Below are 72,089 nucleotides of genomic sequence, written 5' to 3'. Positions count from 1 at the left end.
CCTTAGTTTTTTTATGTTGTGTCATGTGTACTATTGTTTGTCTGTTTGTCTTTTTCATTTTAAGCCATGGCGTTGTCACTTTATTTTCGATTTACGAGTTTGACTGTTCCTCTGGTATCTTTCGTCCCTCTTTTAAGTTGAGGACTTGAATACAAAACAGTAATGCAAAAATGATTATAAGATTAAGAACCCTATTAGCAGATTCGTTTGCAATTCATTGATAAATTTAGGAGGACGAACGTAAATTTATAATGTTTGGGAACTCATATTTTTGAATTGATGGCCTAATATTTTCGAACATCAGGTCCTATCCATGATAAACATTATAAATAAAAACATTCGGCAGTAAATTCAAAACAAAAATGTACAATTGGACGATAAACAAATTTTCGTGTTTATTATAGCATCAAATATGCATAACTATTTTGAAACAGAACAATTTGTTTAGTGTCGGTCGCTCTATTTTAATACTATTTTACATATATTTATACGACTTTTAACACTTGTTCTAAAAACCTTTAAGTAAAAACTACTTAGACCAATTGTAAATCTTCCATTACAGACGACTTCGCCTGTCAATAACTCAATTTTGAAATGCTTAGTATGTATTTTTACAACGCAGGTAAGAAGGGAATTTTCTTAGTGGACAGTCCGTTGGTTTGTTACAAAACTCTTGTTGACATCGAAGAGCTTGTGTTATACGACAATTCTTACATACCACATGTATCCATTCAATATAGAGAGGGGTAGAATTCGAAGCATTTAAAAGATCAAATGACAAGGTCGTATCTCTATTTGAAATTGCAAGGGCAAGCTCTGTTTCAAAGTACCCTTGTGAATGATGAGGAATTTACTTTACAGATTGAAAGCAATACATACTCGAACTAACCTCTAATTTATATGTAGCAGACACAACATCTTCTTATGAAGGGTTATCTCCCCACAGAGCATGTTGTCATTGCATAGATTTTATGGAAAGAGCCAAACTTCTGACTCAAACAAAAGAATATGATCGTACAGATCATAGACCGTTATATTTCGTGTGTGTCCCGAATTAACAAACTTTTTCCCTTTCACGTCAATTCCTTTCCCATTTCTCAAAAATAATATTTGCCAGAATAACGTCGAGATTCTTTCAAGAAATATGAATTGGTAGAGGCGAACTATATTTGTTGTTTTCGTATAACTTTGTTTTCCATGCCAACATTGTCCTTGTTGTTTGTTTATTGTTTGTTGGATCTTCTGGACTGAAGTTTCCGGTTTTCTACTCTTTTCATTTTGTTTTCAAAACTGTACCTCTTTTTTTTCCATTTCACACATTTCTAACTAAACATAGTGGTTCAAATTAAAACAAATGACGTAATTTTTACGTATTGACTTCATTAAAATATTACGACGTGGGAGTATATGGAACAGCCGATCAAATAATGACATTGTCGATCAAGCCCCGGTCACAACAGATCGTACGTCGTTGAAGATCTATAAAAAAAGTTGCCGTGGCACTGTCGTGCAAAATGTCAATAAAACATTTCGGGTGGTCACATCAGCTACGACATATCCACGATGGGTACACGACAAAGAAAAAAGAATTGTAATTGTACTGTCGTAGGTAAGTCGCAAGTTGATCGTGCGACAGTCGAACGACAGTCGAACGACAGTCGAACGACAGTCGTGAGTTGTTTGGCGCTATTTTTCAGGTTGTCATGGCATGGGATGCGCGTGTTACTATCGTGTCACTGTTGTGTCACTGTCGTACGACTGTCGTGCCACTGTCTTGAAACATGCCTGGCTCCATCCTCATGAATCTAACGAAATCACTGGCAGATTCCCGCTCCAACTCTTGCATCAGTGTATACTATTCTGCCCAATCATAAGGCGCCGTTCGATCCATGGCCTAACGCACCAAAGTCGGGCGATTCGCTGGTTCTAATACTTTTCACGGGCTCGAATTAACGCTTACAGGACCATATTTTGCTCTTGTTGGAGTCCGACAAGGCGCATATTTAGCAGGACCAAGCGTAATCGTTCTGGTGGAATAGTCATCCTCTTTAAATGGCAGACGGTATGTTTTTCAAAACATTCATTACCGCCGAATTGTATTCTTCTGAATAGAACAAAAATATGTTGCACGGCGAACGTACCACTGTCGTACGACAGACAATCAATGTTGTGCGAAATTTGGTATTCGTGAGACAATCGTGCGACTGTATCACGAGTGGCTTGCGACAGTCTGTGGATTGTCGTACGACAGTCGTGCAACAGTTGTACGGTTTTTCTTTATTAAAATGGTTTATGTTGGTACCCACGACAGTTTATCGCACGACAGTCGCACGACAGTCGCACGACAGTGATGAGACACTACCACGACAGCCACAAGACAGTGACACGATAAAAAATCGTAGAGCAAAAAAGGTGCATGTCCAATTTTCGTCCAAGGACACTAGACAGCGCCATGATGCTCAAAATATCGTGCGACTGTCGTACGATGATCACAAATGACCCACGATTTGACCAATTTTCATGTCGTGGCGCTGTATAGATGTGTCGTGGGTTCGTTGTAACCAGGGCTTAAATAATATACAATATATTTTTATAACACCCCGTTTGTGTATTCAAATCATTAGAGGAACATCATAATAGAATAGAAAGAAAGTTATCCAAGTAAAAGTATATGTGTAAATGCGATAACAACCATTACTTTCAAGTATATGTCTTTAAGTTTCAGCCATGAGATTTCCTGAAAATCAACGGAAGGTATTCAAAGAGACTTGTAAAAGTCAATCTATTGATTTAAGCGGTGAACTTATAAAAAAAAAATGATTGGTCTCATTATGGACTATTTAAAGAAGCAATTATATTAATCATTTTATATCTGTTTTTATTAAATGATATGAGCAAATCAGCCCTAATACGAATAAATCAGCATGTGCAATACTGAAAACCTTCCACTGTCGATATAAATCAAGAGTTAATATTGCTTTTCGAACAGGGTCAATACAGAAAAAAAACAGGGCCAATACGGAAAAAAGCCGTATTGGCCCATGGGCCCATTTAATTTAAGTGTTATGAACTGGCTGTTTCTGTATTGGCCCTGTTGTATATTCCCGATAAGTTGTATTGGCTCTCGACTCCAATACAGGTTACCTCGAATATATAGCAGGGCCAATACAGGAACAGCCAGTTAATAACACTATAATAACGTTTTGCAGCGTACAACACATTTCTAACAATATAATCGACTAACCTTCAGGAGGCGTGACTGGAGAGAGTGTTACTTTTATCATTGACTTGCCTTTGGCCTGAAACGACAGATAAAAAATCTATTCAAAAAAAGAACTGAGGCGCTGTTAAGTCTTAAAGTGACTAATTTGAGGATATTGATTTGCAGTATAGTTTTACCCTTCTCGTGCGTCCAATACACGCTTAACGCTCGTTGTGCACACGATCCAGATATGATTGGCTGTTTGAATGCATCCAAAATTACTAGCGTATTGGTAGCGTACATGATTTTTTACCACGCCCGGCGTACGTCGCAGCTAACGCTAATGTGTGACGCCGGTATTATGTAGACGAAACGCGCGTCTGGCGTATTAAATTATAATCCTAGTACCTTTGATAACTATTTAAAATTTGTACGTTTTTTTCTGTTTGTAATATAGTTTATACGATAATTGCCAAAACAAAAAAATAAGAATTCAAATCGTCATCTAAAACAAATCCATGCATAACATTTTATGTTTTGTTGAATTATTTTAGATCTTATCCTGCTAATTAATTTTTGTATTCACAAGTTCTAAAGATATACTTGCATGTATGTCGTTTAAAAAAATGTAAAACTTGTAATTCAAGGGCTCAAACTTCTTCAAAAAAATTTCCAAAAAGGTTTCACTCATGTGTCTTAAATTTCTTTCTTGTTTCAATTTTCTCTCTATCTATTAATGTTTTAAAAGGATAACTACAAAAATGCAGAACATGGGTAAAAATCGTCATTGAAGGGAAATAGCTCCTTAAAGGATTAGCATGAGAATTTTAGTTAAACTTTCTTGGCATTTTTGTCCTATAAGATTCCGCATAACTAGTATGTCTTTAAAATATAAAACAATTAATTGCATTTAACCCTTTACATTTTAGCATTTATATGCTTGAACAGAAACAAATAAAAAAAAAAATTATCAAATATCATAACACGGTACACTGTGTGAATATTCAGCCCAGTTTGGTAATATTTGAAACACATTTCAGAAATGAATACATTTGCAAACTTTACAATGACACACGCCGACATCGAAGGACGCCAAATGTAAATAATACTTCGCATGACCGAGAGAAATAAAACAAAATGAACATTTAAACAAAAATGTTTGCCAAAAATTAAAAATGGGTATTACATTTTTTAATCCGTTTATCCTTGATTGTATTAAACCCAAGGCTTGCATTATATGTGGTTGAAAATTACTGAAAACAAATCTGTTGTAAAAAAAATTAAATAAATAATCGATGTTGATTGACCAATTTGTTCCAAATTCCATAAATTCAATTTTCTTGTTTTGTCAAATGCAGAACCAAAGATTTTATACTCCTAAGGTCAAATGTTAAACTTGTAACATAACCAATACCAACGAATGCGGCACAAACACTTATTATAAAGACTGCTAGCTCATTCGTTTCACATCTCTCAGTTAGACTTATTTTTCTTCACCTGTATACGGGTTTTTTTACAATTCCCATAATGCTTCGTCGATATTTTATCTTTAGCTCCGCCCTTCCGTCCAAAAGACCTTGAGTAGAAAACCTTTATATAAAGTTTTCTTGATTTATTTGGAAGGGACCGATTTTAGTATTACGTTCATAGATTGATACTGTTGAGTTAAAGAATGCAAGCAATTTCAGGATCAGTCTGTTTATCCATTTAATATGTTACACATGTGATTATCTGAGTAAAAACGATCAATGACCTTTTTTTGTTTGTTTATATGTTTTTTTTGTAAAAACATTTTGTAGATTGGAATATTTACATGCTTTGAGTTGTCAACGAACGTATTATTTTAATCACACTCAAACACAGCTAGTGCAATGCACATATGTAGGTATAAAATGAGCAACAACAAAAAATATTGCTGAACCTTTAATAAAACTTACCTGATACAATACTTTTGATCTCCTGAAATTCATAAGACAAGTATATTGACGTTTTTTAGTAACAACATAATGAAAATTACGGGTGGCTATCCTAATTTAAAAACAATATGAATCATATATTCAAATTTATAAGTCGAACATAAAATGACGAAACATTGGTCTTAACTGTCATCCCTCTTATAAGAAGTAATCTGAGGGTTTCAATCATGCGAACATTTTACAGATCTTGGAACAGATAATGTTTGCTATTTACAGTTTTTACAGTTCTATTGTATAATTCGAGATGATTACAAAAACTCACAAAGTAGTCTAAAAATGTAATTTGAGGGCAATAACTCCTATGATGAGTCATTTGATAAGTTGACGGGGATAACAAAGAATGTACATCTGGATAATCTGGGTATGTTTGCCTCAGCTACATTTTACCTAGAATGCAATTGCTATAGCCATAAAGTCATTTTTGTAGATTTTTTAGTGCTAACCATTTTTGCTGTTTTAAGTTTTTAACCTATCTTTCTACCATTCAAGATGTGAGGCAAAATCTCGACAATTGTATTGAGATGAAAGGGAAATGTCTGGTGTTACAAGTCATTTTATAGTTTCAGTCACACGTTCAGATTTTTATTGCTGCCATTCAGTTTTTTATTCTGCCTATGTTATTATGATAAATGTCAATGGCTAATACACTGCATAAATTGGCATAAATTATATATAAATAGTTCATCACTTTGCCCATAAGTTTCATGTTCATATACCCAACATGGTAAAATACATTTTACCAAAACATGACTTGGTTTAAAACACTATTTTTTTGTATATCTCTTTTAAAAAAAATCACAGCATATTGATTATAAAGTCTTTTGTATTTTTTTCACATTAGATTGCTGTATCGTAAACGTATACCCAACATCTCTTTCTATTTTTTTTTTATACTACGTAATGATCATGATATATGTTTTATTACTGCAACCAACAACATAAACCTGATAAGAGGCGAACTGACAACTTAATGGACGCACAAACACACATAATCAAAACATTGTGTCCCTTGCTAGCAAAATTATCAATTAAGAACTTGCAAACTTGGATATTAGAAAAAAAAGAAAATAACTACATAAGAAATCTCATAATACTATTAACTAAATAGCTAAATATTATATATACAAAACAAAAATGCATTGTGGACAAGTAAATATTGTAGCCTTAAAAAATCATCTTAAAGAAAATTTGTTTATTGAAAAAATAATATTTTATAAAAAAAAAAACATTGCAAAAAGCTTGCATACCTGCTTGGTTTCCTGTTAAGCTTTAAACTCTGGGTTCGGCGAAGCCTGTCGGACTTATCGCTGTGTGGTTTGGAATGAGAGTCAAGCTCATCTTCACTTTTTGGTTTGCAGTATGAAAGTCTCAATTTTGAAGGACGTCTCTGTAATGACTTCGTTTGGCATGCCGATGATGAGAAACTCCTTTGTGCCATTTTAAATCATTCAGTCCTGCAAAATTGTATGCATTTGACTTAATTTTTTTTAAACCCCAAACCTTTATTAAAGAAATTATTATTCATCATCGTAAAAGGTGATATGGACAGTGTTATAGATTCTGTTGCGAGACAGCCTCATTTAACTTCTGACCAATAAAAAAAATAGAGAAGATAAAGACAATGAAATATATACTTGTAATGTGTACTCCATTAATGAAATAGAATGTCAAGTTTGTAACTAACCTTTTGCGAACGTATCTTCCTAGAATAGTCTATAATAAACATCTACCTTAATTATTCAAATTGAATAACTTGTAGTTTCGTTTAAATGTCAGTATAATATCATGATAAACGTTCCTAGATTACCCTTCATCTATTAAAGTTTTTCATCATAGCAGTTTGACAAAAATACTATATTTTTGTTTAGTACACAATACAACAATGAAGAAAGGGAAATAAATTCATAAATAACTCCATTGATTAATTCTAACTTACTTACAATACACGATACGCATATCATCTGTTATTTAATAATACTGTTAAGAACCAGGCGTAACTTGACAAGTAAGTAACTAACCGTACCAACCTACGGCAGTTTCTGACAGTATATAAAAGTTTTATTGTTTATTCTATTCAGATAAAGTATAACAATAGGAGTAAACTTTGTAGGAAAAAATATAAAATCAATCTTTAAGGAAGTAGATAAAAGGCACTGAGTCATCATGTTCGATACAAAAAGATTGCCTTTTATTGATGAATGTACTAGAAAAAATTTCCTTGTTAGGTTAAAGTTATTACGATTAAATAAAACGTCTGAAATAAAATTAAGAATGGAAATGGGGAATGTGTCAAAGCGACAACAACCCGACCATAGAACAGACAACAGCCGAAGGCCACCAATTCGTCTTCAATGTAGCGAGAAACTCCCGCACCCGGGGGCGTCCTTCAGTTGGCCTCTAAACAAATATGCATACTAGTTCAGTGATAATGGACGTCATACTAAACTCCGAATTATACACAAGAAACTAAAATAAAAAAAAGCATACCAGACTAACAAAGGCCAGAGGCTGCTGACTTTGGACAGGCGCAAAATTGCGGCGGGGTTTAACATGTTTTTTGAGATCTCAACCCTCCCCTATACCTCTAGCAAATGTAGAAAAACAAACGCACAACAATATGCACAGTAAAACTCAATTAAAGAGAAGTCCGAGTCCGATGTCAGAATATAAAACAAAAGAAAATAAACAAAATGACAATAATACATAAATAACAACAGACTACTAGCATTTACTGACCTGCCAGATCCAGACCTCATTTAAACTGATTGAAAGATTATGTCTTCATCATATGAATATCAGGAACAATCCCTCCTGTTAGGGGTTTAGTATTCTACCATCATGAAATATATGAGAAGAACATAACTCGTGTCATGCAAACAACTGTTTTTAGAATAAATGTGTTTAAATCCGATGCAAAGACCCTATAAGTGAATCAACAATAATACCAAAATATGCAATCTTTAATGACCTGACAACAGTATCGTAACTATATCCCTTTTTAATACGTCTGTTTAAAGGTTATGTTAGCTTTTGAGGTGAATACTGACATGTTGTGCTTTGTAAAAAATATTACCATAACAGATTGAATGTGAAATACCCGAACATATAAGATGTCTGCATGTTGAGTTATATTTATTTCCTTATACCGATGATAAAATTTAGTAAATGTTTTGACTTTTTTGTTATATCGAAAACCCTGGTGTATAATTTTTCAGTTATACATAAATTTCTCTCGCTAAAATCAAATACGTTGTTACATACACGAGTGAATCTTACAAGTTGAGATATATAAACATCAAAAGATGGTGACAAGGGAACGTCACAATCTAAAAATGGATAATTAACGATAGGAAATAAAAAAAATCATCTCTTTTATCATAAATATTTGTATTAAGCTTCCCGTTAAAGATATAGATATCAAGATCGAGGAAAGGGCAGTGGTCATTGTTAGTATTAGCTTTATTCAAAGTAAGTTCAACAGGATACATTTCTTTAGTATGCATACTGAAGTCGTCATTATTGAGAGCCAATATATCATCCAAATATCTTAAATATAAAAAAGAAGATGTGGTATGATTGCCAATGAGACAACTATCCACAAGAGACTAAAATGACACAGAAATTAACAACTATTAAAAGTATTGTTAAATTTTTGTATCAAATGTTGTATCGGTGGGTCTTTGCTGATTTTTGTCATAAATTGTAACTCAAAACAATACAAAAACAGATCCGCAATAATTTGTGCACGGATAGTCCCCATTAGAATTCCAATAAATTGTCTCCAAAGCGAACAAAAATGTTATCAAGTAAAAATTCAAGCGCAAATATAGTATTATTTAATGTTCTCTTCGTCGTATACTAAATTCTAAATAATCCAAATCTTTTTATAAAACTGAGTTTTGTCTTCCTGTAATATAATATAATTAAAAATTTTGAAACAGAAAAAACAATATTTTTGTTAATTTTTATCGATTTCATTGGCGACAAATATAACTTTTGTTTTCATTAGAAGACAAGCAGAACAATAATATAACAGGGAGGGGCTATATTTCCCTTCTGGACCCACAAGTCCACTTATAACGGTAATCCAAATAAAATTCAATAGATATTCAGGCTAGATAGTTAAATAAAAGGTCTGAGCAAAATCTGAAAATAATAAGGTATCAAGAATTGTCTTCTGTGTCATAGTAATCAATTTGTACGAGGCTAAGAAACAGTTGTGATATCAGACTTTTCTTTCAAACGGACCTTTAGGAAAATATTTACGAAGGGTTTTCAATCGTGTAAGATCACATTATTACAATATCAATAAACGTACATCATTTTCTATAAATGTTTTAGAAATTCACTCATGCACTTAATGTTAGAACAACACCAAGTAAAGAAGGTCCCAGAAATGCACTCAACATACGAACTTAGCCAAATCGGTACGAACGGTGGATGGGCAAGTGATTTTCATGGTTTGGCAATTGAACCGTTAACGTAGCGCACAATGACAGCAAAAGCTTGGAAAATTGCACAAGAAAACATTCATAAATTGCATTAATTATATTCTATTCTTATAATGCACGTTGACATCACCTCGCTGAGCTCCCACCTCTGTACTCTCCCTTTTTACGAGAAATTTCAAACTGATTTATATCACGCCAGAAGTCTTTCAATACATATATATGTATGGTATATATAATTTATATATATAATAATTTTTGGTCCTCAATGCTCTTCAACTTCGTACTTTATTTGGACTTTAAACATTTTGTGATTCGAGCGTCACTGATAAGTCTTTTCTAGACGACACGCGCGTCTGGCGTATATATATATAAAACGTTTTGACGTTTTCAAAAATCTTAAATATCTTGTTCTACATCTACCACTGAATTGAAAAACAAATGCATGTGAAGTAAATTGTGGCTCAAACTGGTTCTAATATATTTTATCTTTGATAAAAAAAAAATCAATAGGCCACTCAGACGGATGGATAGAAGGACGGATGGACAGATGGACGGTTAACAAACATTGTACCCTCCGCAACTCTGTTGCGTGAGTATAAATATCTAATGACTATGTAAGCCAATATTTATTATAAATTTCCCTAAATCACATTATTCCATATGATCACACTGACTTGAGGATACTTTATCAAATCATATTCAACAGAGAAAACCATTAACTAAAAAACAAAAGTGCCTAGGCTCAGCTAATGTATTAATTTTTTTCAAATGACCCTTCAATATCAATTCCAGTTCACCTGTATAATTTTAATATTGAACGGATAGTCAAATAATTATATATCAATTGAAGCCATACTTTAAGGCATGCGTCTGACTCCTTGCAACGCATTTTGTTAAAATATTTTTTTCTCCATAAAAGTTAAGTATAAATGCCTTCAAAATCCAAAATTTTACATTGTTAAATGGCTGTGTTAAACATACAATTGTTCGAATAAATATGTGCATGCACTTACACGATATAATGTTAATTCCAGTGACAATCCTCGTTAAATCCGCAATGTGGGTCACCTACCGTATATATATAAGTGACTTCCAGGAAATAACATCTTCGATCTTAATTTCGATTAAAAAGCATGCTGTTAAGGATGGCAATAATGGTTTACATTTAATTGTGTGATTATATTTAGAAAAAAACAGGGAAGTGAAAGACATTTCCGAGAAATGTTAGCTTTATAAACAAAAATACCGATAATGTTATATAAGATTTGCTGAATAAATTATTTTACGCGAACGCAACTACATAGATACTTTCTATTTGATTATATATATATTTATATAAAGTATGTAAGAACAAGTGACAACTCTACGACCATTGGTCCACCAGTTATGTGATACGCAGCTTAAAACACATTTTATGTCTTTGTTTTATTCTAACCATTTTATGTAGGATTTTTTTTTTTACATCATATTAGATTCAATACAAATTGAAGTGAATGAAGTAACACTAGGGTACAAATAAAACCCACTTAAATAGTATTAATTTGTAAAACTGAAATTATCTATGTTTGTGGTTTGCAAGGTTATATTATTCAAAGTATGATAGTAGTGTTTTCTTCTAACTGATTCTCATAAGTATCCTTCGAAACAAAAGAGCTGTTATTTTTTATCAATAAAGAACTTAACGAGTCTTAAAAAGCAAAATTCCAAACGTTCTCACAAATCTTGACTAAAGCATAATATATGGGTAATTTTTTTTTTTAAATGTCGAATTTTTAAATTTAAAAATTTGTTAAAAGTTTCTTATTCAAACAACCCTCTACATGAGAGTGTGACAATATGATGGGCTTAAAATATATATATAAATATATATTATATATATTTATATTTATATTTATGATTATATATTCTCAAAATGTTTATTAAATTGAATAAAATAAATACAGGGGAATATCTATTAAGAAAAACATGACCTTGTAAAAGGTTGTTCAATTAACCGCTGGGTTGCATATATATAACATGTTTACATACAGACCAGGTGGTGACATGTAGCAATTAGTTAAAACACGGGAAATATGTGTATTCTTTGACCATTAATCTCCAGGTTGGTCAAAACATGTCAATTAAAGTCAACTTAATAGATATTCATCCCTGTATCTTTTGATTTAAGACTATAATGGTCAAATTAATAGAAACCTTGACACTGTTTATATTCTGTATATATACTTGTGTATTTTACTGTATAGAGGAGACCGTCCGTTATGGACACTGGTCCAGACCGGCTTTAATAAACAACTGTTCCAAATAACCATGTGTGGTGTTACATGTGGTTATTTTTGGTTAACCGTGACCAAAGGATATTAAGGTAAAGTGACTTTTTATTTGATACTCTTTATTTAATTTCTCAAAATGGCTAGACAAGAATTCAATGTAGGGTCTGTTTTTCAAAATTTAATAACAAAAGTTCAAAGTCTTACTCAAAGGGTGTTTAAAAAAGGCATTAATTCGATTGGAAGCTTTGATGGTTCAATATCAGAAAAAAATTAGGATTAGGTGCACCAGATGTGAGCACAATTGTTCATGTTCAAGATAATGACGTGGATTAATTCATTAAAAAAAAAAGTTTTATTAAATAAAGTTTTTTTTAAGCGAAAATGTAGATATTTATTTTTTTTATGAATCAATGGTGAAGGTTTGATTTTTGTATTGATATTTTTTTTATGTAATCATTATCATAAGGGTGAAGGTACTTATAATAGGTATTTGATTGTTTTAGTCAATATAAAAGACTGGCAACTTTGTTAGGTATTTGATAGTATAAGTCAATATATAAGATTTGCATACATATTGTAATGATATAATGAGAAGTTTTTATATGCTGTTTTTTAAAAGACAGAATAGATATTTAAATAAGAAAAAAAACAACACTTGAATATTAAAATTTAAGAATTAAATAACAATAGGTAAAAATATTTTAAAGATGTTGGTTATATTTTAAAGTATTTAACTGCATGAATAATGATAATATTAAAACATTTAATATATCTTGATTTTGAATATAATAATCTATTTTTTGATTCATATTTTGAGCTGTTTTCTGAAGAGACAATCTGTAATTCTAGAATATACGCGCCTATATACATTGGTATATGAAAGTTTCATAAGAACGACGAAGGTAATGGTATTTCTGCGATGTTATAATCATATGGTTGTTTAAATATGGTTGACGCAGTTGGGTAAGTGCTTAAGCACATTTGTTTATATTCTGTATATATACTTGTGTATTTTACTGTATAGAGGAGACCGTCCGTTATGGACACTGGTCCAGACCGGCTTTAATAAACAACTATTGTTTAATCAAAACAAACAGTACGTAAAGAACAACATATTAAAAGATGGAATCTTAATAATGTCATACAAGAATATCTTGAAACATTTTTTGATAGGTGGTGCAATATTTTGTCTCTCCCGTTACCATTTTCAAAAGAAATTTTGGGTTATTAAGAAAAGGTTAAGATAAAATTTAAGCTTGTTTTACGGAGCCAATTAGATGGTTTTCAAGAGAATAAACTTGTATATATATTCATTCTGTAAAATAATAGATTATTTGCCAATTTTCCAGGTTGTACTGAAAAATGCCTCTAAAAATTGGTTTTCAGAGGTTATAAAAATTACCACCAGTAATGCAAGTCTAAGATAGCCATTCATATTGTTCGGTATTTTTTCCTCTCTTTCAAATAAACCCAACATCAAGTAAATTCTTCATCAGTTATTTTACTTTTCTCCTTATTTCATTGGTAACAGGAATGTACGTTTATAATATATCACTATATAAAAGTCTATCCTGTTACCGTTTTGTCTATCCTGTTACCGATATCAGTATTGCACCTGCAAATGCTTAATTGGGAAGAAAAAGAAGAATAGACAAATTTCTTCATTTTTGAATGCTGTGTTGAAAAAAAACACTCCCTTTGGTGAAGGGATTATGGTTTTCTGTTGTGAATTTGGTTTCCAACACGTTATTGCACTTTTTACAAGTATATTGTTGGTGTAATTAATCAAAATTGTTGATAACAGCATAGACATGAAAAAAAGTACCCTCTATTTTTTTTCACTAAATGTCTTTAACATTTTTTTCTCTACACTGTCGTTCAAGAAACGTGGCGTTTTAAATGCAAAGGTAACTTTGCACTTTTGAAATCAACATTGACTGATTCAATATTCATAGGGAGAACAATTTCACGGCTGATTAAAGTAGCGGTAACAGGATGGACACGAACTTCCCGTACTCTGATTCAATTTAGTTTGTAGGTAATATGTTACATATAATGATTAAAAAGCTAAGATTTTTCGTTAGAGTAATAATTATTATCGTTCTTAAAAAGTCCCTTTTGCAGATATCAAGGCGATTAGAAAATCGGAAAAAATCATTTGAAATGTGTTTTTCTGACTCTGTACGCACACAAATACCCCAAAAATCGGACTTTAATACATTTTAATCTTATTAAAATAGATGTAAATCGTGTTTATTATCAATGTTCTGAATCATAAATCCGACAAGCTATCATTTAAACCATTACAACTGAAATTTCCATTAGAAATACAAATTTTGGCATGGTTGTACTGAAAATTCGACATTTTTTAAAAATGACCCGGGTAGATAAAGGCAAAAGTCTCGATTAAGATAAATAACGAATTTTATTGCTAATTGAAAACTTTCTTGTTTTGTGTCAGCATTGCCTGTCTAAACGTTTATTATCTTTATTTCATATAATTACAACCGTCTTTTGTTTTGGACCATTATTGCCTGCCAAAACGTTAATGATCTTTATTTCATACGATTGGTGTCTTTATTCCCTACCTCTTGCCAATGCTGTCTTTACACATTATTCACACTATCAATGCGGACATTTTATTGGCTACCATTTAATTGTGTTTTTGTTTTATTGTATGGCTCCGTTTAACTTTCTGTATGTATACATGAATTGTTCGTAAATCATGTTATGGTTTTTAATGTTGCCTATTTAATTCAAATTTGTAATTATTCAAATTATATATATAAAAAAGGACTTGAAGGTGTATCCCAATTTTGTTTTAAATGCTATGGTCTTTAGAGGTAAGTACACCACAAAACAAATATTTGACTAAACTTGTTATTAATTAAATGGGTTTTTCTCTTTCGATAAAATTTTTATAGTATGTGTCAAAAGTTATAAATATTTACTCGGTAAAAATTTACATCTTTTAACTTTCGTCGCAATTAAGGTGAAGAAAATTATATAAAAAATCACTAAAAGCTGGAATATTATTTCAAAGGTATTTTCAATTTACCACTTTATTTACGTCGATATAATATGAACCTTTTAAATGTATTGCATTGGAATAACAGTATGTTTAAAATAAGGTCTGTAGCATGCCAGGAAGAAAATGAATTTATTTATTTTCTGTTTAGCAATATATGTATTTTAATTTTATATATATATTTATTTATTATTATTTTTATTAATTTTTTTTTTCAATAGAAAAATCAAATTCCCGATGTTAATTAAGTGTATTTTAAGTTTAAATTAAAAGTCCCCAAGCTAATCAGTGCCGGATAAGAAAGTTTAATGAGTTACCCACTTTTGTATAGAGGTATTATCGATATAAATTATTAATATAAAAAAAAATAAAAAGCTGTATGTTAAAGATTATGACTAGCGCTTAACTTTTTACCGAATCATTAGTTACGCAAATTACTTCTAAAGTATTATATCAATAGTCGATTTGCCAATTATCGTTTTGATTCTGACATAAGACATTAGACATAAGACAATAGACATTTTATTTCACTAAAGCCCCCACATGGGGTATGTTAGTACAACAATTTTTAACAAACAATAAAAGTGTGAACATATTTACATTAGAACAACTTGGTTAACAAAGGTGCAATAATAGTATATATAATTAATACAGATATTTGACAGGAAGTACAAATTATAGTAACATGATTAAGCGCATGTATTAAAAGGTTTTAATAACACTTTTGCAAAATTTTGCTATTCCAGTAAGTGTAAATAAATCTGATGTATTCATCAATTCTTTAAATTTTAAACATTTGGGTTATTACATATATTAAAAGGTAAAAATTTAGCTCTTACATTGTTGAAAAGGGTACATTTGAATAAGTAATGAAACTCATCACCAAGTTCATTAGCATTACAAAGATTACAATGTCTTTCAGATCTATCAATATTAAAAAATCTGCCCGTTTCAATGGGCAATTTATTACTAAGGCAGCGGAATTTACATAAATACATTCTTAGATCAGATGGTAACACCGATAAGTATTTCTCAAAACAAAAATCAGACTTGCATATTCTGTAATTAAGACATTTTGCAGAATTCATAACATTATTACTCCAGTTCAACATAAATTTATCACTTAAACATTTCTTGACATTCTTACTAATATTATCAGATTTAGCAATTATTTGATCATCCCACATCAAATTAAATCCACATTCATATAAAGTATTTTTAATTTCTAACAACCATTTAGAGTGGTAGATACCCCTTTTACTAAGCTGATACAATATAGAATACAGTGTATATGAATTTTTTTCTCTTTTACCACACATGATACGTTGCCAGAAACCAACCATTCTAGCTTTAATAAGAATATGTAATGGTATTATACCCAATTCTACATAAATCATACAATGAGCAGTACTTTTTTTAACCTTCAAAATTATTTTACAAAATTGCAAATGCAAGTTTTCTATAATATTACAATTTTCAAAACCCCATACTTCTGCACCATATAACAAAATAGGTACAACCATTGTATCAAATAGCTCTAATTGCATATCAATTGGTAAATTCAACTTCCTAGTCTTTCTTAAGACTATAAACATGGTTTTTCTTGCTTGCTGTACAAGATGTGCTTTGGCGTCATTAAAATTACCCTTACATGAAAATATAATACCAAGGTACTGAAAATTTGTAACAATATTAAGGCTTTCACCATTTAAAGTTCATATTATCTGTGTTAAGTCTAGATCTTGAAAATATTACAACTTTTGTCTTAGATATGTTAACTTGCATTTTCCAAGTTTGACAATATAAATACATGGCATTTAATGAGGCTTGTAACTCTGCTGCCGATTCGGCTAAAATTACAGTATCATCTGCATACAATAACAAATATAAACGAAAATATACAGCGACTTCATCAGTATCAAGAAGACGTGCTGCAATACTCATATCAACTAAACCATTATATGAATGTGACATAAATTCGACCAACTCATTTAAGAAAATGGCAAACAATACAGGAGATAGATTTTCTCCTTGGCGTACACCAACATTGGATTTAAAAAAGTTTGAACAAGAGTTGCCTTGTCTCACACAAGACTTTGCATTGTTATACATACTGTTTATAATCTTAAACATTTTGCCATCAGTGGTACATTTTAACAGTTTTTGCCAAAAATATACTCTTCTGACAGAGTCAAAAGCTTTTCGATAGTCAACAAAAACACAATACAATTTTATACCTCTATGTAAGTATAAATCAATCAAGTATTTCAAATTAAAAATATGATCTGTCGTACTATAACCTTTTCTGAACCCTGCTTGTTCTTCACACAATAAACCAGAATTTTCTAAATATGTATGAAGCCTTTTATTCAAATGCAAGTAAATAATTTACCATAGCAACTTAAAATAGTAATACCACGATAATTATCCACATCATTTGGATTACCTTTATTTTTTAAATATTGGACATATATAACCTTCTGACCAACTATCAGGTATAATACCACTATGAAATACAATATTAAATATTCTTACAAAAACAGACATCAACTTTACTGTACCATATTTCAAAAATTCATTCAATATAAGATCACCACCACATGCTTTATTATTTTTCAATGATTTGACAGCATATAATGCCAAGGCTCCGTGTTGAAGGCCGTACTTTAACCTATAATGGTTTACTTTTTAAATTGTTATTTGTATGGAGAGTTGTCTCATTGGCACTCACATCACATCTTCCTATATCTATTCGTCTTCAGTAATATCTCGATTTAATTCAATATTATAAACAGTAATATTATAAGGTAATACAATATCGTTGTCATCCTGCTCATCAAGAGCATTAATATTTTTGAAATGATCATATAATACATCCATAGCAATTTTATTTACAGCTTTTTTACCTTTTGTATCACATTTGTTCAAAAGAGACCAGTACGCTTTCGAATCAGATTTACGCAAGTTTTTCAATTTGTCTATAACAGACTTCTGATATTCTCTAAACTGCTTGTTAAGCGTACTTTCATACTCTCTACTACTAGCAATGAGATTTTCTTTTGTTTCAGCCCTTAGTAATTTCCAGTGGAGATTTTTACATTTACGATATGCTTTACGTTTTAAATAACAATCTTGATTAAAATAAGGTTTACATTTGTTTGACCTGACACCAGGTCGACTGTTCTTGGGTTTGAATTCTACAATCATGTCAGCTTTATCTGCAGCATTTTTAATAATTGAATTACAATTCAATACTACATTGTTGACAGTTTCAACATTAATATTATTGACATTTAGATTTTCAAGTTTTTCAACTAAATCATGAATATTTTCATCATTCAAATTTTCTAAAAATACATTTGCATTATTATTCTTCCATTTTGATTTGTATACAACATTGCTATTATCATCATGTGACAGAGTATCAACAGATTCAAGTATTACAGAAGTATCAAAATGTATGACAACTGGACAATGAATATCACTCAAAATTGGATCAAAATATTCAATATTGAAGTATGAAATACATTTAAATAACATAGGTGACACAATAACATAATCAATAAGTGTGTTTTTACTTGTTGTAACAGCCCCTACTAATTGATCATTACTAATTCTACCATTAACAATATACAGATCTAAATTTTTACAAAATTCCAATAATTTGTGTCCATAATTATTTATATTCGAAATGTCCTTCGAAGAACTGTTATTTCATACTTTTTAAACAAATTACTTCCCTTTGTCAATCGTAGACTGGTTCTATACCGGACAAAATAGGCTTATGCCAATGCAAACCATGATGAATTGAAAGTGATGTATCGGCGGTTAAACTTATTTTTCAGGGAAAATAATTTCTGATGTCAAAAGTATTTAGCCTAAAAACAAACCAATGCAATGAAACCTTTTGAAAACCTTAAAGATAATTCACATTACGCACAGGTAAATTTGCTCTTTCTGCTAGCTCGCCATTGTAAATAAAAATTTATGTCCCTCGTAAGGGGGACAACTCAACTAGAGGCTCTAAAGAGCCTGTGTCGCGCACCTTGGTCTATGTGCATATTAAACAAAGGACACAAATGGATTCATGACAAAATTGTATTTTGGTGATGGTGATGTGTTTGAAGTTCTTACTTTACTGAACGATTTTGCTTCTTACAATTATATCTATAATGAACTTTGCCCATTAGTAACAGAGAACTATATTTGGTAAAAATTTACATAAATTTACCAAATTAATGAAAATTGTTAAAAATTGACTATAAAGGGCAATAACTCCTTAAGGGGTCAATTGACCATTTAGGTCATGTTGACTTATTTGTAGATCTTACTTTGCTGAACATTATTGCTGTTTACAGTTTATCGCTATCTATAATAGTATTCAAGATAACCAAAAACGGCAAAATTTCTTTAAAAATTACCAATTGGAGGGCAGCAACCCAACAACCAGTTGTCCAATTCATCTGAAAAATTCAGGGCAGATAGATATTGACTTGATTAACAATTTAACTTCTTGTCAGATTTGCTCTAGATGCTTTGGTTTCATAGTTATAAGCCAAAAACTGCATTTTACCCCTATGTTCTATTTTTAGCCGTGGCGGCCATCTTGGTTGAATGGCCAGGTCATCGGACACATTTTTCAAACTAGATACCCCAAAGATGATTGTGGCCTAGTAGTTTCAGTGGAGATTTTGTAAAAGATTACTTAGATTTATGAAAAATGGTTAAAGATTGAATATAAAGGGCAATAACTCCTAAAGGGGTCAACTGACCATTTTGGTCATGTTGACTTATTTGTAGATCTTACTTTGCTGAACATTATTGCTGTTTACAATTTATCTCTATCTATAATAATATTCAAGATAATAACCAAAAACAGCAAAATTTCCTCAAAATTACCAATTCAGGGGCAGCAACCCAACAACCGATTGACCGATTCATCTGAAAATTTCAGGGCAGATAGATCTTGACCTGATAAACATTTTTATCCCCATGTCAGATTTCCTCAAAAGGCTTTGGTTTTTGAGTTATAAGCCAAAAACTGTATTTTACCCCTATGTTCTATTTTTAGCGGTGGCGGCCATCTTGGTTGGTTGACCAGGTCACGCCACACATTTTTTAAACTAGATACCCCAAAGATGATTGTGGCCAAGTTTGGATTAATTTGGCCCAGTAGTTTCAGAGGAGAAGATTTTTGTAAAAGATTACTTTAATTTACGAAAAATGGTTAAAAATTGACTATAAAGGGCAATAACTCCTAAACGGGTCAACTGACCATTTTGGTCATGTTGACTTATTTGTAGATCTTACTTTGCTGAACATTATTGCTGTTTACAGTTTATCTCTATCTATAATAATATTCAAGATAATAACCAAAAACAGCAAAATTTCCTCAAAATAACCAATTCAGGGGCAGCAACCCAACAACCGATTGACCGATTCATCTGAAAATTTCAGGGCAGATAGATCTTGACCTGATAAACATTTTTATCCCATGTCAGATTTCCTCAAAATGCTTTGGTTTTTGAGTTATAAGCCAAAAACTGCATTTTACCCCTTTGTTCTATTTTTAGCCGTGGCAGCCATCTTGGTTGGTTGACCAGGTCACGCCACACATTTTTTAAACTAGATACCCCAAAGATGATTGTGGCAAAGTTTGGATTAATTTGGCCCAGTAGTTTCAGAGGAGAAGATTTTTGTAAAAGATTACTTTAATTAACGAAAAATGGTTAAAAATTGACTATAAAGGGCAATAACTCCTAAACGGGTCAACTGACCATTTTGGTCATGTTGACTTATTTGTAGATCTTACTTTGCTGAACATTATTGCTGTTTACAGTTTATCTCTATCTATAATAATATTCAAGATAATAACCAAAAACAGCAAAATTTCCTCAAAATTACCAATTCAGGGGCAGCAACCCAACAACCAATTGACCGATTCATCTGAAAAATTCAGGGCAGATAGATCTTGACCTGATTTGACCCCATGTCAGATTTGCTCTAAATGCTTTGGTTTTTGAGTTATAAGCCAAAAACTGTATTTTACCCCTATGTTCTATTTTTAGCCGTGGCGGCCATCTTGGTTGGTTGACCGGGTCAAGCCACACATTTTTTAAACTAGATACCCCAATGATGATTGTGGCCAAGTCTGGTTTGATTTGGCCCAGTAGTTTCAGAGGAGAAGATTTTTGTAAAAGTTAACGACGACGGACGACGACGGACGACGGACGCCGGACGCAAAGTGATGGGAATAGCTCACTTGGCCCTTCGGGCCAGGTGAGCTAAAAAGGGATCTCTAAATACAGGGTCAATTACGGGAATTGGCAAATAGACTATTGTGATCACAACAAAAATAACTGAGAGTTAAAAAGGTCTACATTAGATACGTATTTACTAATTTCTATTTAAAAACTTTGTCCTTAAGGCATCTATGATCTTTATGCAATTTGGATTGAAAAATGTCAAGTGTAGTATGATAATCAGTTGCTCATGATCCCATACAGAAATATTAAGATATAAAACTTCGTATTTAAATAGGATCAAGGGCTTCGTAAAAACGTACTTTGATTTTGTGTGAAGATTTAAGATTAAAGATACAGTTTCGGTAAATTGATGTACTAATTGTCTATACTGTAATATTTAGGGGATACTATTATTAATTGTCATGATGCAAGACGAAATATGAATTCTGAAACATACTTAACGATGATTCTACTGTAATTTTATTGCTGTGGTCCTGACAGGAATAAGATTTACAATTTTAATCGTTTTTATCAGTAGTTCTAAGAGATAATTTTAAAGTAATATCATGGTACATTATCATATGAACCTTATATATTTCTGCTAAATGTGGAAACGTTTTAGAAATAAAGTGGGTTTTTTTTGTGTACATGTATGTGAACGTCATGCTTGTAAAATTTTTCAAGTTATATATATATAAATTGTCTTCACGTCGCCAGAGTCCTCGGGTGGGGGATCCACTATTTCAGCCTAAGAGTGGATTTGTGGCAGATTTTTCTCCTCACCTTTGCTATTCTTTGTCATTTATTCAATTGATATGATATTAGTTGATGTAATTTCGTATTAATTATGTATTATCATTTCATATCAAATATGAACTTTTATGTCAAATGTTTTATTTGCAAATGTATTTTTTGCATTTCATGATTTGGAATAAATTACCTTTAAGGTGGCAGGTTTTAGATTTATTAAGACGTCTATCAAATTCGGACAGCGTACACGACGGCCAAAACGACATTCAATCCCGTTGACAGAAAAACAAATAATTTTGAACTTGCACATCTGTTAATAGGACCATTTCAAAATTGAAATATCATTTTTTTTTGGGGCAATTTAGCGTGGTGCGATTGATTTTGTAGGAGTTTTACTCCATCCACAACAGTTAATGATATACGTGTCTCTTCGTAAGAATATACATCACAGCATAGCATTCTCCGATCTTCAATATTTTAATCAGTTTAATGAGAAAATTGTAATTTGAAAAAGTACATACCTTTCGAAGCGGTGACAATTACTCCACTCAAGCATAACTGGAAAATTCTCTCACGGTTTTCATTGCAGAACCGATTGTGAGATTACTATATTAGGAGAGTGTATAAAATTGAAAATGGAAATGAGGAATGTGTCAATGAGACAACAACCCGACCATAGAACAGACAACAGCAGAATGTCACCAATAGGTCTTCAATTCACCCTCACCTTCAGCTGGCCCCTAAACAAATATTTAAACTAGTTCAGTGATAATGGACGTCATACTAAACTCCAAATTATACACAAGAAACTAAAATTAAAGATCATACAAGACCTGACTTGTGACAGGCGCAAAAATGCGGCGGGGTTAAACATATACCTATACCTCTAGCCAATGTAGAAAAGTAAACGCATAACAATACGCACAGTAAAATTCAGTTCAAGAGAAGCCCGAGTCCGATATCAGAAGAGGTAACAAAAGAAAATAAACAAAATGACAATAATACATAATTAACAACTGGTATAACTTAGATATAGGAAGATGTGGTGTGAGTGCCAATGAGACAACTCTCCATCCAAATGACAATTTATAAAAGTAAACCATTATAGTTCAATGTACGGCCTTCAACGCGGAGCCTTGGTTCACACCGAACAACAAGCTATAAAGGGCCCCAACATTACTAGTGTAAAACCATTCAAACGGGAAAACCAACGGTCTAATCTATATAAAAAAGTATGTTCTATTAGCTATATATAGTATAAACTGCGAACTGTATTGTTCGGGGTCTTTGTAATATTTATTTGTGTGTGTGTTTGATTTTGTTTTGGTGTCAGATGATCATTTTTATGTCCGTGATGTATGTATACACATTTGTGGATCCCATATATTATCAAACAAACCAAATATGTCTGTTTGGGTTAATATGAAACCAAGTTTAACCCATCATTTTTTTTTCGCGAAAAATGACTGTACCAATTCTGGAATATTATATATTTGTTTAACCCTTCATAACGTTGGTTTTATAGACCTTCCCCGTTTTTTAATTAACTTTTGATTTCGTTTTTTTTTATCAATATTTCATGAACTTGTTCGGGCTCGACTTTACTTTATAGTCTTCTATCGGTTATGTCAGCTTTCAACATCATAGAAGAGACAGTGAGTGGTGTTATGCATATCTGAGGCTTTCAAATTTTATTTAGAGTGGAACGGTATCAAAGTCATAAATTTTTTAACAAAAAATCCTTCAGATAGTAAAGATTTCAAGTATTTTTTTAATCTAACAAATAAGTTAATAGAACACATTATTAACTCAATATAAATATTTAATTGTCCCTGAAGGTAGAAAACAATATTTGAATGCAGTACATATAAATACATATTATTTTTAATATCTACATTTTAAATAGTGAATTAAAATTACATTTTTTCGAAATCTATATACATTTTAATGTATTATCAAAATTCACACGGAAAAACAAAAACAAATCAACAACTTACAATCATATTGTTTGTATGACGCTTATTGCCATTTTGATTGCATGACTCTTAGCGTTTTAACTTTTTATGTAGTGATTTGATATTTCAATGAACAGATTGTTTTCATTTTTCTAAATATATACTTTCATTTCAAACAAATCATCAAATCAAAACGTCAATGAATATTCGACATATGTTTATATTTTAATATGTCTGCTTATGACGAGTTTCGAAAATGTTACACAGGAGAAGATATATGCCTTTGTCGGCCAGTATGTGTCCGTTTCTGTTTATTTTGTATGCTTCTGGTTATACAATCCTTGATTTGGACAATGTTATTCAGTACTATGAACTCAGAAAGTTGTGACAATCTATCGAAGTTTTTCTCGCTATACTGGAAGTTGGTGCAGTTGAATGTTTTCTGGTCGTCATATACAGTGAAGTTAGCGAATTCTTTTTCACTTTCATTCCGTTTGACTCCTAAAGTACAAATAATAATTTATAAGTGGAAATATCATTATTAATACAGGGTCAGTAAATACCTTATGACGTTTACTGACCCTGATATAATGGTATTAGGTCACTAGCACACTGTGTAACGAATTAATCTTATGTACTATCTAGTATGGTAAAAAACGACATAGTTGTAATCCTTGATCTCATAATTTAGCACAATTCAATCATTTATAGTTAGAAATATCATTTCTTTACTATTAAACGATAAGACCTCATTTTGTGTGTCACTTCTCTTCCTGACGCAATAAAAAAATCATCATGCCTCTGTGTTCTATAGGTACCATGCATAGTCGCATTTGTCATCCATTTTTATTATTATTCAGTTTGGGTTATTTTGGGAGAAAAACGAAAAAAAGGCGTCCGGATGTTGTTTCCGTCATCTGACCGACTTTTTAGTCAAAGATGAGACTTCTGGTTTCAAACTCATAATTACTCGGGACAGGACAATTATTTTCGCTTTTTTTTTCTGCATGTGTAAGTTATGATTATACCCCTATAATATATAGAGAATCTCTATATAATATAACATTGATCGCCGCTGAAAAGAAACTTTGATTGATACACTTTATTTATAATATACGTATGTTCATAGTACACTGAAACGCGAAAATCATGGAATTTAACATTAAACAAAAAAAAATAGCGGACTTTGGAAAATAGGGAGAGGGTTGTCTCCAAGTACCTATGACTGTTGATACCTTTTCTTAAATTCTCCAGACATAAAATCTTTTAAAAAATTCATCCTACAACGGTTTTCATACTTTCAACCAAGCTCTAAATGCCCGCGATTTCGCGGTTATATTTTAGTAATTATTTATTTTTACAATGTTATTTTTATATTTGAGAACAACATCGTTTTACTACAAACTGTGTCTTGTTTGTTTGATTGATATGGCATTTCATTAATAAAGTACGTCTGTCAAAAACAAAGAATAAACTTGGCCAGCAATTGTCCTTAAAAAGCAGAATGTGTAATAGATTTTTAGCTAAAAGTATATTCTGTTCTTTGTAAGTTGGTTATTTATTACTGATTTCCTGTGTTTTGTAAGTTGGTGTTAACTAGTATTTAAAACCTTCTTACCTGGCTTTTTGTATGTTCTGAAATCTTTGTTAACCAAAACAAAATGCATAATAATGGGACATTCGGGATCATTTTCATCTTCAAAAATGTACACTTCTTGCACATTTTTGCCTTCATACTTGTCAACGTTGATTTTTGGAAATTTAATCTCATGTTTTCTTGCCCAATCTTCAGCTTTAAGTAAAGTCTAAAACAAAATAAAAAACAAATTTTTATTTTCATCGGACTAATTGATCGATGCTGGTTTAGCGTTCAACTCTCCGTATCCACTTCTCTTTTAATTTAATTGAGCATGTACTTATACATCATGGTGTGGCAAGTGTTCTATGAAATTAAGAATAGAAACTGGGAGTGAGTCAAAGAAAAATTAACCCGACCAAACAGTAGGAAAAGCTAAAGGACACTAATTGGTCCTCTATCCACCGAGAAAATGCCGCATCTGACGGCGGGCTCCAGCTGTTCCCGAAACAAAAATGTGTAATCGTGCATATAAAATAGACGTCACACTAAACTCCGAAACATATGAATGAACTGAAATTAAAAACAAACAAACAAGACTAACAATAGCCAGAGGTTCCGGACTTTGGAGAGGCGCAAAAATGAGAAATGGTTAAGCATGTTTTGTGAGCTCAATCCTTTCTTAAACATGTAGCCAATGTATAGTGTAGAATAAACAAATACACAGCAATACTCACAGTAAAACTGTTAATTATATGTCTGAGTCCGACGTTTGAATAGATAATAACAAAATGTCAATGATAAAATAAATTAACAACTGAATACAAGTGGTTACTAAATGTCAGCTTCATACATTAATTAATACGTTGTCAGTTAATTTCGATTTTTTTAGTTTGACTGTTCCTCTGGTATCTTTCGCACCTTCTTTTAATTAAAGTGATTGAAAGATTGTGTTGTCATCATATGAAAGGCTTGGTATCATACCATCAAAAAATAAACAAGAGGAACATGACCCGTAGCATGCCAACAAATGGTTTTAGAATGAACCTGTTTATTTCCGATGCAAAAACAATTGATTAAAGTCAGTTTAACACCTGAGATCACCCCTAGTTTTTGGAGGGGTTCGTGTTGTTTATTCTTTAGTTTTCTATGTTGTGTCATGTGTACTATTGTTTTTCTGTTTGTCTTTTTCATTTTTAGCCATGGCGTTGTCAGTTTGTTTTAGATTTATGAGTTTGACTATCCCTTTGGTATCTTCCGTCCCTCTTTTAACAGGATGACTCTCTTTAGTGACAATGAAGTCGTCATTATGGGGAGGTAATACATCATTCAAATATAGAAAAGTTATCGTATTAAAGCAGGTTAGATTGACATAGTTCTTTCTTTGTTGTTACTTAACAAATGACCTAAATAGAAAAAAACACATCCGGGTTACAAAAATAAACTGAGGGAAACGCATTAAATATAAGGAGAGAACAACGACACAACAGAAACATTAAAATGTAACACACACATAAACTAACTAAGCATTAGACAAAATCCGATGAGAATAACAAATATAACATCAAAACTAAATATATGAATTAGGGATAGAAAAGTACCGTGACACGTCTTTTGGCTATGCGAATTCACACTCAAGTATAAGAGGAAACAAACGGCATAACAGAAACCCAACGTTAAAATGTAACACACACAGAAATGAACTATAATATAACAATGGCCATTTTCCTGACTTGGTACAGGACATTTTTTTAAAGAAAAAAATGGTGGGTTGAACCTGGTTCTGTGGCATGCCAAACCTCCCGCTTTAATAGCTATGTTAAATATAACATTAAAATGACAACATAACATTACAGGACTACAATACAATAGGAGAACATATAGGACACGAATAATAGCTAACAAAAGGCACCAGGTTTAAAATTTAATACGCCAGAAGTGCATTTCGTCCACACAAGACTAACCAGTGACTAAAACATATTCGTATTCTGATTGTTGATCTTAATCTTTAATTTTATTAGATGATTGATTTATTTTCTTAATGAAAGTATGAAAGTGGTGTATATGGTAGAAACTCAAAACTTAGAACAGATTCGAAATCATCATAAAATATACAAGTCAGAATATTCATCATGATGAATGTGGGAAGTATTTGGATGAAGAAGAAAACTTCATGAAAAGAAATAAAAGGTAGCATGATGTGAAACAACAAAATATTTGAACAGTTATTTGAAATCTCATTACAAACAAAGATGATAATGACAGTAGGAAACTATGATAAAATTGAGACATGTTTTCCCTGCTATGCGTATTGCAAAATCGTCAAGAAGGTTTTTATATATTAATTTTATGTTTGAGAGAAGAGACATGTATATATTTATATATTATATATGTTTGACTGTGCCTCTGGTATCTTTCGCCCCTCCTTAATACATATTTATTTCGTGGTAAAGACATTAACAATTTAATCACATTGTATAATTCACATAATATTACCTTGAAAGGGTCATTTGAATCTTTTTTTCGGTCTGTAAAATCAAATGACAGGATGAGGTCTACGTCCCTACCGGGTTGGAAGAGAAGTGGATATGGAGAGTTGAACGCTAAACCAGCATCGATCAAACATAACTTCTCAAGGTCATTTTTTAAGTAATTCTCAAATAAAGCTGAAAAAAAAATAAAACTCTTGAATAATGAACCTGTTTTTTTTTTATAAAAATTTAAATATTTCAATAGCCTGTGGTAAATTCATAAACCATATACGCGTTAAATGTACACTCCGACATATCAATATTTAACGTTAAAAACTAACAATTTTAATAGTCTGTTTACATGTCTGACACATACACATGATCCCGATGTTTTGTAAGTGTTTCTCGTAGGCAAATACAATGGGTTTCAGAGAAACAAAATGAAATACATAGGGAAAATTCCAAAACGGTTATGTTACTGTTATATCAGTCACTAGTATATCAGTAAATATATGCATCATACATACCAAAGTTAAAATTAAACACGCGCATTTCATCTACATAAATCGATAATGCTCAAATAAAAAAGTATAGTATATGAAGGCTTTGACTTTCAGTTCCCGAGCATCACTGGAGGGACGTTATCAAAAATTTTGTAAAACATGAAATTCAATTATCGTTTCTTATTTCAATCAAAAAGATGGCAGTAGTCATATATTGTTTTGAATGTTTGTAAAGAAAAATATTACATGACACTAATGTTTAAACATACTGTCCATCGCAATACGCCTGTACATATGAATTTTTCATTAAAATTTTTGACAAAAACTGATTAAGGCTGCCTTTTAGTAACTAAATATCGAAGACACGATTTAGGTTGCTGAAGTACAACTCTCAATTGATACTAGCCAATACCCAAAATATATGTTGGACAGCGATTGTATTGCTCTTAGCATTGTAGGAATATACAAAAATGTAAAACTCCGGTATTAAAGATCTAATCAGTTAACGATTGGGTCTAATGTGTTGTATATCCAACTTTTTATTGTACATCAAACTTACGATTTGTCTCTCCTGAAAAGCTGCAACTATCTGTATCATCAAACGACACTTTTCGCAAAAAGTTATTCACCATTGCCGCTCTATAACGTCTATTCTTCATGCAACTACATAAACAAACAAAAAGTAAAATAAAATGAACAAATAGGATTTATTTTTAGATTGCTCTAAAAATGTTTTTCGTTTACCATTTTGTACTTTAAACTGGCAGTCACTTTAGTCATTTTTTTCTTTGTTGAGCATTTGTCATTTCGGGTTCTTTTAAAGATTACTTAGCAGTTTCGTTTTGCTCATTATTGAAGACTGTAAGGTGGCCTTTTGTGTTATTTGGTCTCTTGTGGTGAGTTATATCATAGACAGGTATACCACTTCTCCTTTTTTTCATATTACAAATAGTTATTTAAGGGTAAAAAAATCATACAAGAAAACGTATAATAATATTGTTCAATGCAATTTAGTTGTATATCTACTGTTTTTGTTCTACTGTTTATGGATATTCTCCACGAGTGAGGAGTTTGCCAAAAACATAAACATGTTTGGAAATCGTTATTATAGGTCAATAACTTCTATAAACAAACTGATAAAGGATTTCGGTCTTTTGAGTTATTTACATGCCTCATTCAGGGTTTTCCCAACTTGGGAAAGACCTTATTGTTTTCTCAATGTTTATTTCTTCCAACCTTTTTTTAACATAGCCTCCCGTTTCTATTGAATTTCTCATTACTATATTTGAACCATCGATAAACCTCATACTGAAATATACCCAGATGTTCCTGTGTTGATAATCATTATCCTCTTTAGAGTCCCCTTTATTGGTAATATTTACTTCCCCCCTCGTTGTTTTTTTTTTATCTCATTAGATCTCATCATCAAGAATTATCAGATTAGCCTACTTAGGGTTTGACTTTAATAATCCGTTTTTAGAGTTATATCTCCTTAAACCAATTTCTTAAATGTTCAAATATCTTCAACATTGATAAGATAAAATTACCCTGAAAGTGGCACATGTAGAAAAGATGTTAATAAATTTTAAGAGTTATTTGTTATTAACCCTTATTATAGCTGTTTTCCTTGAAATGTTATACACAATTTATTGAACAAATATATTTCAAGAACCGGAAATTCTAGAGACATAGAATTCACCAAAAACGGTCAGTTCATGCTAGTTTTCGTTTCAATCCAAGTTCGGAGGTCATAGATTACTCTTAACTTTCAATCTTGAATATTTATAAAACGATACTAGATGTCTTCATAAACACATGTATATAATATGCCTCTCGAAGAGCTCTACATTTTATACAAAAATCTCGAAATATCAAACTACTCTAAACTTATAAAATGATCAGTATTTCAGTGCCTTGACCTGCAAATGGAACTATAACCCTGACCTTGGGACCTTTGAAACATTTAGTGGTCCTGACTTGCATAGAAGTACCATGTCTTTACGACTTCCAGTTTTCAAGTTCGGTATTGCATCATATACCTAATTTTTCTTTGTGCCCTTTGCTTGGTTTTACAGAATTGTATTACATCTATATATTATCTAACACTTAGATGATTTGAGATATGTTGTCGTTATAGAGATAGACCAGTTTGAAATGTTTTACAGGGGAATTATAGATCTGAATCAACGACAGCTAGCCACCTGACATTTTAAGAAATTTGAAGAGCTGAAAGTGGTTATATGTTTGACTAAATACCAAAATCACTTGATAAAAAAAAACCAAATAAATAGAGAAGGTAATGTTTTGATGTTTTACACTGACCGTGAACGTTTCATAATTTCAAAATTCATATTGCATCATTTTCTGTGACTTCCCAAATGGGTTCTTTTGATTTAAAAGACACTGAAGATCTAACTGAGCTCTATTCAAAATTATTATAGGACATATTTCTTTCGCTTTGGAAACAAAGCCATTTTTTTATTTACTATAAAACATGGGCTATTCGTGAATTATGTCACAATTACAATTTCAATTTGAACAACACCGGAAGTTGAAATTGATAGTTTTGTTGGTGTTCTAATAGTAACTTTATGTATAAATGTAATTCTTTTTACTGTTCAACTGTTGATTTTCCGTATCGTTTTTGGTTCATCAATTCAGAATGTCTGCATTATGATTGTGTACTATAGGTCCGCTTCGCTGTATAAAAGTTTTATATATATCAATGACTGTAAGTGTTGCTCTCCACCTATTGCAATTTATCAAAATTCTGAACAAATTGCAATTTGTTAATTAAAACCAAACTGATCAACTCAATTTGAACAAACTGCTGTAGATACACCATTCAAGTCATGAAAGTGAAAGCGAATAGAAAGAATACATACAATCCTAGAAGACTTTAATTCCACTCCAATGATATTATGAAAAACTCAGTCTAACAATTTTTATACAAATGTGTATTTTTTATGAAAAAGCTGATAGATATTAATTAAGAATAGCTATGAAAATTTCCAAACTAAGCTTTCATATACTTTTTCTTCTATATTCATAAGAATCAGACAGTACTAGCATTAAAACATATTATATTCAGGAAACTTAATGTGAAAATACGTTCTTTTGGAAGTGTCCATGGAATAAACGTTTTATAGGATTGTAAGTATGCAATTTTATCCCCTTGGACTTTCAAGACTTGACTGTGGTTTTCTACAGCCGTTTATCCAAATGTCTAACCTTTTAACAGTTTGGTTTTATGAATCAAATTGCAATTTGAACCGACATTTGAATAAACTGCAATAGATGGTGGCCAACACTTGCAGTCATGTCACAGTTACACTGATTTTACCTATATATTGTTTTTATATATGCTATAAACCTTATACAATTTTTTAATGTAACTGATTTAAGGATACACAGGTACCATTTTGACGATATTACAGCTTTGATTGAAAATGTTTCCACTCTCAACTGTTACGTTTTAAAATCATACTTTTTCGACGGGAGAAGTATCGGATAGCATTCGGTTAAGTGGTCAAAAACGTTGTTCAAACATGAATCCATGTCCAACGATACTACTCGATTCTCTCAAATCGAAATACTAAAAGAATTTAGATATACTTACAATTTCTGTGCACGAAGTGTCATATCGCCAAAAAAACCATCAAGTTCATCTACGTCTGTTCTGTCTTCTTTACAAGTATCACCAACAACTCTCTCATTTCTGTTTTTTTCGTCTTCAAATGTACGACCGCCATCTTCGCGAATCTGGCAAACTCTTTTAAACAAATCTTCCATTTCTTCTAAACTTGGTTGGGATGATATAGATTGAGGTTGTCGGTGTTCTTTCTCTCTTTCATTGAATACATCATCATTTTCAATAAAGTTAATGGCATTTGATTCATTAATAGGCGATAAGTCTGCACACATTCTGTTAGGTGCATATCCATTTTCGAGAACATCAAATTCAGATGATTCGATTTCAATATCATAATCTTCTTGTTTACCGAGAGGACCGTCTAAAACGTCCAAAACGACCGACCCTTGTTTATCCGATTGTTTTTCTTTTTTCTTTAGGGTAGTAGAAGTTTTCCTGTTTGATTTACTTCTTGTCTGTTTTTCGATAGGATTACTGGCATCTACATCAAAATTTAATAAATTAGACCCAACAAGTGAAACTGTGAGCTACTGCTCACTGATGATACCCCCGCCGCAAGTGGATAATATTAATAGTGTAAAAATATGCAAGTGTTCGGTAAACAGGAAGTTGTCGAGTGATGAATCTGAAAACGCATCACACGGTATAGCTGACTTATATAAATCCTGAAACCAAATTTCAGAAATCCTTGTATTGTAGTTCCTGAGAAAAATGTGACGAAAATTTTCAACTTGGCTATCATGTGTAAAATCATACAAGTGTTCGGTAAACAGGAAGTTGTCAAGTGATGAATCTGAAAACGCATCACACGGTATGGCTGACATATATAAATGTTGATACCAAATTACAGAAAGGGTGGATGTGTAGTCCCTGAGAAAAATGTGACGAAAATTTTCAACTTGGCTATCATGTGTAAAATCATACAAGTGTTCGGTAAACAGGAAGTTGTCAAGTGATCAATCTGAAAACGCATCACACGGTATAGCTGACTTAGATAAACCCTGAAACCAAATTTCAGAAATCCTTGTATTGTAGTTCCTGAGAAAAATGTGACGAAAATTTTCAACTTGGCTATCATGTGTAAAATCATACAAGTGTTCGGTAAACAGGAAGTTGTCAAGTGATGAATCTGAAAACGCATCACACGGTATGGCTGACATATATAAATGTTGATACCAAATTACAGAAAGGGTGGATGTGTAGTTCCTGAGAAAAATGTGACGAAAGTTTCATGGGACGGACTGACTGACGGACGGACGGACGGACTGACGGACAGACAGAGGTAAAACAGTATAGCCCCCCCCCCTTTTTTAAAGCGGGGGTATAAAAACAAATTTAACAAGATGAGGAAATACATATTGATAATATAACGATATACTCGCATAGTTAAAACCGTTTTTGTAAAAAAAATACTGATTGAGATTGAATATTAGTTTAGCATTATGTCATTTTACTATCGAATCTTATCATAATTTGAACGAAACAAAACAGAAAACAGATTATACATGGTAGTAACTTCCGATATGGATGGCCGCGTCGGTGGAGCTCGAACGAAATATTCTTTTTTTTTATGCTCATGAATATATCCCGTTACTTACCTTTGTTCGCCAACTCTTCATGAGTCAATGTAAAAGCACTCCCACATATACCTGAAAAGAATAATTTACCAGCCTATAAATAAATGATTACAGACACTATCGACATCACAAACTTGTACCATAATCAAAAGGCGACAAGCTAAATTATATAATAATTTTATATGACAAACAAAATCATCTCATATAAAGTAAGGCAAATACTAGGAACACTATTAGTTAGATTCTTAATTTATACATTTTAAAATCTGGACCTGTCATTAAGTAATGTCTTGGTAGATAGTCAATTACAACTTCATTTTCCTTGCAAAACTTCTCTGATGTTCAATGTTTTTAATTTTATATGACTAGTTGAAACGTATATTTCAGAGCTCGGTTGTTTTAGATGAATAACGTTATTTCATTGAGATGTTACGGTTTGCAAAATAAAACTGTCTTGCGTGAACAAATATGTTACGAATAACAATTTGGTTTGGTCTAACAATCTAAACTCACCCATTATCTCGAATAGCGGGATTTCATCGACGTGTTGTGTAAGTAATCCTTTGTCGAATTCGCTCCCAAAATTTTTCATATCTATTGCTGCTCCATATTTTGGAATGCTTACTTCATATGGAGAAAACTCTACCCATTCTGGTTGAAATATAGTATAACAAAACTTGTGTTGAAATGCTTGAGCTTTAATAGACTATAGTCATTTAAACTTGATATGTTACTAAGCATTTTATACCAGATAAATAAAGGCAACAGTAGTATATTTCTGTTCGAAATCATAAATCGATTGAGAGAAAACAAATTCCGGTAACAAAATAAAACCGAGGAAAACACATCAACTATAAGAGGATAAGAGGAAAACAACAGAAACAACAGAAACACCTGTGCTTATTAGAGTATTTTTAGGTTATGAAATATGTTGCCTATCCAGACAGACACATAAGGTTTTTGATTTCATGAATTCCATTTTTTTCGCATAACCGTTTGACATACTCGCATTTATCACCATTTGCAAGAACAGCCAGAATGCAAATATTTTTTTTTAGATATGAACATCAAATATGCAAATAGTTCTGGAAAAAATGTCGGATACCTTGTTCTTAAGAAATATTTAAACATCTTATACTTTGAATGTTTCACAAAACAATACAAGAGCTAACAGCATTGATTAAATAATTTTCAAACTCACGTCATTTAACTAACAAACATTCTACGGAGCCTTAACGATGTCAAGCTTGACATTCCTTTGCATATTTCACAGCATTTCAAATATCGATAATCTACGCCTGTACCGTAAGTTGTAATAAAAAAAAATGATGTAGTGTGGCAAGTATATAGTATGCATTGCAAATCGGCTGTATTTGTTTGTTGTGAAGGCTGATAATTTAACTTACCATGCTTTCACATAAATATATATATATATGGAAGTGTTTAACGACCTTGACTGGCTTTTCAGCCCTCGCACGGTCACATAAATATAAATTTAGCTATATGTATATGTACTAGTATTTCGTCTGAAATTTAGCCAAACATTTTATTCCTGCTTTGTGGTAGCAAATTTTACAGATATTAGGTACTATGTCTACATACCATGAAATTCATTTGTATTCTGTTCGTCATTTGCATGAATAGCAGACAATAATGGAAGTGGGACAGTTCCCTCTGACAATTTATCTCTCTGTTCGCTCCATTTACAATGTATTCTCTTTAAAGAAACCGAAACTGACTGATTAATAATTTTTTTCACCATTTTTGAATATCAAACATATTTATTCTGGTAAAAAATATTTTACAACACTTATTATACAATAAGTAGGAAGAAAAGTCTATTGTATTACTAGAGGCTAAGGTTTGCATATTACTGTCGTACTGTGTATTACTGAACGAAATAAATAGGAATCAGGGTATAGTTTTGTGCCAAGATATAGTACTGTTCCGGAGTATAGTATTGCTTTATGAATATTTTGATATGAGCGTCACTGATGAGTCTTATGTAGACGAAACGCGCGTCTGGCGTACTAAATTATAATCCTGGTACCTTTGATAACTATTGCTCCAGGGTAAATTATTGTTTCTTTATCATCTTACTAATTAAAAGTGTATCACTGTCTGAGATAATAAGTTACGCACACAATTGTACACCTGAAAATTTGCAGAGACGAGAAAGAAGAAAAATTTAAAAAGGGATGTCAATTTCTGTATTGCAAAACATTTCATACATTCAAATATTATCATCTTACAAAATGAGAGTTATCTATTAATTATTCGAGTGAACTTGTGTTGATTCTAATCTAATTACATTTATAAATGTTTGTCTTTAACATGAACACATTCAGTATAATTTGCAATTGTTTATACGTTTAAGGTGGTAGATTTATTAAAAATATATATGAGCGATTTAAATTATTTTTTTATGATTTACTTCTTAACATATTTTTATATTATCATTTTAATCTTACCTCTCGTATAAGCACATCTCCCAACAATGGTCCAAATACATCCGTTGTAATGTTCCATGCTTTTCCTTTCCATTTTTTACAAAAGAAATCCCAACCAAACGTCAATATATTCGATATGTTTTTAGGGTTCCTAGATATATCAGTTCTCAATTCTGTTTGAATACACTTAGGGTCAATGTTTGGCCAGTAAGGATGAGAATATAGCGTTGCAATGAACCTATGAAATAAAGATAGTTTAAACCTGGATATCAATCGCTTTGGCAAAGGAGTACGAACAATGCAAAATTACAGTGATGAATAATAAGGTTGATGGAGCAAATAATTCAATATGTTTGGTCGCTTTTATTTGGCATGGTTTGCTACCATAGGTGTAATAACACCAAATCATGGTACGTCACATCCGGTTGTATACGAAAATAGGTCGAACAAATATTCCCTTGAATTTGACCGTCGTACATTTCATTGCAGTAAAACATTTCTGTGTCATTCAAATATGTCTTGGGTATTTCAAAGCACCTTTATTTTTTTATTTGGGATTTCTATAGAAAATTTTGTAAACTTGTGTAATGTTACTAAACCTTGTACACAGACTAAATAAAGGGAGAAATTTGATTAGTTAACTTCCATTCATGGTTATTTTCTTATATGCAATTAAATGTTATGTGAAGTTTTTTCTATTGTACTGGACAGGGTAAAACTTTACTCATGCCAAGTATTTCTTTATTTAAAACAAAAATAAATCCTGCACATTTTTTTAAAAAGGGCAAATTTAAAAAAGATTAATAGGGGAAAATCCATGGTGGTATTACACATCATACACATCATACGAAATGAATGCATATATATGACGAAATCCGATGATTGTTCAGCCAGTTAAACATGTGTATGATTAGAACATTGACTGAACATATTGCCCTGAAATTTCTTTTTACACATATTATACATGCATGGTTGAGAAATATTCACCTATGAAACACGATGTGTGTATAATGCCTTGTTAAAATATACATATTTCTCTAGTTGATCAATCGTGTGATAAACGTCTTACCATGAAGAGCCAGACAACACAGCAGTATACAAAATGCATTCAAAAACTTTTGTATCATAAAGGGCATTAATTATCCCGGACATGGCTACCATAGCTCTATATCCTCCGCCTGAACCAATTAATCCAATATGTGGAACCTGTGAGATAAACAATTTACTTATTATCAGTTTACCTATTATATAAAAAAGAAGATGTGGTATGATTGCCATTGAGACAACTATTCACAAAAGACCAAAATGACACAGACATAAACAACTATAGGTCATCGTACGGCCTTCAACAATGAGCAAAGCCCATACCGCATAGTCAGCTATAATAGACCCCGATATGACAATGTAACACAATTCAAACGAGAAAACTAACGGCCTTATTACTATACTATATATAAAAATATTAATTTTCGCGAACCATTTAGGTCACGGAAATTCCAAAATATGGCATCAGTAAGGAGAGTTGTACAAACAATGTAAATACACAGAACCCCATCCAAACTTGCTTTAACTAATAGTATTCATTTTTTTCTATTTTATATGTACTAACAACATTCCATTTTTCTATAATTTCGATTAAAAAATTCCAAAATCTGAGTTAAAACAGGTCGAATGCCCCAAATAAACGTTGTCTGATTGGTTGAAGTACTGTGGCGTCGATGATAAGCATAGAAAGCCTCGATGTAAAGCACAAGCCTCGATGTAAAGCACACGCTTCACAGGAATAAGGAGAGTTTTACAAATAATGTGAATACACAGATCCTCCATCCTATTTATGTGTTGCTGAAAATGTTGCAGTGTTCATCATTTCTGTTTTGATTCTGCTAACAACATTCCATTTTTTCTATAATCCGATTTAAAGATGTGGAAACCCGTAATAAAAATAGATGGCCTCAACTGATTTAAAAGCAACGCAAAAAAATTCCGTTAATATAAACATGTTGAACTTCGACCCTGAGTTAATAAACCGATTCACAATAAAGATCTCCTTGCGCTCAAATGTAATTCTTAGTGAAGTATACGGGTAAATTCGTTTACAGAAATTTATACACACTTTTATCATTAATATATTACCAGGCTTTTGCATATTCACGTTTTTTTTATGTTCAACTTTAGTCAAATTCAATTCTATACATTTTTTTTACGTAAAGCAATAGGAGTAAGAATATTATTTCGCGCCAATTTAACCAGCATCACCACTACCATCAAAATTATTTACCGTTATCTTTGTGAAATTTCAGTTATATAGTTTATTAATTAGAGACATTTTGGTAAGTATTACTTATTAATGTTAAGGTTCTACTGATGTGCTTCTCTGGACCTTTTTGACGGTCAGTTTTATCCCATTTATCTCAATATTATCCCCGATGACAGAAATGTCAACCCGACCTATTCGTGTCAAAAGTGAAAATCGATCTATTTGATGAACTAATTTCTTCATAAACTGTGCATGCATTATTTCTGTATTATTTGATAACCAATCACATTCACGTTGCATGTTTGCATGATAATGGGTTATGTATTAGTGGATTGTAAGAGCGATGCAACATGTGAGGTCTGCGCGATCACGTGACATTATTATTTGTAAACAAACATGCTCCCCGTGTAACACGTGTCTGAATTATCCTTTCAAAGTGTTATGAATCTTTCAATCACTATTTTATGATATATTTTTCTGTTTTTAGGTTTGCATATCAGTATTCAAAGTGAATTAGACATAGTTCTGAGTATTGTGGGTTTTTTTTTTTTTTTTTTAAATTAGTGGGTAAGGCTCCGTGTTGAAGGCCGTACTTTAACCTATAATGGTTTACTTTTTAAATTGTTATTTGTATGGAGAGTTGTCTCATTGGCACTCACACCACATCTTCCTATATCTAATAACTTCATAAGTCATTATTTAACTGAAGTCTAATAAGATGACTCAACTTTCCCTCTGATTCTCCCTCTATTTTTGAAACCTGCGTACCAAATGAAAGGGCATTTGCTCCCCTTGAACACTATTTGGCCCCTTCCCTGTCATTTCCCTTTAAATTAGTTCGAGATTACTCTGACGTCCAACGGCTGTTTTGCCAGACAAGCTGGGGCCGTGGGACGTCAGAGCTCGTCACATATCAAAAAGTGGATATTTGCCCACCCAAAATAGATTCGCTGCTTCGTCGCTTCTGATGCCGACTGACGGCCATGGAATTATATAAATCGGGCACCAATCTGTTCATTTTTCATTAATCTCTTCATTTATGTAAGTTTCACCTACCTGCCAACCTTTATTTTTCCATATTTTAACAGTTTTCACAGTGACCCATCGATTTCGGCATTTTGACTTTCACTTTCAAATGGACGTCAAGTTACGAGAGAGTTCGTGGTCTCGAGACTCAAAATATACAAATATTTATATTTTTTCACCTCCTTTATAGGAGATCGAGGTTTAACATTTAGTAGCCGACCACGATTTTTCACCTCCTTTACAGGAGATCGGTATGAAGCATTTAGTTCCGACCACGTTACAATCGGAAGGTCTCGGACATTTAGATAACTTGCATCGTAAATGAACAAGGTGTTACATTATGGTCATTTGCATAAATCAACACTGTTTTCTCGTGGTCACGTGATTATCTTTGAAAATGAAAGGCAAAATGCCGAAATCGATGGGTCACTGTGAAAACTGTTAAAATATGGAAAAATAAAGGTTGGCAGGTAGGTGAAACTTACATAAATGAAGAGATAAATGAAAAATGAACAGATTGGTGCCCGATTTATATAAATCCATGGCCGTCTGTCGGCATCAGAAGCGGTGAAGCAGCGCATCTATTTTGGGTGGGCAAATATCCACTTTTTGATATGGGACGAGCTCTGACGTCCCACGGCCCCAGCTTGTCTGGCAAAACAGCCGTTGGACGTCAGAGTAATCTCGGGCTACTTTTAAATTTGCTCAAAAGTCATAGTCCATTTACAGTAACGGCTGATTTGTGATTTTACCATCTTAACTGCAATTTTCATATTGAACACATTTGACCATTCAGTATGAGTTCCCATGTATTTTTGTCTTATATGAAGGGGGTTTTAGGTCATGTTTTCCTAAACACCTTATTGCTATTTGTCTGTCTGGATTGTTAAAACCACAAAATCAAATATCGATGAATATGCAAGTTTTCAACAATCCAGGAGAATTGACATCCACGAAAAATATAGGAATCCACAGTAAGATTTAGGTTTTGATAAATTTTTGAAATGACATTAGGAAGTAATAAAACTTTATTCTTTGAATATGTTTCAAGCATATTACATGCATGCTCAGCACCGCTTTTTATCAGGAATTTTATAATTTATGTCTTAAAATTCGGGTTTTTTCCATTATAAAAATAGGTGGATTTTCAAGTTAATGAGAAAAATGCTTTGTTCACTAATTCAGCAATGCTTTAACTGTTGTGAATGTGAGCTCCCTTCGGCTATTATTAGAATCTAGATTTACATCATTCATTTTCAATGTAAGAGTTATCCTTTCATTCAAAAGGTAAATTTCCATGTTTGCTGGTCACTTGACTAGAAACTGCATTCAGTGATATTGTTTGTCTCAATTTACGCCTGAATTTCAGATTTTTCCGAATTACCAATCACTAAAATAAATGTTATTTAATACGTATTAAATACATGTAGCATTGTATGTAACTATCATATTCATGTTTTTATTTATTTGACATTATGAAAGTACTATTGAGATCCAGGATTCTGACTTGAATAAACAGTGTTTGTAACACACATGGTTTTATCCGTTTCTTTCCCTTCCCTTAAAAGTATCCTTCAGTTTGAAACTACCTGACAATCATACTGAGTTCACACCTAATTTGAATTGGATTGACATTAACTAATTTGAATTAGTTTAATTCACATTTGAAACGGTTTACATTAACAAACACATAGTTCAAATGCGAATCGAATGCAAGTGAATTGTTTGTCTATCTATGGTCAACATGTTGGGGTATGACTATACCACTTTTACCAATTTTAAGAAACATTGTTGAATTTTATTTATGGAAGCTTACTTTTCATTTATATAAATTTAAGATTAATATTTCTGAGGTTATGGATTGTCTCTACTTATAAAGGGGGAGGATTCCAAGTTATTTAATATATTTAATTAAATTGTATTCAGGCGCATAGCTCCCTATATGCCAACACGCAACTGCGTGCATATCAATTCAGCATGCAAAAAAAAATGTCAAAATAAAAATTTATAGCATTCGGCATGCAAAAAAAAATGTCAAAGTAAAAATTTATAGCATTCGGTATGCAAAAAAAAAAAAATGTCAAAATAAAAATTTAAAGGAAACACAAATATGTTGTTTATAATAAAAAAATCATTTGAAAATTGTATGTTTTTCGAATATCATAAATACAGTTGTGAAAATAAATAATCAGTCCCTTGCTTTAATGAAAATGAAAAATCTTGCTTCACTAGTGCAGTAAATGAATAATTTGTCCTCTTAGATTACAAAAATAAATAACCGATCAAAAACAAATCCTCCTGCCCCCTCACCCAGAATATCAAATGGTCGACCCCTAAGTCTATAATTATATAGGATTTTTTTTCTGTGACAAGTGCCTCAAACCATGTATTAAGATTTTTGGATAAAGGACAACAATAGGTAAAAGTCCAATTTAATATTAAATGTTTTAAGTTTTTAGACTACATTCATTCTGTGTCAGAAACCTATTCTGTTTTGACTATTTGATCACAATCCAAATTCAGAGCTGTATCAGGCTTTAATGTTGTGTCCATACTTGCCCCAACTGTTCAGGGTTCGGCCTCTGCTGTAGTATCAAGCTGCGCCCTGTGGAGCATCTGGTTTATTTGAAGGGTAGATGTTCCCGACCTGTTTATTAGTGGAATTGTGAATCAGGCTATTTCTCTTCTCAATTGTATTAATGTATACTTTTCATGTTGGGACAGTTTCCCTCATTTTTGAAGGCTGTATGGTTGCCTATAATTGCTTTGTCATTTGAACATTTGTGGGTAGTTGTCTTATTGGCAATCTTATTACATATTTTAATTTTTATACGTATCCATCCTTCAGAAAAGTTGTTCCAAATGTAATGAATCCCCTCCAGGCTTGCCTTTATCTTCATTGGAACAATTTTTGGGATACGATTGCTTTCAAGCAATCTGTAGACTTATACTGGTGGCTCAGAGCATTGCCCTCACGTCAATCGTTTTATTCTAAACATTAAGGAACATCTCAGATTCTTATGATTGTCTTGCTTTAAAAGGTAAAAACAAACAAAAGGATTGAACTTTAACAACTTTCCTATAATGTTCTTTTCATAATCTTCATGTTTGATAATTCCCTTGACTTATATGCGTGGTTTTAACAACACGGAAAACCAGAATTACGCAGTATTTATATTTAGTGTTTTTCTAAATTTAGAAACACGTTAGAGGGAATTCCCAGTTTGATAAAATGCGAGAGTTCTCTGAATTATGATAAATCTACCTCTGTCATATAAGAACTGAAGTGGAGTTTTCTTATATTTTACCTTTATGAAACTGATATTTGAGATTGTACTTCCATAAAGAAATAGAGAACCATCTAGGTCGTTTAATAAACATTTAATATACGTTCTTGCTCCAGGTTTTTTTTGGAAATTATGCGCATGCGTATAGTTTTCTTGACTTCGAGGTGTTTTCGATTGAATGGTTGCTCTGGATTCCCCACTTAATTTTAAACTCATGGGATCTTTTCTATGTATGTCTGCTATTGAAGGTTATTATTGTTGCATAATTTTAAATCATATGCATCATTTAAATTAAAATAAATATAGTCCACATCGTAGAACACCCCTTCAGGCGAAATGGAGTCTTCCATATTATTGTTTCGAGTTGTCTCCCTTCTGGAAGTAACTTCCGTGAATTCTGAATTAAAACAATACGTCGAGTATTAGCTCGTTCTGTCAATAAAGTGTATTATATTAAAAATGATCGAAATTTAAACCGATAAATGTGTACGGAAAGGAGTCATGATCACTGACCGAAAGGAAATTAAATATTTAAAGAGTTAGGAATGGGGTTTCTCCTAGAATTAACGTAGGAAAATAGGTGATAAGATACGAAGTGAAATACCTTCTCTCACTCTGAGTCTCAGTGACTGCTGTGGAAAGTAAACTTGGAATTGATAGTACAAAAATAAAACACAATAGGCCTAATTGCATTGTTCATACACTTTTATCCGGGATTGGCTATTTTGTAACTATTTTACATGTGCAGTTGAATTAGTTTTGAAAATAATATTATCCAGCTACATGTATACATGTACATGTGTCAACGAAACAATGGCAATCGTATCCCTCAGAGCAATCTGCTCTTTGATTTTTTTGGGGGGAGGGTTCCAAACCTGTTGTTTATATAAAGTTGCAAATCAGGCCATTACATTAATTGTTGCTTACTTAACATGTCTAGACTGTTTTTTTCTCACTTATTAAGGCTGTATGGTTGCCTATAATTACTTTGTTATTTTAACCTCTGGAAAGCTGTCTCATTGGAAATTATACCACATATATACAGATTTTTATATGGATTGTAGACCTGAAAAAGATTTTCAAAGTTGAATATGCTGCAAACTTCAAACAACCTACTACTTATTTACCATGCATGTCTATCATGAAACTTTTGATCAGAACTATATATAAAGTGATTTCACCATTTCTTCATATGTGTACCACTATCAATCAACAGAACAAATGCAAATTATTTTTTTAATATTTGCATATGGTTTCCTTTAATTTCTCACATCTATTTTATTTGAATTTAGGGAAATAAGTATTATGTATATAAACAAATCTCATGTCGATATATAACATGTACAACAATCAAACATCAACCCACACCAAACTGGCTGTAGTTGAAAAACATCAAAAGGGAAAATACAGTGAAATTTGGAGAATTTATATTATCACATATACATGCATTTGAAATATATTTAAAATATTTTTTTCAAATTTTTTAGTTTGAGGTTCCACCTAGCTACCATATTAGAAAACTGGGATTTAAACGCTAGTCTATTAGAGGGATATTTCCAGTGGCGAATCCAGAAATTTTCATAAGTGCGGGCCCACTGACTGCCTAAGAGAGGGCCCACTCTGATCATGCTCCAGTGGTCCTCTAAATAATCAACCATATTTTTCCAGACAAGGGGGGGGGGCCTCTTAATTCGCCTTTGATTTCATTGGTTGTAATTTTTATTTATCATGAATTAGATTTGAACAGGACTTGGGGAATGAAGGTAAAGACCGAATGTCAGTTTTAGTCTTATATATGTACTTTAATTTTAGTCTTGCATGTATTTATGTGTACATATATCACTGATTCAGTGGCGATGGTGAATAGCTATATATAGACACTGACAAGTCTTGGATAACATTTTATAGTTTTGAATGTTTCTTCATCAGTTGACTTAAATTAGGTGGAGGTATGTTTTTATTTCCAACAGAGGGGCACTCATGCTCAACCTATATCAGTTTGTGCATGAAGCGATTGATAGTTGCCAGACACTGAATGATTATACCACAAATTTGTGAAAGTTTTAACCTATGCATATATACTTTAAATACGATAAAAAAAAATCATGTCTTTTTCAGGACTTCTGATCCAATCATGTAGAATGGCATGTTATTGAGATATGATTCTGGTTGATGGATGTTCATGAAGGACCTGTAGTACAAAGTATATCACTGGATTGAGCTCTCTGTCTAAGTGTATTATTAAAGTGCTTTGCTTTGAGCTTGGTTCATTGTTATGCAATTCATTCTTTGTGAAATAAAGATTTTACAGACAACTCTCATGTACAAGGATGTCTCCAAGTATTATCATTTCTATGTACAATGTACGTAAGTAACAGGGAGATAAAAGCATTTTATTTTTTGTTTGAATCAAACATTATTTGTCCATTGACCAAATTTGTTTTGCTTTCACCAGCTTTGAAGGAGATATTATCAAAGAATTGATAGAAAACAGCACAGAAGCTTACTTTCTAGCTCATCAGGCCCAAGCATCATGTTAGGCATTGTCATTACTAAAAACCAATAAATTTCTTCTAATCTGAGGATCAATTCAACATTTTAAAGTGTTTTACTAATGATACTGACAAGCCACCACAAAGATATACTGAGTGCCAATGAAAACGCAACACTTTTGTTTTTCAAAAAAGTCTGATAATTTTTATTTATTTTATATTACAACTTTGTAAAGTTGGTTGAAAATGACTTTAAAGACAATTGTCGACAACGGTTGGGTGATTTTTGGAACAAATGCGAAGTAAGGGTTATTTTGAACGGACATAAACCGAGTTCACCGCTTTCCAATATACGCACCATTTTCACGATTTTGTCATTTAAAGCTTGGCTAATGTCATGAATCTTCCCGCCCTTATTGTAAGGAAACTGCAATAAACATCTGAGTAAATGCCAGGACTTTCTGACAACCAGCGACATGCAGTTTCCGGCATGATCCAATGAAGCCTTTCACAGCATACAATTTCGAGAAGACTGTAGCCTCTACAATAACCCGAATCATCCACAAATTCAACAAAAATGGATCAGTTAATGATAAGCCACATCCCGCGGTTCAAAAAGCAAGAAACGCTCAGCAAAACCGATACATTTGGTCTTTAACATATCCGATATCGACTCTAATGGATGTCCAAAGGTCACGAGAGTTCAATGGTGGTCACGGTAGATCCTCTGGAGCAATTTCAGTAAAGCACCATTTGCGCAGAAATTCAACAGTTAAAGAGCACCACAGCCGACATCTTAACGGCCGTCTGGCGTAAACATCGAATTCTGTAGACCAAAAATCATTCATTATGTACCAAAAATCGTCAGTGGTGGTTACATAGACGTTTGGCACCCGCCTTGGCCAAAAGTCATGCGTTTCGCCAGATTTAGGTCCGATAGAGCAAATTTTGCATCAGATTTGACATGGTTTAGACGATGAAAACCACCACCAATATCAAAAAGTCAGCTTGAGTTTGCTTTGCGGGACAAGTGGAATAACATTCCTCGAGATCACATTAAACGTCCGGGATGATCAATTCCACGGCGCTGTCGAGATTGCGCTGCACAACAGGGTTGTAACATTTTTTGTTAGGACTGTGATTTGATGATTCGACATTGGATGTTTCGTTTATCTATTGCGCCCGAAAGATGACAATGAAACATTTTTGTTTGATATCGATCTATTGTTAGAATTGTTAATTTTCAAGAACAATTCATTTTGAAAGATCATGATTTCTAATATAAATTTTATTTTTGAAAAACCAAGTGTTGCGTTTTCATTGGCACTCAGTATATATAAATAGAACCATACAAATAGTTAGCAAATACATATAAAAAAAGATGTGATATGATTGCCAATGAGACAATTCTCCACAACAGACCAAAATGACATAGAAATTAACATTACAGGTCACCACACAACCTTCAACAATGAGCAAAGCTAATGCAGCATAGTCGGCTATAAAAGGTCTCAAAATGACAATGTGAAACAATTCAAAGGAGAAAAATAACAGGCTTATTTATGTACAAAAAATAAAGAAAAAACGAATATGTAACGCATAAACAAACGACAACCACTGAATTACAGGCTCCTTATATCATGTTCTCAGATATCATCTCCCAATTTAAAAAAATCACGAAAAATTGAACCTATTATGTGTTGCTCTCCTAGCTATAAAATGTATCCAAAATCAAAGATGTGGAACATATTCTATCATAATCATTTGGTAACTAATGCAATTAGTGTCTCTTCCATGCCTGTCTTGAACATAAAAACTAAACTAAATATAAAATAAACAATACTCCTAATGCTCCGGTTGGTTGTCATCGTGCAACACAGTTAATAACACATATAGGAAAATCATAGAACTACATTTATCATAAAACACTGTCAAACATTCAAATATACATCCACACTCATCTGTGTCCACACTTGTTTATGTAAAAAAATGAATTATTATGTATGTTTGTTTTGCTCTCACATTGTTGTCAATATAATGGAATTATATGGGACTTTCATAATATGAAAGGTTTATCTAGCTATAAAAACCAGGTTTATTCGATTAAATTCTAAACAAGAAAATGTCTACACCAAGTCAAGAATAAGTCAGTTGTTTTCCATTCGTTTGATTTTTTTTTAGCTTTTAATTTCTATTTGATAAAGGACTTCAATTTTCAATTGTTATGATTTTGGCATTTTTTTAATTTTTTTTTATCTTAGTTTGTATGAATAAGAATATTTTTTTATCTTTTAAAATTTGTATGCATTAGGATATTTTTTTTATTCCATATTGATTAAACTTCAGATGGTTTTACTACATGAATGTGATTTTGAATAAATAAGCATATTCCCCTGTGGAAATAGTATATTTACCGCGCAAAACGCAGCGTGGTAAAATTTTGGTAAAAAATTATATCCATTACATATATTTCACTTGGAATATGGAATAGAACAATAACAGTATTTTGGTTTGGTTTGGTAAATATGTGGTTTAATTGACTTTAAAAAACCACACATTTACCTCATCAACAGACAGTAATTGAATAATATTATTTCTGGTGTTTTTTTTATTTATTTATTTATATAAGTTATAATTTTAGGATAATAATTTTACATTTTGTATTGACAAACCTAAATTCTTCTATTTGATTTCTCTTTCATGAGAAATTAAGGTCATGTTAATTCCTAATTCGTTTTATCAATATATGGAAGACTCCACGTCGAGAACATGGTTTTAATAATGATCTACGAATAATTCGAAACAATTTCCCTTTGAAGGTCCTTTAAAGTCAAAATATGAAAACCTTTTGTCGAACGTTTATAAAACATTCAAATACGTAAAATTACATTAACTTAATATATATTACAGGAAATAGGAAATATATAATGTTAAACAAAATAACATGCTTACATCATCAACCTTTAATTCTGTATTAAGTAGTTTTTGTATAGCAGTATGGATGTACAATTTTCTCTTTGCTTGAAACTTTTGTTCTTGATCACACAAAAATCCTTTACTGTTGTCAAATGTTCTAAGATCTGAAAATTTCCTAGTGACAAATATAAAATATAATTTAGTGGGAAGAGACGCAACAACATAACATAAATGTGAAGTGGCCTTTAAATTCGAATTTTCTCAATGATTGTTGTTTTCATTACAGTCAGTATCTTTCCTTTTCATATTCAATTATAAAATTTTAATTTATAAAAGGAACATGTTAACTGATGGTTAACAAATTATAGTAACAAAACCCTTTCATTATAAGAGATCAGTAATTGGTCGGATTTAATAGCATTTTTGTACAAAAATAAGAAAAATTTGAATTCAAATTCATATACTAGCTCTGGTTTAGTTTTGCGTGCATTCATAATCTACATTAAAAAATACATGTACAACATAACAGGTCAGGAATATGACAGCTGTAGTCTATTCCTTCGATATGTTTGAACTTTTGATTTTAGTTACTTTTCGTTGAAAATTTTCCTCGGAGTTCGATATTTTTTTTTTTGTAATTTTACTTTTAATGTGTTAATGCTTACACAACGATACACTGTTACTGTGCATTTTACACTTAACTGTCCAATGATAAAACTGACAGAAACATATAGATGACTAAAACATGTTAAAGTTTTCAAAGTGGTTTTAAAATCACAAAATTTCATTTTCCATAAAATAAAACCTAAATGACTACAAACTAAAGAAAGTATTTAAATAATACAAATGTACATAAAAGGATAATGTCATGATTACCATTCTGGAGGTGATGCTTGAAGGTCACCCTGAAAATAAAACAACCAAAATTTTATTGTGAGCGTTTCTCCAATTTAAGAATAATATACACATGAAAGACTAAAAACATATGAATGTTTTGTAAGTATTAAGTCATGCATTGTTTTTATTATCATTTTACTTTCTTTCCCCATATGCATTTAATCGGCTCTTTACTTCTGGCAAAATATTTTGGTCATACAAACATCGTATTGATAAGAACACTAAGTATATACATATCGTATATCGGTTGTTTTGAGTGTGTTTAATTTTAACTTTGTTCGCGGTAGCTAAGAAGTGCAAAAATATGATCCCTGCATATTCCAAGAAGTATCAAAGATTAAAAGTTTTATATATTATGGAGTCATTTGTGTTGTACAAAAGATCACGAATATTTTGTAAATGTCAGCTGTTATCATTCCTGTATTGGATTATTTGATTTGATATTTTACAGATATTTCTTTACTATAATATGTATTGGTGAAACCCTTGATATTGATGAATGTTTATTGATATACTGTGTGCTTCATACCGTTTTACACTCAATTCTCTGTGCCTTTTCAATATCCAGCAGATCTAAAACGGGTACTCTCTCCACCTCTTTCATATCTTTTTTGAAAATGATGTCTGAAATATGATACATAATATGTTCACATAAAAAGTGCTGAAATAAGGGTTTTTCTTTGTAAAGCTTTTCAAGATTTCGATTATTTTCTAAATTAAATCCCAATTATTTTTTTATAACTGAAGACACTTCGTGTCAAATAACAGGTTTCAAGTAATTGAACCCTTTCGTGTATGTAACTTACAAGTAAACATTTAAATAAACAAAAGTGTTTCTGCTGATATTTCCAATATTCTTGAAGATAAGAAGTAGGTCTTGGAATCCGTCGGCAACGTTTATGATGAGATAAAATATTGTTCCTCAATATAAAAGGTAAATGTATATTAAAGATGCATGTAAAAGAGATCAAGAACAGACAAATCCTGCTGGACCGACATGAACAACTTACAAACATGCATGTAGTTGCCTACAGTGCATGAGAAACAAACTTAATCAGGACATTTTGCATTTACCAATGAACCATGCAAATAAGGTCATTGTAGTACGATACTTGCTAGACAGAAATGTTCGCCTAACAACCATTCCATACTCCATATGTATCTGAACAAATACTTTCAATATATCAGGAAAACAAAACATTTGCAAATGAACCATGAAAATGAGGTGAATGTCAGGATAAACCTGCTATCTAACAGATATGTGTACCTTAAATTCGTTCCCTACAACAAATAAAGTTGACGTATGGCTAATGGTAATTAAAAAAAGTACCAACTATCGGGAACATAACATAAACCGATGAACCATGAAACAAATGACAAGATCAGATGATATAAGCCAGACAGATATGTTTCAGTACAAACGATGTCATTCCGTACATCAAATTAATTGACCTTCTAGTGCTATTAATATCTGAGAAGCGGATGTTATCAGCTATCGTTTACCTTGATGACTGTTAGCTGGTGTCGATTTAACTAAACGACATAAAACACAATACTCATCAAGAAAAAAAGCACATTTTTAACATTAATACTTAAATATGAAAACAATTAAAACATAGGCTAACATTGTATTTAAAATTACAGCGACTCTAAAATACCTGCTGGTAGACGATTTCTTAAATTGTCCGAGTCCACAAAAAACTTGAATGACCTTTCATACTTTGCATAAATGTTCGGTGAACATGGAGTCCCCTCTGTACCTTGAAGGTGAAGTTCGAACTTGATTTCTGAAATGTAATAAATATTTAATCAATTCATGATTATAGCAATTCTTTACTTTTAGATTCTTTGAATTTTTTTTCGAATTTTGGAAAAAAGCGGGAAAATTTTGTTTAAATCTTAAGGTTTCGATAACAGTATAGTATGTCATTTTTTTTTTTTTTTTTTTTTTTTTTTCGTTTTATTTTGTTTACCAGTTTGCCTCAAATCCTCATTTTTAATTTATAACCATGTAAAACATTTATTTAAATTATAAAAAGTCAAAATAAACAATTTAACTTTGTGTCGTGTGCATTTAAGTATTGACGCCATCAAATTAACTATCGAGTTGACCTCCGAAGACCTCCGATGATCATATAAGTAATATAAGCATAAACTTTAAAGAAAGCGAACTCATGCAATCGGATTTTTCTAGGTCGGTTTAATTTTATATTATAAATAGCAATTCTTTACTTTTAGATTCAATGAATTTTTTTTCGAATTTTGGAAAAAAGCGGGAAAATTTTGTTTAAATCTTAAGGTTTCGATAACAGTATAGTATGTCATTTTTTTTTTTTTTTTTTTTTTTTTTCGTTTTATTTTGTTTACCAGTTTGCCTCAAATCCTCATTTTTAATTTATAACCATGTAAAACATTTATTTAAATTATAAAAAGTCAAAATAAACAATTTAACTTTGTGTCGTGTGCATTTAAGTATTGACGCCATCAAATTAACTATCGAGTTGACCTCCGAAGACCTCCGATGATCATATAAGTAATATAAGCATAAACTTTAAAGAAAGCGAACTCATGCAATCGGATTTTTCTAGGTCGGTTTAATTTTATATTATAAATTGAAAATATATCTTAATCATCGTTTTTACCTTTAAATATAAGATTATTTTTTTGTGTGGATCGAATCAGTCAATCAAATGATTTATCTTTGTTTCAATTTTAATGTTAACATCTTTTTCCTTTAAATAACCTAACACGCACGCATAGTTCATGCGTTATCTATCTCTAGATAAAGTGTTAAATTAAAGTTTACATGAATACGGATTCAATGAGCGTGAATAATTCATCATGAATGTTTCTAAGCTTAATTTGACAAAGTTGAAACATACTGGCTGCTTAAACCAAAATTAATATTTCACTATTCCACTTTCGTTAATGGTTGCACCAAAAATATCATACTTTAGATTCTTTTTATATCTCGTAGCGAGCGCCCCTTTAAAACTTAGTACACAACCTTTAAAATGATCGAATTGACGTGAATCACTCATGGAAAGATTGGAAGAGTAAATAAAATAATTTCAAATCATATTTACGTAAGGTGTTGCCAAAAAAAACAGAACATTGATAAAGCACTGTTTCAGACAATTGCATTTCCTAAGGTCTTTAAAAGGAAACGTTTAATATAAAAAGATTTGTTTTCTGGACATTTTGTAAGTTGAAAAATAAGTATAATATTTTTCTCCTTTGAGCATTTCTTATTGATTGGAAAATAAATATCATAAGTATATGAACTTGAAGATTAAAAGTCGTAGGGTGTAATTCAATTCAATTAAAAATTAAACATTTTCCAGAAAAGAGCATTGACAATGTACTTTCTCAACATTAACAAATTAAAAGAAAAAAATATTTTATTGAAAAGGGGATGCATTATTCATTGCAAATATACACACTTCTTTATTCAAATGACTACTATTGTTAAAACAAAATTGATGGGGAAAATAAAATGTTGGTTTGCTCAGTTAAGAGTTATTATACCACTGATAATTGTAACCCAAATTATTGGTTAATTACAGATAAATTATGCACATATTTATAAAGGAAAATATAGCCCTTACTTGAATACCGTTTGTTTATAATAATATTTGATTTTTGTCTGTTTTTTTTAAATCTTGTTGAACCATACATAATTTTTATAATAATTTTATGTAGTATATATCAAAATTACTAAACAATTAATGAATTTATCATCTCTCTAATAGTATGAAATTCAAAACAGTGTAGCTGTGGCCATTGATTGACCCATCAAAATCATTCATTGACTGGGACAATTTACGTGAACGTTTGTCTGTAACAACCACTGTTCATGACGTACCTACGATAGACATTTAAACTGTGGGGTCAACAAAGGTTTCTTAACGCCTTTAATTATAAAATAATTCGAAAAATTAATCAGGAATTACCTTTGTGTTTTGATTTATATAATTGATATAAATCAAAATATCGTGTTATTTCTGATTAATTTTTCGAATTACTTTATTTAGGTGTTGAGAACCTTTGGTGACCCCATAGTTTAAGTGTCTTTAAAAAGTACATAGTGAGCATTGGTCGTTACATACAAACGTTCACCTAAATTGTCCCAGTCAATGAATGATTTTGATGTGTCAATCAATGGCCACAGCTACACTGTTTTGAATTTCATACTATATACATCCGTGTATTCAATAATGAATCAATTATTTGTGTATTGAAATCATGCATAATGAAGGATTGGCATATGAGGAGGTGGTACATTCTAATTAAAGAGCTTGTAATTAAATGGTTGTCGTTTGTTGCTGTATTTCATCGTGTTTCGGTTTTTACATCAATTTCCATACTATGTATTAATAAGGTTTACTACTGAATGTAATCAATAAGATGCTTTATTTTGATAAATTCATGCAGGCAATCCACAATTTTTAATTTCTTTTAAAAATAAATATACAATGTCCAGTTATCATATCTAACAGTTTTATTGTAAATAGATGAAGCAGCAAGAACCATTACTTGATGCATATATGATGGTCTTTTTATCTACACATGTATATTTATACTGTGTTACATTATCATTATCTAACATTAAATCGACTAACCTTCATGATCAGGAGGCGTGACTGGAGAGAGTTTTACTTTTATCATTGACTTGCCTCTAACCTAAAACGACAGATATAGACTCTAATTCCCAACAACAAAAAGATTAGAGGCTCTTTAGAGCCTTACATGGCAAACATATACTATTATGATTATTTTTCTATTTTTTTTGCATGGATAAGGTAATTATTTTTCTATTTTTATTGCATGGATAAGGTAATACCCAAAATAAAGATGTAAAACGGTCAGCTAAATCAAGAACTCGTAGAGAAGTAAAACTTAGTCCATGGCTCCTAATAAGGTTCTCTTGTATATAAAAAGGGAAATGCTAGTGTTTAGTTTTCATACAAAAATTATAATAACCTAAATGTAATAAATATAAAGATACTCCAACTGATAAACTGAAAATTTTTGCTCATGTGACATTTTCTATTGTAAGCTGCTCTCTCTCTCTTTCTCTTCCTCTTTTTTTTTTGCATGTAGATAGCATCAGTATTTACATGGTTTGGGTCAACCATTGCAATACTGTATTTACATTCATACACATCAATTGTAATTAAGGTATAAAGTGAATAAAAAGAATATATTTGATTCCTTAATAAAAGTTAAACTTACCTTATACATTACTTTTGATTTCCTGAAATTGAACAAAAATAAGATAAGTAACTTTACTTTTTTAGTAACAACCTTATAAAACTGCTAGGTGGCTACCCTAATTTAATTTAACAATACAAAGTTCCTATCAGCTTAAATTATTCACCTGTCACACATATAAATATATATTGTATTGATGCTAGCTGTTCTATTTACCCAGTAGTCAGCACTTTGTGCTGACATGAATTATCATTGGTATGGTTATATTAATAAATTAACTGTTTACAAAATTTGTAAATTGGAATAAAAGCTTTATTTGTTGACTAATAAAAAAAAATCACGCTTATTAAATCAATTAATATCTTGTATTTAGTATGTCGATCAGTAATACATTAATTGAATTATGATCATAGAAATTTACGATATCGGAAGTTAACGGCAGCAGTCCGTTTGCGCCAATTACTGTTTTTCAGGGGTATCGTTTGCGCCAAATTTTATTTTCAAAATGTATCATTTGCGCCAATAATCGGAACTCATTTGCGCCAATTTACCTGTACATATATCAATCATAAATATATTAATGATTAATAATTGTTCTTATTTTTGGCTTAAAAAGTATCATATGATCGGCAGATATTTCACCATGAAGATGAGCATCTGGAGAGAAATGACTTGAAATGCAGTAGACAGTCCATGTACAGAGAGAGAAGAAAACGTATTGCTTTGCTGAATATTTGATATATGATATGTCAAAAGAGAAGAAAATATAAGCTTTTGCTGATTATGTTTTGCTTTGCTCCCACCATCCGTATGGGCGGAAACTCTATCTACCGCAAGACGTACTAGTAATGGAGCAGAAGCATTCCACGGGGAATTATGATGGACAATGAAGTGAAGTTACAAGCTACATTTTACTACATACATTCAATTAGTAAGTACCCATGCAGCAGCAGTAAGAAGAAAGTATGTCTCAGAAAAGGAAACATTTGCCGTGTAAACTGCCGTTTCCAAGTCCGAATAAAGGTGGGGGGAAATAATTTTTCTTCTAATTGGCGCAATCGTATGATTTATTTTTGGCGCAAATGATACCATGTAATTTTAAAACAGATGGCGCAAACGTAGCATTGGAGAAAAAAAGTTGTGGCGCAAAAGGACGCATTTTTGGCGCAAACGGATCTCTCCCAAGTTAACATGATGTGGATTTTAAAATTAGAAACTTTACAAAAAATGCAAATGCAAAGGAACATGAATGAACTGCAAACATGTAAATGTAAAAAATATATCATTAATTGTGGTAGTAAGTAGTAAGTGTCACCTTGGGCGAGAGTACCAAAATAGTATTCAGATATACAATTAAACAAATATTTAATGTCAATTGTTCAATTGTTCATTTTATCCATCTAAAAGTAATTGTAATGATAACAATTTATAAAACTAAAAATAAAGATTGTGATAAATGGTTATCTCGTACTGGACCATACGCGTATACTCATACGGTCCGACCGTACGCGTATGGTCGGACCGTACGAGTATACGTATACGGTCCGGACCGTACGCGTACGGTCCAAATACTCATATGGTCTGGAACATATACAAAATTTAGTCCTGGTATCTATGATGAGTTTATTTACATGACCTGTATCTCGAGATAAATAAAATCTCGAAATTTCATCATTGAACGGGATGAATCCGATAAGGAGTCGTCAAATGGTTTCAGTTATACTTAGATTTCTGTTTATCTTCAACTGTTGGTAAATTTTCCTGTTTCCAGTTTCAACTCATATGTTTAAAAAGACGAAAGATGTGGTATGATTGCCAATGAGACAACTCTCCACAAGAGACCAAAATGACACAGAAATTAACAACTACAGGTCACCGTACGGCCTTCAACAATAAGCAAAGCCAATACCACAAAGTCAGCTATAAAAGACCCCGAAATAACAATGCAAAACAATTCAAACTAGAAAACTAACGGTCTAATTTATGTACAAAAAATGAACGAAAAACAAATATATAACACACAAACAAACGACAACCACTGACTTACGTGTCGGTTTTCGAAATACTATGCAAAAACTCAAACATTGGTATAAAAGAGGGACGAAAGATACTAGAGGGATAGTCAAACTCATAAATCGAAAATAAACTGACAACGCCATTGCTTAAAAATACAAATACATACAGATAAATAATAGTACAAAAGACACAACCCCAACACAATCTTGGGGTGGTCTCAGGGGCTCCGGAAGAATAAGGAGATCCTTAAATTGTCATTTCAGTGCTATTCCTCATATAAGAAGTCATCCAATTGTTTCGATCATTGCAATTTTAAAGATCTTCTTATGTTGATAATTTTTGGCTATTTACAGTTTTTACTGTTCTATCATTGTTTTCGAGATAATGAGCAAATCTCACAAAGTAGTCACAAATTGCAAGTTTAGGGCAATAACTCATATAAAGAGTCATTTGATAAGTTGATTGGGTTAACACAGTATGTATATCTTGACAACCGGAGCAGGATTGCCTCATGTAACCCCGAACCTAATTATTTTTGTAGATATTGTAGTTCTGATAATTTTTGTTGTTTTCAGTTTCTACCTATCTTCATACCTTTTCACGATGATAGGAAAAAACTCACTTATTATAAAATTAAAGAGCAGTGTCTTGTATTTTAAGTCAATCAATAGTGTCGGTCATTCAACACACTTATAGAATTATATTGTTGTTAGTAACAGATTTTTCTGCAAATGCAAATTATTGTCAAGATAATTCCACAACCTTAATTTTTTGTATATAACTTAAAAAGTTCACACCATATTGATTATGATTTCCTTTGTATTTTTGTACCTCTATACATCCCTTTTTATTCCTATGCGTACTACGTTGTGATCATAATTATAATGTTAACTACCGCACAGACAAGAAAACATTATGTACCTTTCTGGCATAATAACAAAGTAAATAAACGTTTACGTGTACCTGCTTGATTTCCTGTTATGCGTAAAGCTATGTACTCGGCGAAGCATGTCTGTCTCATCACTGTATGGTTTGGAATGAGTATGATTTTCGCTTTTTTGCTTACAATTTGACAGTTTTAAGGTTAGAGGACGTTTCCGTGGTGAATCCGCTTGACATGACGATGTAGATAAACTTCTTTGTGCCATTTTTAATTATTCAGACCTGCAAAATAATAAGCGATCTAACTTATTTTTTCACTGTGATTTATTTTTATTTCTATTTGACAACATAAACCTTGTATAAAAAAAAATCCTGGATCATCATCGTTAAGGTTGATAGCGACAGTATTGACGATTCTTATGAGACACTGCCTCACTTTTCTCTTGACCAATAAAAACAGAGAAGATAAGACATTCAAGTAAGATATATACTATAGTTATGTGTATTACATAGTGTTGTGTACAAAATATTAGTTTCGGTTTGTGCCCTTTGAACTTAAGGACGCTTAACTATGGCAACAGAATACGCATGCTCGAAAATCCTTTCTGTGATTGGACAAAATGCAGTCATGGTGGGTGATTTGGTTGTGTTTGAAAAAACGTCTCGTTAATTATACCGTGATGGAAAGCAAGTGAAAAACTATAAATATTTGAACTAGATCTTACAAAGATTTATATTTTTTATTAAAATAATTGTTTCTCCAATATCTCTTTGCATCCGTGACAGCTGTTTATTCGGGACAATTATATTTTTAATGTAAACTTTGTTGTACGAACGTACATGACTTTTAGAACGCACCTACGCATGTGAGATTTCGGCGGGGTTTTGGTGAATGTAAACAGAAAGATACGAGGACCGAGAATACTGAACACAAACAGAGAAAACGTTGTTTAAATGGTATCTTTGTGCTTCTGATGTTTATCGAAATGATAGTTTTAAACATATACTCAAATTTAAATACGTCGGATATCTTTTTTAAAGATAGTTCTTGTTTTAACTTAAGCACAAGATATCCCAACGTTGTTTCATAATAACGACGAAGATAGATACAAATATATTATGACAAATTATACTTTGATAAAAACCTCTGATGAAGGCCGCTGTCATCTACGTCATTTTGTCTGTGGTGAATATCTGTCTCATTGGCAAACAAATGGAACTTTTTAACGACCTTGTCTAGCTATACAGCCAATGCACGGTCGGCCTTGGCTTGCGCCTTTGTGGCCATAAAATTATTTAATATTTACCATATGGTAATTGACATAATCATACCACATCATCATATTGCAATATGGTTTACAAATTAGGCAAGAGCTGTTAAAATGCTTCCTGGTTCCATTACTGACAACATATTTGTGAAGTTAGGTGGACACTACTTTATATAGACACTTTGCATTTCTATTTTAATCAATTATGCTTCTGTTCCTATCGACATGAACATTGATTTATGTGAGCCAGATTTCATTAATTGTTCACCTATAGTTGTGATATATCCATCAATTTTTTGGCGTCCCCTTTACAATACATAAATTTCCAAAACATTTTCATTCATGATATGCCAATCTGTTCAAAAGCATTATACATGTGGTCATGAGTTCGCCAAATGATTTTGTGTTAACCAAGACCTTTCTCAATTTGAAAGAAGGGAGTTACAATTCTAACCAAAAGATTCGATCAAATAACGTGGATGTTGAGCCACTTTATGTCATTGGTGGCTTACCAATCGCCCCTCCACTGCCCGGTCTACTAAAGAAAAGATTCATTAATGAATTGTTAGTTTTAACGCCACTTACTGCACTCTTGGCTAATATATCATGGCATTCAGTTTTTATTGGTGAGTAAAAGTACCCGCCGCAGAGTCCTATTGAATTTTAGCAGGAAAACTAACAAGTTTTGTTTATAGTCAATAAAGACAGGCGAGAGCGGGAGTTAAATAACATAGACCTTGAAATTTAAAGATGGAAATCATGATTTTAATTGTATTTTGTATACAAATAAACCTGGAAATATCTGCATGGTTAAATAAACTTCTCCGTGCGCAGAAGAGCTTGTGTCATAGAGAGTGTTTGACGTTGCGTGATGTACCGGTACGTACTCTTAACCAGATTAAGTGGTATAATTAGTGGGGTCTGTTTGGCTGGGCGTAGTGTATTAATGTGTAACCAGCATTGGTTGGAATTAGATAAAAGAAACGTGCATAACCCTTAAAAAACTCTTTCAGGGGATCAATAAGGGGCTTAATGCAAAACAAAACATATGTCCTTGTATAATATGTTATACAGGTCCAGCTGCAGTTGACACTAAGTTCGTTTGCACCTACTTGTCAAACCTGAAGATCTTATTTACTGAATTGTTATTAATTCTATATTGCCCTAAATACGCATGAGGAATTTGTCTCTTGATGTTAGCAAAGAGCTCTCAGTCGATCAAGCCTGTGTAAAAATCAATTTTTGCATCAAATTGGTAAATGATATAACATATCTAGAGACTCTCCATATCAGTTGTAGTATAATTATACCTAGAAATAAGGTTCAACTGAAAGACATAATTATACTGACCTAAAGAAATTCTTAGATAAATTAATATACTAGTGTGTTATACGAATACAATCTATAATAGTACAAAAACTGTATGAAAATGACAATATTTTAGTAAAATTATAATATAAAATACTGCTATTTAACCTGTACATTTGAATATAACATCCATACCGGTAAAGAACATTTATCCGAATTGTAAATTATTAAATTTATTTTTCTACCTTACGTATTAATGACATAAAATGTCAAATTTGTATTAACTTTTGGTGAACTTACCTTCCGATTGAATAGTCTATCATTAACGTCTTCCTTACTTCAAATTGAAGCCAATTTGTCATTGTATTAATTAACTAGCTTTAAAAAATTTATTTACCTTTGGATGTTGTTGAACTGTTAATATAATAGTATGGTATATGTTCGAGGAATACTCTTCATCATTGCCAAAATGTTCATAGCAAAGTTTTGGAATATTATACTATGCTTTTGTTTAGTTCACAATACAACATTAATCAAAACGAAATAAATATACAGATAATATTAATCTTAACAAGCATACGGTACAACCAGTCGTAACTTGAGAAGTAATCTATCCAACCGCGTCAACTATACAATAGCTGACGATATACAAATATTTTATAATTAATTCTATTCGGAGAAAAGTATATCAATATGGGTAAACGTTCTAAGAATCAAAACTAAAACTTTCCACACTTTTTTATTTGTAGCTTCTTCCTGTTAACAGTAAATATAACTATTTGCGCTCAAGCATATGGTTCTCATACGCATTTAATACATATATTGCTGGGAATACATTCGTCTGAAAAATTAAAGGGAGGTAATTTACTACTTCAGGTTTACTCCTGGACACATCCGGTCATCACTTTTCAAGCTCAAATGCCACCTTACAATTTGCAGAAGACCCTATGGCTTTAACATGTACCATAATAAAAACATACTTAATAAAATTGAGAATGGAAATGGGGAATGTGTCAAAGAGACAACAACCCGACCAAATAAAAAACAACAGCAGAAGGTCACCAACAGGTCTTCAATGTAGCGAGAATTTCCCGCACCTGGAGGCGTCCTTCAGCTGGCCCCATAACAAATATATACTAGTCCAGTGATAATGAACGCCATACTAATTTCCAAATTGTACACAAGAAACTAAAATTAAAATAATACAAGACTAACAAAGGCGAGAGGCTCCTGACTTGGAACAGGCGCAAAAATGCGGCGGGGTTAAACATGTTTGTGAGATCTCAACCCTCTCCCTATACCTCTAACCAATGTAGAAAAGTAAACGCATAACAATACGCACATTAAAATTCAGTTCAAGAGAAGTCCGAGTCTGATGTCAGAAGATGTAACCAAAGAAAATAAACAAAATGACAATAATACATAAATAACAACAGACTACTAGCAGTTAACTGACATGCCAGCTCCAGACTTCAATTAAACTGACTGAAAGATTATGATTTCATCATATGAACATCAGGCACAATCCTTCCCGTTAGGGGTTTAGTATCATACCATCATAACATATATGTACATTTATTTTTCAGGCTACAATAACATATTATCAGATCGATTCGGGCCGAATGTATCATATCTTCGTCTCAATAACCCATATATTTAGCACAAATTCAGCTTTTATAGTATGAGATAAGATGCTCACACAAGCAAAAGGCAAAATTTTAACCATGACTTTGACATATGACGTTGACATCATTTGCTTTGTGGTGGACCAAGTACCTCAAATCAAGATACCAAGATAATCAAGGTCTCTAGCTGTCGCTTATGGTTCATGGGTTACTTTTATATATCTCTTATGTCAAATACAGAAGCCGAAATAACTCTCATATGCAATATCATTTTGATAAAATTTGACCAAAGCTAGCAGCCTAGGGATTCGCGAACCACTATAAACAGCTAGAAAACGATTTGGTGGAAGGAGAAAAAAAATTATATCAATCAGAACAAATACAAATCGGTCTTTCCACGGAAGAGTGGTTGTACCTAATTCATAAAAAAAACCCTAAAGGAAGTAAATAAAAAAACCACTGAGTCATCATTGTCGATACAAAAAATTGCGTAGTGTGGTTAATTTAAGCAGTATTTATTAATGGAAAAATATAACAATTAGGTAGTGCAATGCTACTTGAAACTCAAATATGGGATTCGTATTGATTTAAACGAATTACGTGTGGAATATAATTCCAAAGGTTTTATAACGGCTGGTAATAGCTTTTACTGCATTATATATAGTTTAAAGACCCCTAGTGCTATAGTCATGTAGCTATAGCCTCTGATTTGGATCTAATACTGAAAGATAATCAGGACAAATTCTGTGAAACATTTGGGGAAATTCTAACAATTTATGTTTATTACACCGAAACTGGAGAGTTTTCAAACCTGTTTCATCTTACAGCTTATGTCTGGGTGCTATCTTGATACCACCTTCGCCGATTGCTGCTTCGAGTTGCAAATTTTCTTTTCAGATTTTCCTAATAATCAGGGATAATAATCAGGGATATTATCCTAACCAATATCACTATATTCTATGACTGGGCATATTATAAAAGATAAATAAATGGTTTTTAATTGTTCCTTTTTAGTTTAAAATTCAGCTTTCTGAAGAATGCCAATCGTGTATTAGTCTTATCAAAAATTCTTGGCCATAGGCGGATCCAGGGGGGCCCGGGTCCCCCTTTCGTGGGAAAAATTTGGTTGATTATATAGGGAATCATTGAAGCATGACTGGAGCCCCCCCCCCTTTATGTCAGTCAGCGCCCCCCACCCCCCACAACCTTTGGAAAAGTTCTGGATCCGCCACTACCTGTTATAAACAGGTATAATATTTGCTAGTTTCCACACATCTTGACACCTCCCTATATATATATATATATAGCTATCAGTAGGGATCTATTAAAAGATTTGGTAAAAACGATTACTTCAATACATTTTTGGCCAACCTGAGGAGTCTTGAACTGACTAAATCTGTCTCTGTAGCTTTTGAAATACCAAGATCAACGAGCACATCTTCAATATCTTGCTCACTAATTATTAATTCCTTTATTTTTTTTTTTAATTTCACCATATTCTTATATTGGTAATATAGTATTTGAATCATCAACAGTTACAGAAGAACGCAGAAATAATCGCTTACGTAATTAGTTTGTCATAATCACTTATATTTTTGCTTATGGACTTTCCGTTTAGAATTTTCTTCGGGGTTTGGTATTTTTTGTTATTATATTTTTTAGTTATTAAAAAAGTTATTTGGTAATCCGATCAATTTTTTAAGAGTTTCTCATCAATGTTTTGTTTTTATTGTGTGTATACCATAATCAAATTGAGAATGGAAATTGGGAAATATGTCAAAGAGACAACAACCCGATCATAGAACAAACAACAGCAGAGGGTCACCAACAGGTCTTCAATGCAGCTAGAAATTCCTCCACCCGGAGGCGTCCTTCAGGTTATAAACCTTTTTATCTGGCTTTTCCAAGAATTGTTTACTTGGTCGAACGTAGCTTATGCATTTATTTCTTATTCGTTGAACATGCATCCAATCATTGTGCGGTTGAATGTAATAGAAAGATTCGACATATCAGATTAGAGGTATCACGATTAAATAGAACTATCGTTAATATTCCGTCGTATTTGCAGCCTGTTATCAAAATAAACAATTAAAAAGTATCCAATAGTTATGAATTTCGTCTTAGTGTACGATATTAATAATATTAAAAGACACCTTTGTAGGATTTGTCATCTTGTTTTGTATAAGGAAATATTCATTGATACTACTTAAAACTGTGATATCTTATATATATATATATTTATCATATATTTAAGCGCTTTCTAAGTCTACTTCACTTAGTTTACAATTACACATTTCCATTGATGTATCTTCCCTTTAGAGAAGTTACGCGAAAACAGAAAAAATGCTTCAACTCTTGATTATTTCATCCTGCCGAGACACTGTGACCATACTTCAAAACAGGAATATACTCTTATATATGATATTGTGTCATAGTTTTCTAGAACCTTAAGGCAATATTTACCAAGATTAATGTCATTATGGTTAACATTCTGAAGCACCTTAGATCCCCCCTGTTTTAGTCAGGTTTGTGTTGCACAGCTTTAGTTTTCGGAATGGTTTTTTGTGTTTTATATTGTTTAACTTTTCGTCGTTTTTCGTTTTCTGTCATTGCATTGCCAGTTTTTTCGACTGATGATATTGAATATCCCTTTGAAATATTTCGCCTCTCTTGAATTCAATTATGTTAGAGGTTATCTACATAATATAGATTCGCATTCAATACTACCCTATAAATGTCCCTTGCTGAAAAGACGTCAAATTAAGAGCGTAACCAAATCAGTACGCAAAGACGAATGCAGGATGGGCAAGGAATCTTTTAAATGGTTTGGGATAATAACTCCGATAATTCCACATGAAGATTCAATTCTGAAAAATTCTTTTTTATGTAAATTTGGTTAAACTCACCTTTTTTAATTGCAAAACAAAAATGAAATACAACTTTATAAAGTGTATGTGTCCGAAGAGCTTTATCATTTTAATCTTCATCGGGAACACTCCAAGCCGATATTTGAAAGTGAAAGATATATTAATAAGTGCCCAAACAGGTAAGTAATTAATGGCCAGAAAGGACATACAATTATCAATCTTATCCATCTAAGCTTAAACTTGCCTGAGTTTGAACATTTGAAACAGGATATTTTTTTACGAAAATGACTGAAATGTCAATTGGCGATCGCCCCTCAAGGCAACTGTAATCAAATTTTTAAAATGACGGATAAATTACCTTTTAATACCTACATGACTGGCGTTATATTATTCAAACTATTCGGCAAGACCTTGAATCAAAATTCATTTGACAAATAAAAAATGTTTAAAAGTTAAATTATTATGTTTTACTACTGATACTTATGTAGTACACTATAATTACACTAAAACAGAAGTCGTGTAAAGAATTTCAAAGAATTTATATACAAATCAATGGGTTGAAAAAGAAATTGTACATTAGAATAGTTTGTAAATGTGTACATAAACGTACTTACACAGTATATTGTTTATTCCATTAATAATCCTCGTACAATCGTAAATAGGTCACATACCGGATATACAATTGACTTGAAGGAAGCAACATCTTTTAATCTAATTTTGAATACAATATTTGGCTATAAAATTATATTGGTTTAAAAATAAGATTACAATCAGTCAATATAGAGGGGTTTATTTGTTGTTTTTGTTTTAAATTGCACACAAGTCAGTCGTGTGTCCTTGTTTATATATCGAAAATTTTTAAGTTGTGTGTTTTTAATATACAGAGCATAGAATTTGGTGACATTAAAAAATATAGCAGGTAAATAAGAAATGAATTCAAACAGAAAATAAATACAAATAAGTCAATAGTTGTATTTTTAGGGTTTTTTTCCATTAAAAACAAACGACCCATTTGAAATGTTGGTTCAATTTCTCTCGAACCTAATAAAACATACAAATTATGTCCTATATTTTGTAAGGATAATCATGTTTCACACACTTAAAGACCAAAATACAATGCAGATATGAATCAATAAAGATGTGAGGCGAGAAACAAACTTACCAACAAAAATAGCAAAAGGAAATCAAGACCTACAGTCTAAAACAATTATAGAATGGTAAGGGTATCATACAACCTCGAAAACGTCCCCTGAGTCTATAAGATATAATACGATTCGTCAACTTTTTACTTACTTCTATACATTCATGAATCTGTGTAACTTTCGATTCTCTTTAGTAATATTTTTTATGTTGCTTTAAAATTTTCGTTACTTTTACAATAGAGTTAACAGTCTAGCTTTTATATTCTATGATTTAAGAGATGGAAAACAACACGTTTAATAATATTAGACATATTCTTCAATTCCGGGAAATTGAAATGTTGACATTTTTATGCCCCATTTATGGGCATTATGTTTTCTGGTCTGTACGTCCGTCTGTTCGTTCGTCCATCCGTTCGTCCGTTCGTTCGTCCGTTCGTCCGTTCGTCCGTCTGTCCCGTTTCAGGTTTAAGTTTTTGGTCGAGGTAGTTTTTGATGACGTTGAAGTCTGATCAACTTGAAACTTAGTAAACATGTTCCTTATGATATGATCTTTCTAATTTTAATGCCAACTAAGAGATTTTATCCCATTTGCATGGTCCACTGAACATAGACAATGATTGTGCTGATGGTGCATCCATGTACTTGACAACATTCTTGTTCTATGAATAAGTTGTGACATCTAATTCTTTTCTTTTTTAATAAACGTCTTATTTTAAAGATATCTTAGAGAAATCTAAAACCTAATTTGTCCAAGTTTTAAGTTGATCTTTTCGAAAAGAAAAAGAAACGTTTTGTGTACTTGGTTAGAATTGCTGATAAAGATGTACTATGCATTTAAAGTCCTTGCGATTCACGGTTCTTACTTCATGCATGAATCTAATTGACTGTTTGGTTTTTGCTTGCTTTTGACTTCACATATTTTTCTTTTAGTTTTCAGTTCAGCTTAACCTCTGAAAAAGAAGATGTCTTCTATATACTAAGAAAATTCGCTTATAATTTGCCTACCTTAGGAATGAAAACACAATATGTAGTCCTTTGAAATTCCTCTACTTTTTTTATTCAGTGTGCCTACACATTGTAGGTCACGCTCGGTGAGGTGAAACTTGATAGTTTAAACATGTATCCTAGTCAACAAAAGTAACGATACACATAGCGCCTTTAACTCTACTTTATCATCAAATGTGACCAGTAAGAAAAACTATACAATAAAAAACATTTATTTTATTTTATTTGCAAAGCAATTATACATGTAATTCAGAAAATATGGCCATCGAAATAAAAAGAATGTTGTAATATTGCCCACAGGTGGCATCTTTTTCTAATTCATGTTCAAGTTTTAAGTATCGGTTTTCGAAATATTATGCGAATTTTTGTTTTCTTAGAAAACAATAAACCTACAAGAAAAAACATGTCACGTTTTTGCCTTTAGTCAATGGTTTTGATAAAAACACATCACTCTGCAAATAATGACTAATTTGACATGTCTAGATCTATTCCTTGGTATTGTGTATTCAATTGTTATAATATGAAAAATGCATTCATGATTGCTTTGTATGTTTTTTTTTTGTTGCGTTTTATATTTCTTGTTGCCTTGTATAGTTATCGGACTAAAACAACGTCATGTCGATGTGTTTTTACCTGGGTTTTGATATCTTGAAAACTTAAGTACAAAAAATAAGAAGACTTGTCATTTTTATCTAAGATCAATTGAAAATTTAATTTATTTTAGGTAGTGTAAAAGGGGCTCTTTTATTTAATAATGATTTGAGTTTGAATTTATATGTTGACAGGTTAAGATTGAGTTTATATTTACGTTTAATTGTGGATGGAATAATTCATTCATATTTGTGAAGTGAACGAGCAGATTACTTACAGAACAAATAATTTCTCAAGCGATTTTGTGTTGTACTTTAAATGTTATGGGTCATTGTAATTCAGGAGCATTTTTGTTCTTTCTATAGTCAATCATTTCTAAGTTTTTTTAATTACTCTTGGAACCAACATATGTAATTGTCGTTTGAATTTCGACTGCTGTATAGAATTTTACTGCAGCTGCATGGAACCACATTGAAATTTCTTTAATGTTGTAACTACAACATACTTACTCAAAATCCCATGTATACTGCAAAATCCAATGGGATTATGCAGAATTATAAAATCCCATGCATGCTTATAAAATCAAATGGCAAAAGAACCATCTAGTCTGAAGCTTGAACACTTAGTTTGTAATTAAACCAATGTTATTCAGCACATTTCGGTTATTTACATGACTTTGATCTTAAACAAAGTATGGACATGTAAATAAGTCTTTTCTTTATTTAAAGTGACCTCTAAGGAAAATTCAAAACGAACAGTTCCTTGACAAATAGCAAAATCAAACAAATGGAAAACAACTGTTATATTACTGACTTGGTACAGACATCCTTGTGTACAAAATAGTGGATTACCCTATCCTTGCATACAGTCGCATAAAATTCCTTTATATTAACAACAATGTGTGACCTAAACAAACAGACATATAATAGGTCAAAACGTCCAAAATTAAGTTATGCCATTCATCACTGTGCTATCATCTTAATCACTTTAAAAACAAACAACTAAGTCAAATAGAAAAACAAAATTGCACTCCTTAGTACATAAGCGAAAATGAAAGACACGAATACAAAAAAAAATGACCATATCACAATAATACAATTGAGGGATGTATCGATACAGAGCCACGCCAAAAGTATGTAACAAAAATATACAAAGAAAAATGAAAAAAAAACATAACACGTATACGTAAAAAGCTTGTTTTCTCTAATAAGAAATGAAATATGCTAAATATTCTTACTGAAATTAAAATTTTGTTCTCCACAACATTTATGTACGTTTCGGCAATAAAGGTTATCGAAAGGTTGTAGGTATTCCTATCGGCACATATTGTGCCCCTTTAATAGCTGACTTGTTCTTATACTGTTTATCACAGTTTATGACCACACTCCGATAAAGGATGTTTTCATTAGTTGTTCATGGCTTAAAACTAGTTGTCAGTAACTGCGAATACTGTCAATACTCTCAAGGTCGTACGGTTGCCTATAAAAGAGGGACGAAAGATACCAGAGGGACAGTCAAACTCATAAATCGAAAATAAACTGACAACGCTAAAATTATTTACATCCACTTTACTTGAACTTTAGTGGATATTTGTCTTATCATGGAAACTATACAACATCTTCTTATCAAGAAATATATAAGCCGTAATAAAGACATCGTTATATTGTAATAATGACACAAAGATAAATCTAGATACTCTCTTATGCGAGTTTTTGTCTTTAAAGGACTACGAATACGATTATGTTGCACTTCTCACTTTATTATAATTCAAAAATTGTAAAAATGTTATGCACGAAAAAGAGGTATTAAAGATTTTCCAAAATATTATATTGTACAACCCACCACAAACACTACAAACATCCGAAACGTTTTGAAAAAAAACAGACATTGAAATGAAACCATAAATCGTCCATAAAGAAAAGAAATGGTCACAATATCATTTTCATTGTTGTTAAGCGAATCTCGAGATTAAATCAAACGTGTAATACGGCATATATTTTTAAGTTCACTTCTAAATACACACATGTACAAAATTGAAAGTTGATATCACTTACATCGTCGTATATAATGTGAGGGAAAAAATAAACGTTATAATGAAAAGACGAAAGAACAAACAGAAGTACATACGCATAGCCCAAAATCATAAAAACCATCTCCTTTCGTTGAATTTGCAAAAACAAATACCAGTCTTGGGAATAAATTTCAAATATTTCAATCCTTTATGGGTTGATTTAAAATACATATAGGTAAGCAATTAAGATGGTTTTTAAATTTGATAGATGCTTTTTTTGTGCTTCTTTGTTAAATATTTGTTTGTTTTTGTTCTAATTGAGTTTTGTGACACGGTGATGACTACTGTACCCCTATTTTGACAAAGTTACCTATTATGTCTGTTTTGTTCACGCGTTTTTGTAAATATAATGGAATTTGATGCGATTGTCATACAAGTGAGAGGTTTAGCGCTATAAAACCAGGTTCAAACCACCATTTTCTACATTTCAAAATGCCTGAACCAAGTCAGAAATATGACAGTTGTCCATTGGTTTGATGTGTTATATCATTTAATTTTGCCATTTGATTAGGGACTTTTCGTTTTGAATTTTCTCGGAGTTCAGTATTTTTTGTGATTTTACTTTCTTTCACAGTCCCTTGATGTTATTTTTCGTAAATACTGCTCAATAACATGATATATCTGTTCATTATTTCTTCATAGACAGAACGAAATATCACAGTAACTCAATAAATAATGTTAATTTTACATTTGCCAGGTATTTGAAACGGTGAATTTGCATTCTTCGTTCATCGATCGCATTTTAAACCAAATGTAGCGTTGTATAAAAATTTCTCAAGATCTTATAACAAAACATCCGATATCGCATTGTCCCATTGTTCACTTCAATTGTGATGAATTTGTGCAAAAAATATTAAAACTTTGATAAATACATCTTTTGTTATCCTGCTCCTTTTCAAATATAGTACGAATACAAAAAAAAGTATTGGAAATAAGAAAAGACTAGAATGTATATTTGTATACTCATAACTGATTGTGATATATAAATGTCTAATACGGGAATTTAAATTTGAAGCAGTATAATATGAATGAAAAAATAATAGAACGTAAAAAGTTGGATCGTGTGACAAACTCCGCATGCGGAAGACTGCAAAGTGAAAGGAAGGCTTCAGTTTTTGGTAAGCGTAAGATTTAAATTAAAATGTCAATTTCTGAGTGGTGAACGTGTGAAAGTTGGTTCCATATGAGAGTTAGTTGGTTTGTGTTGGAACGTTAGCGAGATATAAATGGGAGCCAGAATGAAATATTACAGTAATTCAATAAATAATGTTACTTTTACATTGGCCAGGTATTTGAAACGGTGCATTTGCATTCTTCGTTCATCGATCGTATTTAAAACAAAATGTAGCGTTGTATAAAAAAACTTCTCAAGATCTTATAACAAAACATCCGATATCGCATTGTCCCATTGTTCACTTTAATGGTGATGAATGTGTGCAATATATATTTAAACTTTGATTAATACATCTTATGTTACCCCGCTTCTTTTAAAATATAGTCAATACAAACAAATATTTGAAATGAAAAAAGGAAAATATGTATCTTTGTATACTCATAACTGATTGTGATATATAAATGTCTCATACGGGAATTTAAAATTTGAAGCAATGTAATAAGAATGAAATACAATGATAGCCTTCATTTGTAGTAAAGAAATCTAATTCAAAACATCAATAATGCTAATAATTTGATGGTTGTAACCGGCTTTAAACTTCTACTTTTAGACGTGATTCAAATTGATTCCGATTCATCAGGAAAAACATTTCGTGGTCATCATTCGGTGTATCGAAGAAAATTTCGTTAAAAGAGTACATGTATGTTACGGGTTCGTGAAGAGTAATATGTAAATGGATTATATAAGTTATAACATGAGCAACACGACGGGTGCCACACGTTGAGCATGATCCCTTCCGAAGCACCTGAGATCACCACCAGTTTTTATGGAGTTTGTTTTACTTATTCTTTAGTTTTCTATGTTGTGCCATGTGTATTATTATTTGTCTGTTTGTCTTTTTCATTTTTAGCAATGGCGTTGTCAGTTTTGAGATATCATAAACAAAAGTGCTTTGGTTTTTCGTTTTTGATTTCTGAATCATGTTTTGTCGCCTTTTGCTAATACTTTTATGTTCGACTCTTAACCATCTCAGAGAAACAATTAATCAGAAGCTGTGATAATTCAATTTGAACGATGTTTATCGTTTACTACAAATTAATTGTACGTAATTCCGTTCAAGTTTTCAATGTGCATACATAGTCCTATAATATATGACATTTACATATGTTAAATGTTAAAGCCGGGTTTTAACATCGATAGTAAACAAAAAATATCCGATAAAAAACGTTGAATGTAAACGATATGAAACTCCGAAGTCTTATATTATAGGACTATGTGCACATGCAGACGTTATGTCGCTTCTCCGAACCCCTTTATAAAACAATACGATGTCCAGGTATGTATCTATCTATAGTACATACAAATCTTCTGTTGTTTTAAGATTACAAACCCCGTATAAAACTATGCCACTCCAAAAGGTTTCGTCCTTCTTTTGGATCATTTTCTTTTTTGAAGCCTATTCGGAAATTAATGATGTTCTTTTGAACAACACTGTAGAACTATATGCTTTATGATGGCCAATTGTTTGACTAGGGTATAAAAATGAGGTAACCTTTGCATGGTCATATGCTGTCCAGTAGTAAAATCCTTAAATGTTAAAATTTGTCTGGCTGTGAGGATGTATGAATACATGTAGTCTCGTTCGCTCGGTATGGAAACGTGCAATCTGATTCACCGTGATGGGCAAATGTCACGCTTTCCTCACGGTAAAGAACCATAGAAAAAACTCTGTGATTAACGACTGGACAGTGTGTGTTCTGTCGTAAGACAAAATGTCTGCCTCTATTCAAATTATCATCATTATTCAGTGGCAGGCTAAATTTCACACCATTCACTGCCGTCTATCTACCTCGCATAGAACATATATCTACCTATCAGTTTTGATTCGTTCTCAGAAAACGTGAAATATTTGTCACTGGACGTTAAAAAAAAACAATAGTTCTGTATTTCGAACTTTTTTCCTTACTCCAGCAGTTTGCTATATGATTAGATAAAACAAATTCTT

At 31.8% G+C, this 72,089-nt stretch overlaps 2 protein-coding genes across 7 annotated transcripts in view; both read right to left on the bottom strand.

Moving 5' to 3' along the window:
• Window positions 1–10,730, bottom strand: part of LOC139514603 (cytosolic phospholipase A2-like) — a 104,608-nt gene extending 93,878 nt beyond the window's left edge. Inside the window, exons 1-4 of one of the 4 annotated variants that reach the window (XR_011662641.1) lie at window positions 10,643–10,680; window positions 6,426–6,632; window positions 5,140–5,161; window positions 3,245–3,299 (exon numbers count right to left, since the gene is read on the bottom strand). Coding sequence is in view for 3 of the 4 variants with exons in the window: in XM_071304017.1 (XP_071160118.1) it covers window positions 3,245–3,299; window positions 5,140–5,161; window positions 6,426–6,616 (268 nt within the window). In the remaining variant the exon portion in view is untranslated. Of the gene's footprint in view, window positions 1–3,244; window positions 3,300–5,139; window positions 5,162–6,425; window positions 6,679–10,642 lie in introns of all 4 variants that reach the window. The other 3 variants (XM_071304017.1, XM_071304016.1, XM_071304015.1) reach the window with 3 other exon arrangements.
• Window positions 10,731–23,788: 13,058 nt separating this feature from the next.
• On the bottom strand, window positions 23,789–66,399 carry LOC139514601 (cytosolic phospholipase A2-like). 3 transcript variants are annotated; one of them, XM_071304013.1, is made up of 18 exons: window positions 66,309–66,399; window positions 57,175–57,375; window positions 54,217–54,238; window positions 53,604–53,664; window positions 50,640–50,768; window positions 49,511–49,605; window positions 48,961–48,989; window positions 48,121–48,259; window positions 37,176–37,312; window positions 36,128–36,344; window positions 35,259–35,373; window positions 34,170–34,307; window positions 33,678–33,728; window positions 32,047–32,560; window positions 28,987–29,090; window positions 27,950–28,119; window positions 25,496–25,682; window positions 23,789–24,378 (listed from the first exon to the last, which is right to left on the bottom strand). In XM_071304013.1, exons 2-18 carry the CDS (start codon window positions 57,357–57,359, stop codon window positions 24,137–24,139), a joined length of 2,535 nt encoding a protein of 844 aa, XP_071160114.1. In that variant the 5' UTR covers window positions 57,360–57,375; window positions 66,309–66,399; the 3' UTR covers window positions 23,789–24,136. The 3 variants fall into 3 exon arrangements, with proteins under 3 accessions (XP_071160114.1, XP_071160113.1, XP_071160115.1); XM_071304012.1 differs by lacking the exon at window positions 66,309–66,399 and adding an exon at window positions 64,776–64,870; XM_071304014.1 differs by lacking the exon at window positions 66,309–66,399 and adding an exon at window positions 60,067–60,209.
• Window positions 66,400–72,089: the final 5,690 nt, after the last annotated feature.

Source organism: Mytilus edulis, chromosome 3 (assembly GCF_963676685.1).
Source record: "Mytilus edulis chromosome 3, xbMytEdul2.2, whole genome shotgun sequence".
Classification (NCBI taxonomy): Eukaryota; Metazoa; Mollusca; class Bivalvia; order Mytilida; family Mytilidae; genus Mytilus; species Mytilus edulis.
The sequence above is the reverse complement of the archived record's forward strand: the minus strand, read 5'-3'. Positions and strand labels throughout refer to the sequence as shown.

What these genes read in the sequence shown, in the direction of transcription:
- LOC139514601 (XM_071304013.1), bottom strand. Translation starts at nt 57,359, where the DNA reads ATGGCACAAAGAAGTTTATCTACATCGTCATGTCAAGCGGATTCACCA. An exon ending in CAGAATTAAAGGTTGATGAT is followed by an intron (nt 37,313 to 48,120) that starts GTAAGCATGTTA and finishes TTTATCTCACAG; the next exon opens with GTTCCACATATTGGATTAAT. An exon ending in GAGATGTGCTTATACGAGAG is followed by an intron (nt 35,374 to 36,127) that starts GTAAGATTAAAA and finishes GTTTCTTTAAAG; the next exon opens with AGAATACATTGTAAATGGAG.